Genomic DNA, 60,948 nt, shown 5'->3' with positions numbered 1-60,948 from the left:
ATTCAGATAGCAGCCGATAAGACAGCTAACGATTAGAGGGCTGCAGATGGGCGTTCAGGAACCGTCGCGGTGGAGGGGCCAGTTGGATAACTCCCTCGGGCAGATAACGTCGGTAGTCCAGTCGTGAAGGCTCGGTGGGGCTCCGCATCGGCAGTAAAACAGGTCCGGATAGGTTATTGTAGCCCAAGGGTGGCTGATGGAACTCTTCAGCTGGCTAGCTCCGGAATAATTGATGTTTGCTCCGGAATCGACGTAAGCCAATAGTCACACGGATAGCAGCTAGCTAGCTGCAAGATCCAGGTGTAAATGTCCAGAGTTTTCGGTTGAAATCCGGGGATATGGAGAGAAAAATAGGTCCGGTATGATCTGGTCTGAGTCGCGTTGTACAAAACTGGCGATAGCTTTTCAAGCTAAAGGATAGCTTCTGGTTAGCTTCTGGTTAGCTTCTGGCTAGCTTCTGGTTAGCTTCTGGTTAGCTTCTGGCTAGCTTCTGGTTAGCTTGTGGCTAGCTTCTGGTTAGCTTCTGGCTATCTTCTGGCCAGTTTCTGGTTAGCTTCTGGCTAGATTCTATTGTGAATTTCAGATTTGAGGTAAATACATGTTTATTTTTTTTAATTGGTGAGGCGGGTTGCAGGAGAATGTTTTGAAGTTGATTTTTTGGAAAAGAAAATATATAAAAGATATGCGAAGAAACATGAATATATGTATATACAGTTGAGTAGTAATCCATCTTAACTAATCTTAACTAACTGTATGATTACCTTTCTAACTGTCTCCTAATGGTAATATCTACTGTATGTTTTCTTTTTGTAATCCGTTATTGACTGTAGACCTCTGCTCTCTGCTCTCTGTCTGTGGTCCTATACAGTTGCTAGAATGTTTTAAGTATCCAATCAAAATCAAACTGGAAGTTATACTTTGCAAGGCCTGTCTGTGTCATTCTTCATAAGGAAGTCATGTTATGGTTTGTGCTCCGTGGCCAGCCACCAATGGCCCTATAGGGGCCTTCTTTTCTTTCTATACTCTCTGTTCTCTATCCATACTGACATCAGTGTGAAGAGTTATTCAGAAGTGTGTGTATGTGTTGTGTGTGTGTGTGGATGCTTGTGTGCTTGTGTACGTGCCTCTTAGATCTAACCTCTGTTGTGTTCAGATCACACTATTTTATTGATCCAATCACATCCAATCAGGAAGCTAGTTCTCCTGCTGGGACATTGTTTCCTTGTTAGTTGACTTTCAGAGCCTTGAAAATAATCACAGTGTTAGAACATGGCAAATCACATGACATGTTCCTAATGAAAACTATTAATACAAGCATTTTACAGAGTAAAGTCCCACTGGGCAGAGACGTCAATACAATGTCAATTGCACATTGGTTCAGCGTAATTTTATTGAAATGAAATGGATACAATGTTGATTCAACCAATGTGTACCCAGTAAGGTATGTCTACACACTCCTTTTATTAAATCTTAACATAACTATTCTTATTTTCTTTCTGCCATTCTCTTAATTTTCTTCTTCATCTCAGTTTGTGTTTCTTCAATTCCTCACCTCCTATCAACCCTATTGGGAGAGAAGGTCCAAGGTCCCTCCCCTAGGATTGTATTCTCCAGTGTGTTTTGAGACAGTCTATAATACCATTATTTCACCTCCTTGGTGAGTTCATCTCTCATTTAAACCACTAGGTGGAATCATCACTTAACCATTCAGGACTTTATCCAACTGAAGGGTTACATTTGATTTTGTGGGTCTTCTAAAGACCCCCACCATTGATTATGTTGTTACTAATTTGCTTTCGTGCCATTGTACTTTTGCTCACTCTATAGCTGAATATTGAGGCCTCTGTCTGTGTCTAGCTTTCTGCCAAAACCCACCGCCCAGCGTCTGTGAGGAAAGGTGAGAAAAGGGACTGAGGGTGATAGCGAGACAGAGAGAGACAGTGTCTGTTTTTCTCTAAAACAAGGGCAGATTTGCATACTGCTGAGACAGTGTCTGTTTTTCTCTAAAACAAGGGCAGCTTTGCATACTGCTGAGACAGTGTCTGTTTTTCTCTAAAACAAGGGCAGATTTGCATACTGCTGAGACAGCGTCTGTTTTTCTCTAAAACAAGGGCAGATTTGCATACTGCTGAGACAGGTTCTGTTTTTCTCTAAAACAAGGGCAGATTTGCATACTGCTGAGACAGGTTCTGTTTTTCTCTAAAACAAGGGCAGATTTGCATACTGCTGAGACAGTGCCTGTTTTTCTCTAAAACAAGGGCAGATTTGCAAACTGCTGAGACAGGTTCTGTTTTTCTCTAAAACAAGGGCAGATTTGCATACTGCTGAGACAGGTTCTGTTTTTCTCTAAAACAAGGGCAGATTTGCATACTGCTGAGACAGTGCCTGTTTTTCTCTAAAACAAGGGCAGATTTGCATACTGCTGAGACAGTGCCTGTTTTTCTCTAAAACAAGGGCAGATTTGCATACTGCTGAGACAGTGCCTGTTTTTCTCTAAAACAAGGGCAGATTTGCATACTGCTGAGACAGTGCCTGTTTTTCTCTGAAACAAGGGCAGATTTGCATACTGCTGAGACAGGTTCTCAGAAACCTTGTGTTAAGAATAACTTTAGCTGCACATGCAGGTTTTGACATAGGAGATCACAACATAAGGTCTGACCTCTGGTATATAAGATGGCGTCTTTCTTTTGTTCGGGGCAGAACTCAGGAGAGACATCAGTTGTATGTCTGATGTTTGATCTTTGACTTCTGTCTACGGCTGTATTCTAATTATATATGCACATTTTAACTATTCCTTATCCGTTAAGTAAATAATGGAGCCCAGAAAAGTGGAACCAACACAACCATTAACATAATAACTATGGGAAAGAAGAGAAAAAGGGGAGAGAGACAGACAGACAGACAGACAGACAGACAGACAGACAGACAGACAGACAGACAGACAGACAGACAGACAGACAGACAGACAGACAGACAGAAGGTTATTGTACCACCGCTTTCTCATAGATCCAGTTATGATATTTGGTACAATTGTCATCATTCCATGTCTGTACAGGGTCAGCTTGTCCATAGTAAATCTCAACACAGTCCTCCTGCACTCTATCATCAGGCTGTCCTTTCCCCCTGTACCTAAACAACACAGAGAACCAGAGAGTCAGACACTGTGGTACAAACATCCTCCTCAATAATGTACACAGTCCTATGTGTTCTCAGTTTTAAAGACACACTCTGTAAGATGATCAGACCATTATCAAGAATGGACCATCAATACATTTTTTATTTTACTCTTTCAATTACATTTTCATTTATAAATATTACCTGCTATCTATAATACATCTCTAGTTCTCATTGAATTACATCCATGTTTTAAACATACATTTTGATGAATATGACTGGAAGAAATACATCATTGTTGTTTTGTATCTCCATATCACAAGGTAAAATGGTCAAATCTCTCACCCTGCGGTCAGTGATGTGCCATCCACCCACTTCCAGGTCTCCTCAGTAACAGTCAGTCAGACCATCCCAGGCTCTCAGGTGGAGGTTGAAGACAAATGGTCAATTGTTGAGAAAGATAAAAAACTGTCCCTTTTAATATATTTTAAAATACTGCCCACATATTAGTGTACTGATGAAAATACTTGCTCAACCTCTCTCTCTCTCTCTCTCTCTCTCTCTCTCTCTCTCTCTCTCACACCTGTTCCGCTATGCTGTTTATGATCACCAGGTCTGCCCCCCCCTCTCTCTCTCTATCTCTCTCTCTTCTCTCTCACCTCTCCCCTCCCTCTCCACCCCCTCTTTCTCTCACCTCTCTCCCTATCCCTCTCTCTCCTCTCTCTCTCTTCTCTAGCACTTCTCTCCTCCCTCTCCCCTCTCCCCTCCCTTCTTCAGTCCTCTCTCTCTCCTCCCTCTCTCTCTCTCTCTCTCTCTCTCTCTCCTCCCTCTCTCTATCTCTCTCTCTTCTCTCTCACCTCTCACCTCCCTCTCTCCCCTCTGTCTCTCTCTTCTCTCTTAACTCTCACCTCCCTCTCTCCTCTCTCTCTCTATATATATATATATTCTCTCTCACCTCTCTCTCTTCTCTCTCTTCTCTCACCTCCCTCGCTCGCTCGCTCGCTCGCTCCCTCCCTCCCTCCCTCCCTCCCTCCCTCCCTCCCTCCCTCCCTCCCTCCCTCCCTCCCTCCCTCCCTCCCTCCCTCCCTCCCTCCCTCCCTGACTCCCTCCCTACCTCCCTCCCTCCCTCCCTTCCTCCCTCCCTCCCTCCCTCTCTCTCCTCTCTCTCCTCTCTCTCTTCTCCTCTACTCTCTCACCTCTCTCTCTCTTCTCTCTCACCTCCATCTCCCTCCCTCCCTCTCTATCTCTTTCTCGCCTGTTCCTTTCTGCTGTTTATGATCACCAGGACTGCTTCTCTCTCCTCCCAGATTGTCTTCTTAGTAGAGAGGAAGTACAAAATGTAGTCAAAGTTTCTCCATCCCTTTTGAAAATGCTGCTCTGTTGTAGAGCAAAGGTGAACACATTGAGAAACAAAGCAAGTATCTTCATATTCATAAACCCACTGATATATAATTACTGTTGATTTTACTTCTAATTTATCACAGTTTATGTCTCACCTATCACAAAAAGCTTTGCCTGAATATGGCCTTTCTCTTTAGTCAGGTTGTTGTATCTGGTCTGTAGCTGGTCTCTCTCTCTAGTCATGTTGTTGTATCTGGTCTGTAACTGGTCTCTCTCTTTAGTCAGGTTGTTGTATCTGGTCTGTAACTGGTCTCTCTCTTTAGTCAGGTTGTTGTATCTGGTCTGTAACTGGTCTCTCTCTTCAGTCAGGTTGTTGTAACTGGTCTGTAACTGGTCTCTCTCGAGTCATGTTGTCGTATCTGGTCTGTAACTTGTCTCTCTCTTTAGTCAGGTTGTTGTATCTGGTCTGTAACTGGTCTCTCTTTCTAGTCATGTTGTTGTATCTGGTCTGTAACTGGTCTCTGTCTTTAGTCAGGTTGTTGTATCTGGTCTGTAGCTGGTCTCTCTATTCAGTTGTGTTGATTTTATAAAGGGAAAAACTCTGGAACAAGTTGTTCCTTTTAGTGATTTCTCTGTTATCTACACAGTATAAACACATAGTTACTAGGTAAAACAGCAGGTAAATAGGCTTAGTAACCAGCACTTCTGACAACTTGGTGATAAGCAATGAACTTGGACACAAACTCACAGTAGACAGACAGGCCTATGATCCCAGCCAGTAGAACACACAGCAGGCCCAGACACACTGCAGCAACTAGGAAGGGTCTCTTCCCTGATCAACCAGGCTCTGTGGAAAAAACAAGAGACTTTTAAGTTGTTATTTTGTGTGTGTGTGTGTGTGTGTGTGTGTGTGTGTGTGTGTGTGTGTGTGTGTGTGTGTGTGTGTGTGTGTGTGTGTGTGTGTGTGTGTGTGTGTGTGTGTGTGTGTGTGTGCGCGCGTGCGTGCGTGTTATCTGAGTGCTGGTCTCCTGGGCCATTATTAGGAGCAGTGTCTGCTGTCTCTTCTCTCTTGGTGCTGGTCTCACTGTCTCTCAGGGTGTCTATGTAGGTCTACTATACATTAAGTCTCTGCTTCTAGAATTAATGTGGTGGTCCTCCAACATGGCCACCAGGAGGTGTCGTACGTCAACTGCAAGGCCTCTGTACATGAAGTCTCTGCTTCTAGTTATATATCTGTCTCTGAATCATCTGTTTGTCTGTCTGTGTGACTACTGTAGGTGTTAACTCTAGGGAAGTATCAACAAAATGACACGGGTAGTTGTGGCTATGCTAATACAAAAATATAACAAGTTGGCATGCTGTGTCTGTGAGTGTGAGAGATTGTTCCAGTGGTTATTGTTAAACCATTTTCTGCAGAACAATATAAATCATTCCATGTCTCTACATGGTCATCTTGTCCAGAGTATATGTCAACACAGTCCTCCTGCCCAGGGAATGGGACTTGCTATTTGTGATGATGGACAGGACACTATCATACCAGGAGGATATAGATCATAGAGTGGAAGTGGAGAACAAAGACTAGTTGTTAACATATATTAAATATCATATGTAACAGCCCCAAGATAATTCAGGGAGTTTCCAGAACTCCTCCTTCCTTTCACCTTTCTGCTGATTTGGACCCTCTGTTTACTCCCAAATATACATCAACATGTTCAGTAGGTCCAGGACTACAAACATGGGTCATTATAATGTCCAGACAATAGATGTGACACTACAAACTGCTCCAAGTGGATATTGAGGGTGGGTATGCTTAACCAGTGAGGATCAACCTGATTGGTTGAGTGACAGCTGGTTGAACCACTGAAAATATCCACTTCACTTCCCTTCCCTCTTTTGGGACCCATATGGGGGAACAACAGTCAAATATGAGCATTTGATATTGTGCTTATATGTAACTTCACAACAAAGACTGACTGTTAAATATTATTAAGTAACATTGTTTGATATCTCTACTACACGCATTGATTGGTGATACAGTCACCTCCTTCCTATACAGTGTATGTAATGGTGGTTTGGTACTGTTGAGAATGTCATCACCAGGACTCAATTGGAGCATGTAAATATCTGTAGAATATATTTGAATTGGAAGTTATGTAAATGCACAAAGTCAAATGTACTGAATTCATGTTGAACCTGATGATGTGTGAAACATAACTACTGGTACACAGGAAGTTACAAACAGGAAATAAGTAGGACTTTTATTAATATGATACTTCAAACAAATACAACAATAGGTGTGTGTGTTTGTGTACGTGCATGCATGCAAGTGTTTGTGCGTGTGTGTGAATTAGGGTGTGTGCGTGAGAGAGAGAGAGCGAGAGAATGAAGGAGGAAGTTGTGTGCACTGTAGGCTACTGTATGTGTTACAGAATGTTGTCATGGTGATGTTAAAGCACTTTCTCACAAACCCAGTTGAGTTTGCTGTCACATGACAAGTCATTCCATGACGTTCGAGGACTCTGTTCTTCACGTATGTGAACACAGTCCTCCTCACCATATTCTGGTTTGCCATCACCATTATCAGGCTGATGTGGAGGCCAGTACCTACAGGGTTAAAAACAGTGGTTAATGGTTAATACCAGTACCTACAGGGTTAAAAACAGTGGTTAATGGTTAATACCAGTACCTACAGGGTTAAAAACAGTGGTTAATGGTCAATACCAGTACCTACAGGGTTAACAACAGTCAGATATCATGGTTAATACCATTACCTACAGGGTTAAAAACAGTCAGATATCATGGTTAATGCCAGTACCTACAGGGTTAACAACAGTGGTTAATGGTTAATACCAGTACCTACAGGGTTAACAACAGTCAGATATCATGGTTAAGACCAGTACCTACAGGGTTAAAAACAGTGGTTAATGGTTAATACCAGTACCTACAGGGTTAACAACAGTCAGATATCATGGTTAATACCAGTACCTACAGGGTTAAAAACAGTGGTTAATGGTTAATACCAGTACCTACAGGGTTAAAAACAGTGGTTAATGGTTAATACCAGTACCTACAGGGTTAAAAACAGTGGTTAATGGTTAATACCAGTACCTACAGGGTTAAAAACAGTCAGATATCATGGTTAATACCAGTACCTACAGGGTTAAAAACAGTCAGATATCATGGTTAATACCAGTACCTACAGGGTGAACAACAGTCAGATATCACTGTGGTCAGTGTTATTATAGCAGTAGTATATTACCTTGGGGTGGTCAGTGTTATTATAACAGTAGTATATTACCTTGGGGTGGTCAGTGTTATTATAGCAGTAGTATATTACCTTGGGGTGGTCAGTGTTATTATAACAGTAGTATATTACCTTGGGGTGGTCAGTGTTATTATAACAGTAATATATTACCTTGGGTTGGTCAGTGTTATTATAACAGTAATATATTACCTTGGGGTGGTCAGTGTTATTATAACAGTAGTATATTACCTTGGGGTGGTCAGTGTTATTATAACAGTAATATATTACCTTGGGGTGGTCAGTGTTATTATAACAGTAATATATTACCTTGGGGTGGTCAGTGTTATTACAGCAGTAGTATATTACCTTGGGGTGGTCAGTGTTATTAGAGCAGTAGTATATTACCTTGGGGTGGTCAGTGTTATTACAGCAGTAGTATATTACCTTGGGGTGGTCAGTGTTATTAGAGCAGTAGTATATTACCTTGGGGTGGTCAGTGTTATTTGAGCAGTAGTATATTACCTTGGGTTGGTCAGTGTTATTATAACAGTAATATATTACCTTGGGGTGGTCAGTGTTATTATAACAGTAGTATATTACCTTGGGGTGGTCAGTGTTATTATAACAGTAATATATTACCTTGGGTTGGTCAGTGTTATTAGAGCAGTAGTATATTACCTTGGGGTGGTCAGTGTTATTATAACAGTAGTGTATTACCTTGGGTTGGTCAGTGTTATTATAACAGTAGTATACTACCTTGGGTTGGTCAGTGTTATTATAACAGTAGTATATTACCTTGGGGTGGTCAGTGTTATTATAACAGTAATATATTACCTTGGGTTGGTCAGTGTTATTATAACAGTAGTATATTACCTTGGGTTGGTCAGTGTTATTAGAGCAGTAGTATATTACCTTGGGTTGGTCAGTGTTATTATAACAGTAGTATATTACCTTGGGTTGGTCAGTGTTATTAGAGCAGTAGTATATTACCTTGGGTTGGTCAGTGTTATTATAACAGTAGTCTCTTACCTTGGGTTGGTCAGTGTTATTATAACAGTAATATATTACCTTGGAGGGGTCAGTGTTATTATAACAGTAGTATATTACCTTGGGTTGGTCAGTGTTATTATAACAGTAGTATATTACCTTGGGTTGGTCAGTGTTATTATAACAGTAGTCTCTTACCTTGGGTTGGTCAGTGTTATTATAACAGTAATATATTACCTTGGAGGGGTCAGTGTTATTATAACAGTAGTATATTACCTTGGGTTGGTCAGTGTTATTATAACAGTAATATATTACCTTGGGGTGGTCAGTGTTATTATAACAGTAGTATATTACCTTGGGTTGGTCAGTGTTATTAGAGCAGTAGTATATTACCTTGGGTTGGTCAGTGTTATTATAACAGTAGTCTCTTACCTTGGGTTGGTCAGTGTTATTATAACAGTAGTATATTACCTTGGGGTGGTCAGTGTTATTATAACAGTAGTATATTACCTTGGGGTGGTCAGTGTTATTATAACAGTAGTATATTACCTTGGGTTGGTCAGTGTTATTATAACAGTAGTGTATTACCTTGGGGTGGTCAGTGTTATTATAACAGTAATATATTACCTTGGGTTGGTCAGTGTTATTATAACAGTAGTATATTACCTTGGGGTGGTCAGTGTTATTATAACAGTAGTATATTACCTTGGGGTGGTCAGTGTTATTATAACAGTAATATATTACCTTGGGTTGGTCAGTGTTATTATAACAGTAGTATATTACCTTGGGGTGGTCAGTGTTATTATAACAGTAGTATATTACCTTGGGGTGGTCAGTGTTATTATAACAGTAATATATTACCTTGGGGTGGTCAGTGTTATTATAACAGTAGTATATTACATTGGGGTGGTCAGTGTTATTAGAGCAGTAGTATATTACCTTGGGGTGGTCAGTGTTATTATAACAGTAGTATATTACCTTGGGGTGGTCAGTGTTATTATAACAGTAGTATATTACCTTGGGGTGGTCAGTGTTATTATAACAGTAGTATATTACCTTGGGTTGGTCAGTGTTATTATAACAGTAGTATATTACCTTGGGTTGGTCAGTGTTATTATAACAGTAATATATTACCTTGGGGTGGTCAGTGTTATTAGAGCAGTAGTATATTACCTTGGGGTGGTCAGTGTTATTATAACAGTAGTATATTACCTTGGGTTGGTCAGTGTTATTATAACAGTAATATATTACCTTGGGGTGGTCAGTGTTATTAGAGCAGTAGTATATTACCTTGGGGTCGTCAGTGGGGTGCCGTCCACCCATATCAAGTTCCCCTCAGTAACAGAGTCAGTCAGACCAATCCAGACTCCCTTGTTGAGGTTGAAGAGAAACTCCTGTTGTTGAGAAAGATAAATATATTTGATCATATCTACCCACTGTACACCCATATCCTCTCTCTCTCTCTCTCTCTCTCTCGCTCTCTCTCTCTCTCTCTCTCTCTCTCTCTCTCACCTGTTCCTTATCACTGTTTATGATCACCAGGTCTGCTCCTCTCTCCAGACAGTCCTTTCTGCTCTCATTCCAGGTTTTAGTCTCAGTAGACAGGAAGTACCAACTGGATTCAAACTTCTGCCAGCCTTCAGGACAGGTTTGTTCTTCAAGATGAAAACATGAATTTCCTTCAACTTATCACGATGTACACTTAATGAAAAAATACAGACACACGATAATAATAATAATTTATTACTGTAGGTTTACTCACTGAGATTGGTAAGCCTCCCGCTAAGAAAAAGTCTGTCAGAATGTAGCTGGTCTCTCTCTTTAGTCAGGGTGTTGTAACTGGTCTGTAGCTGTTCTCTCTCTTTAGTCAGGGTGTTGTAACTGGTCTGTAGCTGGTCTCTCTCTTTAGTCAGGGTGTTGTAACTGGTCTGTAGCTGGTCTCTCTGTGTTGAGTTGTGATTATCAATGACTCCATCTGTAAAAGGGAAAGGTTTATCAAACATGTAACTAAAACACCATTGATGATTAAGTATAATTAAGTAGGCTCCTTAATTCTCAGTGACAACATACTAAACTTACAGTAGACAGACAGGCCTATGATCCCAGCCAGTAGGAGAACACACAGCAGCCCCAGACACACTGCAGCAACTCCAGAGGGTCTCTTCCACCACTGAACATGTACTGAATTACAAATGATTAAAGTAAGTGTGTGCGTGTGCGTGTGCGTGTGCGTGTGCGTGTGCGTGTGCGTATGGAATCTTACCTGAAGCAACAACTCCATGTCTTGGACTGGGCTTGAAGGCTCTTACGTTGGCATATAATTTTCCATCAATGTCTGTGTTCTTCATTGTATCAGGCTCGTCTTCTTCAAATCCATCTGGGATTTCATAGACTCCCTCTGACATAATTAAACAGTTGGTGTGAAATGCAGTAACTTCTACTTCTAACCTCAACTCTGTGTCTTGTCCCTGCACTGTCCTGCGTCTGTGTAACTAATGGTAATGTCACTATTTTTTAAACTGTCAACCACAGTGAAGGGGAAACTGTCAAATCCACACAACATTGGCCACCATGTGACTTGTTCCAGCTTTAGTTTCTAATCAGTGAAAAAAAAACATTATGTATGTGTGAATTGACAGGGACCCAACATTGGATCTGCTAAAATAAATTGGGATCCTGTTAATTGACATATACACTACATATATCCTGACTGAGTTTACAGCACCCCCAGCCTTCAAATGGAGAACACATTATGAATCTCACTCTGTGACTGGTGGTGTAGGGGGAAGTTGTCCCTAGACACTGATCTTAGGTCAGTTTTGCATTTCCACAACAAATGGTTAAGGTTAGGTTTGGGGGAAGGAAAGCTGATCCTAGATCTGTGTGATCCTGATCCTAGATCTGCCAAGGAGTGTGAATGGCAACAATGATCATATCAGGGTCTTTGTCCTATCTATGCTGACTGTGAAGATTTCATCAGAATGAAAAATAGAAGTTCTGACAATATCTCCATAGATTCAGTTTGAGATTTAATAGAATAGTAAATATAATGAAAACACTTCACATGTTTTATGACAAGAAGTTCATATCTCCACCCTGTCTTTCAGTACAACATAACAAATACATACTAGTTACATCTAATGACACAACTCTCTCTGCACAGATTCCATTGTTCCACATGACATCTACCTACATGAACTATTATACAGCTCTACTCTATTCCACAGGAGGAGAGAAAGCATCACACAGATCCTTAGATACAGGGACAGAGTGAAATGTGGCCCTCTGGTGGACGTAGTACTAACTACAGGTACAGCTGTAGTGTTGGTGACAGAGACCTGGGAGGATGTAGTACTAACTACAGGTACAGCTGTAGTGTTGGTGACAGAGACCTGGGTGGATGTAGTACTAACTACAGGTACAGCTGTAGTGTTGGTGACAGAGACCTGGGTGGATGTAGCACGAAATACAGGTACAGCTGTAGTGTTGGTGACAGAGACCTGGTTGGATGTAGTACTAACTACAGGTACAGCTGTAGTGTTGGTGACAGAGACCTGGGTGGATGTAGTACTAGCTACAGCTACAGCTGTAGTGTTGGTGACAGAGACCTGGGTGGATGTAGTACTAACTACAGGTACAGCTGTAGTGTTGGTGACAGAGACCTGGGTGGATGTAGTACTAACTACAGGTACAGCTGTAGTGTTGGTGACAGAGACCTGGGTGGATGTAGTACTAACTACAGGTACAGCTGTAGTGTTGGTGACAGAGACTTGGGTGGATGTAGTACTAACTACAGGTACAGCTGTAGTGTTGGTGACAGAGACCTGGGTGGATGTAGTACTAACTACAGGTACAGCTGTAGTGTTGGTGACAGAGACCTGGGTGGATGTAGTACTAACTACAGGTACAGCTGTAGTGTTGGTGACAGAGGCCTGGGTGGATGTAGTACTAACTACAGGTACAGCTGTAGTGTTGGTGACAGAGACCTGGGTTGATGTAGTACTAACTACAGGTACAGCTGTAGTGTTGGTGACAGAGACTTGGGTGGATGTAGTACTAACTACAGGTACAGCTGTAGTGTTGGTGACAGAGACCTGGGTGGATGTAGTACTAACTACAGGTACAGCTGTAGTGTTGGTGACAGAGACCTGGGTGGATGTAGTACTAACTACAGGTACAGCTGTAGTGTTGGTGACAGAGGCCTGGGTGGATGTAGTACTAACTACAGGTACAGCTGTAGTGTTGGTGACAGAGACCTGGGTGGATGTAGTACTAACTACAGGTACAGCTGTAGTGTTGGTGACAGAGACCTGGGTGGATGTAGTACTAACTACAGGTACAGCTGTAGTGTTGGTGACAGAGACCTGGGTGGATGTAGTACTAACTACAGGTACAGCTGTAGTGTTGGTGACAGAGCCCTGGGTTGATGTAGTACTAACTACAGGTACAGCTGTAGTGTTGGTGACTGAGACCTGGGTGGATGTAGTACTAACTACAGGTACAGCTGTAGTGTTGGTGACAGATACTGGGTGGATGTAGTACTAACTACAGGTACAGCTGTAGTGTTGGTGACAGAGACCTGGGTGGATGTAGTACTAACTACAGGTACAGCTGTAGTGTTGGTGACAGAGACCTGGGTGGATGTAGTACTAACTACAGGTACAGCTGTAGTGTTGGTGACAGAGACCTGGGTGGATGTAGTACTAACTACAGGTACAGCTGTAGTGTTTTTGACAGAGACCTGGTTGGATGTAGTACTAACTACAGATACAGCTGTAGTGTTGGTGACAGAGACCTGGGTGGATGTAGTACTAACTACAGGTACAGCCGCAATGCGGAACATATCCCAATCCACTTGATTGAAGCAGTCTTGAAGCGTGTCATAATTAACTAGGAAATAGGGGCACCAAGGAAAGTATTCAGATTACAAAGTTATAATTTCCCAATATAACCTTTCAGATATTTTCATATCTGATCAATAGCCTTCTGATTAATTAATTATTTGTTTTACCTCACGTTAGTCTCATTCCAAACGTAGTAAATTGATGGTTATCTGCACGAATCCAGTCTTCACTATGAGTTATCCATACATCAATTGTCTTAAATCATTTATTTATTACTAACTAAGTAATTCACTGAAATGCATAAACAAACAGTAAATATGGTTACATGAAATGATAGAATGTGCCCTAGTGGGCTGAACTGGCATGGCAGCTTGTTAGACAAGGGAGCAGAGTTAATTATAACAATTAAAATGCTAATCCCTTACACATGAACGCTCACTCATTTGGGAACAATTGCAATCAATATATATATTTACGCTTAATGTGTCATCTTGATCGCTGGTGAAAAGTCTTTCTTTTGTAGAATTCTCCGTCTCTCCCTCTCTCACTCTGTCTTGGTTAGAGGGGATAGTTCAAAGTGACATTCGTTATAGAATGGATGTTTCGGCGGTTGTCGTTCTTCGCGTTCACTGATGCCGAATTCCTAGCTGCAGACTAGTAATTAGTATCAAAGACTTGTTCTCATTCTGTCTGCATCGATATTCTAAGAGTTTAACCACGTGGTATGGTTAAAAGATTCAGCAATGGTCTACACCTTTAGCCCTCTCGTAATTGAGGTAAGCTTGGTCTACAACCTTAGTCCTCCCCTAATGGAGAAAAACATGGTCTGGTGATAATTTCTCAAAGTGGGGTTTTATCCAGAATGGCAGAAAAGGCTGTCCCAGGATGTCTGACCCTAACTGGCCTAGGGGGAGTCCTCTGATTTAGTTCAAATCAAAAGGGAATTGTATTTTTCTTCATTAAACAGTCCACAATCATATTACACCATTATTCAAACAGTATCATCCTCACTCATTCATCTTATACAACAATTAGATGTAAACCTCTTATCTGAGGCTATTATATAAACAGCATTATGGTAATGTGGCCACACCGTTTCTCATGAGCTTCCCAAAATGTGACAAACGCACCAGTTCGTAGCTGGATTCTTCTCCGATCTTTTACACTTTCTCTGGAACATGAAATGTGTTCTTACCTCAAGTTCTGTGAGGTGGAAGGATTTCCTTTGTCCTCTGTGAAAGTTTACCCTCTCTCTAATACTGTGTGTCCAGGAGGCAGGGTCTTCCTTCTGGTTGTAGAAGCAGAGAGCGGGGGATGGTGCTCGCTGTACTCAAAGAGGGCAACGTCATGACAACACTTTGAGAAACTTAGTAACAAAGCTTTGCCTGAAGATGGCCTCTCCTCAGTCGGTCAGGTTGTTGTAACTGGTCTATAACAGAGGAGGAACTTCGCTGCTGTACACAGATAACATCTGAATTTGGACCTTGTTGTGAAAGTCTGATATTGTCACGCCCTGATCTGTTTCACCTGTCCTTGTGATTGTCTCCACCCCCTCAAAGTGTCACTTATTTTCCCCAGTGTATTTATCCCCGTGTTTCCTGTCTCTCTGTGCCAGTTGGTCTTGTCTGTTTCAAGTCAACCAGCATGTTTTCCCGTGCTCCTGTTTTTGATATTCACTCTTTTGCTAGTCCTCCTGTTAGTTTTGACCCTTGCCTGTTTTCTGGACTCTGTACCCGCCTGCCTGACCAGCCTGCCTGCCCTGAGCTCGAGCCTGCCTGCCACTCTGTACCTCTTGAACTCTGATCTGGTTTTGATATTTTGACTGTCCATGAATATTCTCTTGCCTACCCCTTTTGGAACTAATAAATATCAAACACTCAAACCATCTGCCTCCCGTGTCTGCATGTGGGTCTGGCCCTGAGCCCTTATAGATATAGTGTAATTAGATAGCAATACACTCACAGACTAGTGGCTTTCATGGCTTTCATTAGCATTTGTTTGTTTTGTGTGTGTGTGTGTGTGTGTGTGTGTGTGTGTGTGTGTGTGTGTGTGTGTGTGTGTGTCCTCTCAGTACTGTTCTGCCCTCTGTGTGTCCAGTTCATACTGTTTAAAGTATCCAATCCCATTCAATCAGGAAGCTGGTAAACCTTGTTAAAGAACATTGTTCCTTTATTTATTAATTTGTAACTTTGTTATTCTTATTATTAAAGTCATAAACACAGGTTAATAATTTGTCCCACCTTTTTTTTACTAAGCATAAGCCTACTGCAAATCACATGACATGTTTCTAACAAAAGGAATGAAGAAGCATTTTACAGAGTACAGTATGTCTACATACACTCAGCCAAACAGATTCATCTCCTCATTTCAACCCTAATACAGGAGAAGGTCCAAGGTCACTCCCCTAGGATTGTATTCTCCAACAGTAGGTTATTGTTTCACCACTTTCTCACAGATCCAGTTTAATGTCTTTACTTGGTCATCTTGTCCATAGTAAATCTCAACACAGTCCTCCTGCACTCTATCATCAGGCTGTCCTTTCCCCCAGTACCTAAACAACACAGAGAACCAGACAGTCAGACACTGTGGTACAAACATCCTCCTCAATAATGTACACAGTCCTATGTGTTCTCAGTTTTACAGACACACTCTGTAAGATGATCAGACCATTATCAAGAATGGACCATCAATACATTTTTTATTTTACTCTTTCAATTACATTTTCATTTATAAATATTACCTGCTATCTATAATACATCTATAGATCTCATTAAATTACATTCATTATTTTTAAACACACATTTTGATGAATATGATTGGAAGCAATACATCATTGTTGTTTTGTATCTCCATATCACAAGGTAAAATGGTAAAATCTGTCACCCTGTGGTCAGTGATGTGCCATCCACCCACTTCCAGACCTCCTCAGTAACAGAGTCAGTCAGACCAATCCAGGCTCTCATGTGGAGGTTGAAGACAAATGTATGTTTTTGAGAAAGATAAAAACTTTTAACATATTTCAACCCACATATTAGTGTACTGATGAAAATATTTGCTCAACCTCTCTCTCTGTCACCACTTCCACCGAAGTCTGTCCCTCTCCTTGTTCGGGTGGCGTTCAGCAGTCGACGTCATCAGTCTTCTAGTCATCGCATCTCCACCTTTCATTTTCCATTTGTTTTGTCTTGTTTTCCCGCACACCTGGTTCACATTCCCTCATCAGACTTAATGTATATTACCCTCTGTTTCCCCCATGTCTGTGTGTGGAATTGTTCTTTGTCTAGGGTGTTACGCTACAGGCTGACTTGCGCTAGATTTGTTTCAAACCTTGGTTTGTTTGTTTTGTTTATCCGGTTCATGTTACCGTGGTTGTGCTTTGTGCTGCCTCCACTGTGCCTTTGGGCCAGGGTGTATATTAAAGTTCTCCTGTTATCACCCATCTCTGCTCTTCTGCACCTGACTTCCTGGCAATCAGTCACTCACCCCTTCTCTCTCTCTCTCTGTGTCTCTGACTCTCTCTCTGTCTCTGTCTCTCTCTCTGTCTCTGTCTCTCTCTCTCTCGCCTGTTCCTCTCTCCAGGCAGTCCTGTCTGCTCTCCTCCCAGTTTTTCTTCTCAGAAGACAGGAAGTACAAACTGGAGTCAAAGTATCTCCATCCTTTCTGACATTGCTGCTCTGTTGAAGAGCAAAGTTGAACACATTGAGAAACTTAGCCAGTATCTTTATACTCATAAACCCATTGATATATAACTACTGTTGATTTGACTTCTATTTTATCACAGTTTATATCTCACCTGTCACAAAAACCTTAGCTTGTATTTGTCCTTTCTCATCAGTATTGTATCTGGTCTTTAGCCGGTATCTGTCTTTAGTCAAATTGTTGTATTTGGTCTGTAGCTGGTCTCTCTCTGCAGTTGCGTTTGTCTTATAAAGGGAAAATCTCTGGAACAAGTTGATCCTTTTATCATCAGAATCTTTGATGGCTCTGTTATCTACAAAGTATAAACACACAGTTACTAGGTAAGGTGGTAGGTAGACTGGCAGGTAGGAGAGTTAGGCTGACAAGGTAAAGATCTGCCATTCTGCCCCGTAACAAGGCAGTTAACCCTCTGTTCCCTGGGTGCCAATGATGTTGATTACGGCAGCTCCCTTCACCTCTGATTCAGAGAGGTTGGGTTAAATGCAGAAGAGAACAACTGACTCTAGGTATCCCACTTCCTTTTTTATTTGTTTTAACACCAGGTAAATAGGCCTAGTAACCAGCACTTCTTACAACTAGGTGATAAGCAATTCACTTGGATACCTGAGCGCTGGTCTCCTGATCCATTATCAGGGGCAGTGTCTGCTGTCTCTTCTCTCTTGGTGCTGGTCTCACCGTCTCTCAGGGTGTCTGCACTGACATAGACATCCACAATCCTCTCCTCCATCTCACCTCTGTCAAACTTGACCTTCTTGTTCATATCTGGTTTCGATTAGAAGAGCTTTGACATCTTTAACAATGCCTGGTCTTTCTTTCTATGTAGGTCTACTATACGTTAAGTCTCTGCTTCTAGAATTAATGTGGTGGTCTTCCAACATGGTCACCAGGAGGTGTCGTACATCAACTGTAAGACCTCTCTATACGTTAAGTCTCTGATTCTAGTGACATCTCTGTCTCTGTTAACTCTAGGGAAGTATCAACAAAATGACACGGGTAGTTGTGGCTATGCTAATGCAAAAAAATATAACAAGTTTGTATACTTGTGTGCATGTGTGCGTGTGAGAGATTGTTACAGTGGTTATTGTTAAACCATTTTCTGCAGAACATTATAAGTCATTCCATGTCTCTACATGTTCATCTTGTCCAGAGTTTAACTCAACACAGTCCTCCTGCCCAGGGAATGGGACTTTCTATTTGTGATGATGGACAGGACACTGTCATACCAGGAAGATATAGATCATAGAGGAGATGTGGAGAACAAAGGCTAGCTGTTAATGTCAGAGTCGTGTGTATAGGTGGCAGGGAAGTCAGGCGCTGGAGAATCAAACTGAGTGTAATGGAGTTATTTAATAACAATGAACGAAACATACTCCAAACACTAAATCTAACAAATAACAACAATGGGTACGAGGACCCGTCGCACACCAATACAAATAATATATACAACACTGACATACAAACAATCTCTGACAAAGACATGAGGGGAAACAGAGGGTTAAATACACAACAGGTGATGAATGGGAATGAAACCAGGTGTGTAGGAAGACAAATACAAAACCAATGGAAAATGAAAAATGGATCAATGATGGCTAGAAGACCGGAAACGTCGACCGCCGAACACCGCCCGAACAAGGAGAGGCTTCGACTTCGGCAGAAGTCGTGACAGTTAACACAAACTCAGCAAAAAAAGAAACGTCTTCTCACTGTCAACTGTGTTTATGGCCCTCACCCTCCGATCCAACAGGTCCCAGACAGGCTCAATAGGATTGAGATACGGGCTCTTCGCTGGCCATGGCAGAACACTGGCATTGCTGCAGGAAGTCACGCACAGAAAGAGCAGTATGGCTGGTGGCATTGTCATGTTGGAGGGTCATGACAGGATGAGCCTGCAGGAAGGGTACCACATGAGGGAGAAGGATGTCTTCCCTGTAACGCACAGCGTTGAGATTGCCTGCAATGACAACAAGCTCAGTCCAATGATGCTGTGACACACCGCCCCAGACCATGATGGACCCTTCACCTCCAAATCGATCCCGCTCCAGAGTACAGGCCTCGGTGTAACGCTCATTCCTTCGACTATAACCGCAAATCCGACCATCACCCCTGGTGAGACAAAACTGTGACTCGTCAATGAAGAGCACTTTTTGACAGTCATGTCTGGTCCAGCGACGGTGGGTTTGTGCCCATAGGCGATGTTGTTGCCGGTGATGTCTGGTGAGGACCTGCCTTTACAACAGGCCTACAAGCCCTCAGTCCAGCCTCTCTCAGCCTATTGCGGACAGTCTGAGCACTGATGGAGGGATTGTGCATTCCTGGTGTAACTCGGGCAGTTGTTGTTGCCATCCTGTACCTGTCACGCAGGTGTGATTTTCGGATGTACCGATCCTGTGCAGGTGTTGTTACACGTGGCCTGCCGCTGCGAGGACGATCAGCTGTCTGTCCTGTCTCCCTGTAGCGCTGTTTTAGGCGTCTCACAGTACGGACATTGCAATTTACTGACCTGGCCACATCTGCAGACCTCATGCCTCCTTACAGCATGCCTGAGGCACGTTCACACAGATGAGCAGGGACCCTGGGCATCTTTGTTTACCCCCAAATATACATCAACATGTTCAGTAGGTCCAGGACTATAATAATGGGTCATTAGAATGTCCAGACAATAGATGTGACACTACAAACTGCTCCAAGTGGATATTGAGGGTGGGTAGTCTTAACCAGTGAAGATGAGGTGACAACATAAACCACCAGGGCTCTCCTCTCTCGTTATGAACCTAATTGGTTGAGGCGTTTTGAGTGACAGCTGGTTAAACCACTGAAAATATCAACTTCACTTCCCTCTTTTAGGACCCATATAGGGGAACAGCAGTCAAATATGAGCACTAGATATGTAACTTGACAACAAAAACTGATTGTCAAAGATGATTCATTTACATCCTTTGATACCCTTTGATATCTCTACTACACTCATTGATTGGTGATACAGTCACCTCCTATACACTGTATGTAAAGGTGGTTTGGTACTGTTCAGAATGTCATCACCAGGCCTAAATTGTAGATTGTAAATATCTGTAGCAAGTAAGAAGAATGTATTTAATTGGAAATGACCAAATGCACCGCATACAGTGTGAACAAAGTCAAGTGTACTAACTTCATGTTGACTCTGGTAAACAGGAAGCTATAATGTCAGGAAATAAGCAGGACATTTATTAATATACTAATACAAACAAATACAACATTTGTGTGCATGGGTTTGAGAGAGAGAGAGAGAGAGAGAGAGAGAGAGAGAGAGAGAGAGAGACACAGAGAGAGACACAGAGAGAGAGAGAGAGAGAGAGAGAGAAAGAGAGAGAGAGAGAGAGAGAGAGAGAGAGAGACACAGAGAGAGACACAGAGAGAGAGAGAGAGAGAGAGAGAGAGAGAGACAGAGAGAGAGAGAGAGAGAGAGAGAGAGAGAGAGAGAGAGAGAGAGATGCACTGGAGTCTACTGTATGTGTTACAGCATGTTGTTATGGTTAAAACTCTTTCTCACAAACCCAGTTGATTATGCTGTCACATGACAAGTCATTCCATGCCTTCAGAGGACTCTGATCTTTGTGTATCTCAGCACAGTCCTCGTCTCCATTAGGACCTGTATTATCAGGCTGTTTGGCATACCAGTACCTTCAGGGTTAAAACAGTCAGATATCATGGTTAATACCTGTACCTACAGGGTTAAAAACAGTCAGATATCATGGTTAATACCAGTACCTACAGGGTTAAAAGCAGTCAGATATCATGGTTAATACCAGTTAGATGTCACAGTTGGAACATCACAATCGGAAATGTTATGTATACATTTTTCATAGTTACAGTGCCTTGCGAAAGTATTCGGCCCCCTTGAACTTTGCGACCTTTTGCCACATTTCAGGCTTCAAACATAAAGATATAAAACTGTATTTTTTTGTGAAGAATCAACAACAAGTGGGACACAATCATGAAGTGGAACGACATTTATTGGATATTTAAAACTTTTTTAACAAATCAAAAACTGAAAAATTGGGCGTGCAAAATTATTCAGCCCCCTTAAGTTAATACTTTGTAGCGCCACCTTTTGCTGCGATTACAGCTGTAAGTCGCTTGGGGTATGTCTCTATCAGTTTTGCACATCGAGAGACTGAATTTTTTTCCCATTCCTCCTTGCAAAACAGCTCGAGCTCAGTGAGGTTGGATGGAGAGCATTTGTGAACAGCAGTTTTCAGTTCTTTCCACAGATTCTCGATTGGATTCAGGTCTGGACTTTGACTTGGCCATTCTAACACCTGGATATGTTTATTTTTGAACCATTCCATTGTAGATTTTGCTTTATGTTTTGGATCATTGTCTTGTTGGAAGACAAATCTCCGTCCCAGTCTCAGGTCTTTTGCAGACTCCATCAGGTTTTCTTCCAGAATGGTCCTGTATTTGGCTCCATCCATCTTCCCATCAATTTTAACCATCTTCCCTGTCCCTGCTGAAGAAAAGCAGGCCCAAACAATGATGCTGCCACCACCATGTTTGACAGTGGGGATGGTGTGTTCAGCTGTGTTGCTTTTACGCCAAACATAACGTTTTGCATTGTTGCCAAAAAGTTCAATTTTGGTTTCATCTGACCAGAGCATCTTCTTCCACATGTTTGGTGTGTCTCCCAGGTGGCTTGTGGCAAACTTTAAACGACACTTTTTATGGATATCTTTAAGAAATGGCTTTCTTCTTGCCACTCTTCCATAAAGGCCATAAAGCAATATACGACTGATTGTTGTCCTATGGACAGAGTCTCCCACCTCAGCTGTAGATCTCTGCAGTTCATCCAGAGTGATCATGGGCCTCTTGGCTGCATCTCTGATCAGTCTTCTCCTTGTATGAGCTGAAAGTTTAGAGGGACGGCCAGGTCTTGGTAGATTTGCAGTGGTCTGATACTCCTTCCATTTTAATATTATCTCTTGCACAGTGCTCCTTGGAATGTTTAAAGCTTGGGAAATCTTTTTGTATCCAAATCCGGCTTTAAACTTCTTCACAACAGTATCTCGGACCTGCCTGGTGTGTTCCTTGTTCTTCATGATGCTCTCTGCGCTTTTAATGGACCTCTGAGACTATCACAGTGCAAGTGCATTTATACGGAGACTTGATTACACACAGGTGGATTGTATTTATCATCATTAGTCATTTAGGTCAACATTGGATCATTCAGAGATACTCACTGAACTTCTGGAGAGAGTTTGCTGCACTGAAAGTAAAGGGGCTGAATAATTTTGCACGCCCAATTTTTCAGTTTTTGATTTGTTAAAAAAGTCTGAAATATCCAATAAATGTCGTTCCACTTCATGATTGTGTCCCACTTGTTGTTGATTCTTCACAAAAAAATACAGTTTTATATCTTTATGTTTGAAGCCTGAAATGTGGCAAAAGGTCGCAAAGTTCAAGGGGGCCGAATACTTTCGCAAGGCACTGTAATTGTATTGACTGGTATCATCAATGACCTCTATTGAAAAAAAATTTATGGAGCCTTATTGACAGATTAGTTATCATCTCTCACCCTGTGGTCAGTGGGGTGCCGTCCACCCATTTCCAGGTCCCCTCATTAACAGAATCGGTCAGACCAATCCAGACTCTCCTCTTGAGGTCAAAGAGAAATTTCTGTTGTTGAAAAATATATATAATATATATATAATATAATATATATATATATATATATAATATATATAATTATATTATATTATCTTTTACACAACATTGTATTTTCGCTCTCGCTCTCGCTCTCTCTCTCTCTCTCTCTCTCTCTCTCTCTCTCTCTCTCTCTCTGTCTCTCTCTCTCTCTCTCTCTCTCTCTCTCTGTCTCTCTCACCTGTTCCTTATCACTGTTTATGATCACCAGGTCTGCTCCTCTCTCCAGACAATCCTCTCTGCTCTCCTTCCAGGTTTTAGTCTCAGTAGACAGGAAGTACCAGCTGGATTCAAACTTCTGCCAGCCAGCAGGACAGGTTTGTTCTACAAGATGATTGACATGAATTTCCTTCAACTCACAAACTAAACTTAATATAAGAATACAGACTCATGATCATGTTTGTGGGATTAATTATAATTTATTACTGTAGGTTTACTCACTGCAATTGGTAAGCCACCCCCTAAGAAAATCTCTCTCAGTCTGTAGCTGTTCTATCTGTTTAGCCAGGTTGTTGTAACTGGTCTGTAGCTGGTCTCTCTCAGTAGTCAGGTTGTTGTAGCTGGTCTGTAGCTGGCCTCTCTCAGTAGTCAGGTTGTTGTAGCTGGTCTGTAGCTGGTCTCTCTCTGCAGATGAGTTGGTTTTATAGGCTAAGAAACTCTTATAAACCCCATAATCTGTTACAACAACAACAAAGTTTATAATTAAAAGAGATAGTCACAGAACTGAATTGTAGGAACTATAACTTCAGACTTACAGTAGACAGACAGGCCTATGATCCCAGCAAGTAGAACACACAGCAGCCCCAGACACACTGCAGCAACTCTGGAGGATCTCTTCCCTGAGTTATCAGGTTCTGTGGACACAGGTACTGTACATATCATCATCAATGAGACACAATCGAACATGAACCATCTGGTGCAGGGATCATCTGGTAGATTCCAAGGTTTTGTCTTGAGCGAATGATCAGGGGCAGGAACATAATTTGCAAATTGACTACAAAAGCCCAAATAAATATCAAATGTGACTAAAACGTAATAATTTCAAACCTTTCTTACGTTAGTGTGTCTCTCTATTATACTTGGGAACAGATTTCCAAAATTAAAATCAATAGGAGCTGATTTCCTCGGTATCTGCTAGCATGCCATTCACCTCCAGTCATTGCAAAACTACCGCTAACTTCCTTCATACGGGATACAGTCATAAAAATGTCCTCTACAAGCTTGTCTGTCTCTGGGGAAGTAGATAAAGGGCCAAAATCCTGAAGTATCACTTCAGTTTTATTTTGTCTCCAAATTGACATCATTGAAGGACAATGTCTACATTTGACTTAAGTGGAAGATAGGATTCGCCTCATATGATCCCAAAGTATGAAGCATCTCTATTGTCATCTGTAAATGGAGGAAGAATAGCTGTATTAAAAGTGGTGGGATCTCACCCCATCTCTCTTACTGTTGAGGGGGACTTGTTGTTAAAGATACAGCTTCTCACAGCAACAGGAAATATAGTGGCCAGTTACAGTTTACCCCTCACCTTGCTAATGTTAGCCAGCTAGCTAGGTGCACGGTGTTTCCTCCGACATATTGGTGCGGCTGGCTTCCGGGTTGGATGCGCGCTGTGTTAAGAAGCAGTGCGGCTAGGTTGGGTTGTGTTTCGGAGGACGCATGACTTTCAACCTTCTTCTATACCGAAGCCCGTACGGGAGTTGTAGCGATGAGACAAGATAGTAGGTACTACAACAATTGGACACCATGAAATTGGGGATAATTTTTTTTTTTTTTTAAATATATATAAAAAATATATATATATATATCCGACATTCTGAATATCCCACGGAGCACCATTAAATTCATTATTAAAAAAATGAAAGAATATGGCACCACAACAAATCTACCAAGAGAGGGCCACCCACCAAAACTCATGGACCAGGCAAGTACGGAATTAATCAAAGAGGCAACAAAGAGACCAAAGATAACCCTGAAGGAGCGGCAAAGCTCCACAGTGGAGAATTTTGTATCCATCCATAGGACCACTAGAAGCCGTACACTCCACAGAGCTGGGCTTTATGGAAGAGTGGCCAGAAAAAATTGCTTAAAGAAAAAAATAAGCAAACACGTTTGGTGTTCGCCAAAGGCATGTGGGAGACTCCCCAAACATATGGAGAAGATACTCTGGTCAGACGAGACAAAAATGTTTTTCTTTGGCAGGGACTGGGAAACTTGTCAGAATTGAAGGAATGATGGATGGCGCTAAATACAGGGAAATTCATGAGGGAAACCTGTTTCAGTCTTCCAGAGATTTGAGACTGGGACAGAGGTTCACCTTCCAGCAGGACATTGACCCTAGACATACTGCTAAAGCAACACTCGAGTGGTTTAAGTGGAAACGTTTAACTGTCTTGGAATGGCCTAGTCAAAGCCCAGACCTCATTCCATTTGAGAATCTGTGGTATGACTTAAAGATTGCTGTACACCAGGGGAATCCATCCAACTTGAAGGAGCTGGAGCAGTTTTGCCTTGAAGAATGGGCCAAAATCCCAGTGGCTAGATATGCCAAGCTTATAGAGACATACCGCAAGACACTTGCAGCTGTAATTGCTGCAAAAGGTGGCTCTACAAAGTATTGACTTTTGGGGCTGAATAGTTATGCATGCTCAAGTTTTCAGTTTTTTTGTCTTATTTCTTGTTTGTTATACAATAAAATAAAAAATCTAAATGGTAGGCATGTTGTGTAAATAAAATGATACAACCCCCAAAAAAATCTATTTTAATTTCAGGTTGTAAGGCAATAAAAATAGCTAAAATACCAAGGGGGGTGAAAACTTTTGCAAGCCACTGTACATGCAGGTAGGACATATAGCCAAACCTATTGTTGACTTTCAAATGAATCATTAGACATAATTTTACAGAGAAGTAACACTTACTCATGGCTTTGAGCATAAAGAGCCTAAAGAGTTTCAAGTAGGCTGGCTAACCAGAGAGAGAAGAGGAAACTGTGGCTGTCAGAGTGAGATCGGAGGGAGGGAGGGAGAGCAGTAGCAGTGTTAGTAGCTTCCTGTATCTGTGAGGTCAGAACTCAATCTATCAACCACAATGAGGAATGAGCTGTCTTGTTCCAGGCCAACTATATTGCAGTTGAGTTGCACGCGTCAACAAATAAGGTTACTGTACAACATGATGTGATCATCTGATGTGTTAAACACCAATCCAGGCATTGTGAGATCTGGCAGGCGACTTCAATGTAATCAAACTGGAACGTGGCCAATGTCATGAGTGGGGTTGAAGGAGAGAGAGGGCGGGACTTGGTAATGAAGGAAGCTTTCAGCAGCCATCATGTCAACTAGCAGAGACAACAGAGGTCATAGGGTGGCAATGAACTGTCAAAAAACCTACTGTCTATCCACAGGTTAACTGTCATAACATCTACTGTCTATCCACAGGTTAACTGTCATAACATCTACTGTCTATCCACAGGTTAACTGTCATAACATCTACTGTCCATCCACAGGTTAACTGTCATAACATCTACTGTCTATCCACAGGTTAACTGTCATAACATCTACTGTCCACCCACAGGTTAACTGTCATAACATCTACTGTCCATCCACAGGTTAACTGTCATAACATCTACTGTCCATCCACAGGTTAACTGTCATATCATCTACTGTCTATCCACAGGCTTACTCTTATAGTATCTACTGTCTATACCCTAGGTTGCTTTGACACTACTATAAAACACAATATATTTAATAGATGCAAATTATAATTAATATCTTATACAGTAATGATGACACCTGCATAGTTACATCTGGGAAACTGAATTACATTTATCTTTGTCAGGTTGTTTGTGTTGGTTGTGGTTTACGCTAAACTCAGCCTGATGATGACTGTGTCACACCTTCAAATCAAAATCCAATCAAATGTATTTGTCACATACACATGGTTAGCAGATGTTAATGCGAGTGTAGCGAAATGCTTGTGCTTCTATTTCCGACCACGCAATAATATCTAACAAGTAATATAACCTAACAATTTCACAACAACTACCATATAAACACAAGTGTAAAGGAATGAATATGAATATGTACATAAAAATATATAAAAACATACATTACATCAAGTTGGCAAGATGCAGTAGATGGTATAGAGTACAGTATATACATATGAGATGAGTAATGTAGGGTATGAAAACATATAAAGTGGCATTGTTTAAAGTGGCTAGTGATACATTCAAGAGGGACTCAAACATTAGTGTGGGGAAAATACCAGAAAATTATTAAGATTTTATAGTTCATTCTTGATGCATGAATCTGCCACAACCTTTTTTATAAAACCCGTTACTGAGAAATGTCTGGAACTCATCTAGTGACATCATTACCAGTCACACAACCTGAGAGACTGTGACCATGACAACTGACCACCAAGGTCCTGAATTTGAGAGAGGACCACTCCCACTGCTGTGAGTGATGCGTCACAGGTGGGCTGGTGAGGTTAAAGTGGGTGTCCAGGACAAGTACACCTCCTTCTTCAACAGCTGATGCAGAGGGGAAGTGATGGCTGAATACTGGGGCAGAAAGAGCATGTTGTAACCCACCATTCCCAGAAATGAGGCAAGATGCGAAGCAGATGTCGGTTCTGGGACACGATGGACGACTTCCATGACTGAAATGACATCATAGGGTCGAGGAGGGGCTTATGTGTGAACGCTGTCATGGCAAATACGCCGTTGAAGAGGGTGGGCCTTTGCTCTTGCAACGTGGAGGTGACGTGCAGGATTGTTGAGCCAATGTTGTCCAACAGAGAGAACCCCAGGCTGGTGAACATGTATAGACCTAAGATATTAGTGCCCTGCCGTGTGATGTGGAAAGGGATCTGAGTGAGGAGGTTCTTTCAATTAACTGGTCCCTGATAATTTAATCTCTAAGATAACCACACTGACATGACTGCTAGTCCTTTATGATCACTGACATACTGTGTCACTGACTCACCCACTCTCTGTGACGTACTGTTTCACTGACTCACCCACTCGCTGTGACGTATTGTGTCACTGACTCACCCACTCTCTGTGACGTACTGTTTCACTGACTCACCCACTCGCTGTGCACGCTGCCAAAACTATAGTCTCTTCGGAAACCCACTCTGTTTCTTTGCGAAATGTCCATGCAAAAGTTTAAAAGGTGTATCATAAACTCAGCAAAAAAACATATGTCCTCTCACTGTCAACTGCGTTTATTTTCAGCAAACTTAACATCTGTAAATATTTGTATGAACATAACAAGATTCAACAACTGAGACATAAACTGAACAAGATCCACAGACATGTGACTAACAGAAATTGAATGTGTCCCTGAAAAAAAGGAGGGGTGGGGGTCACAATCAAAATCAAAACAGTACGTATCTGGTGTGGCCACCAGCTGCACTAACTACTGCAGTGCATCTCGTCCTCGTGATCTGCACCAGATTTGCCAGTACTTGCTGTGAGATGTTACCACACTCTTCCACCAAGGCACCTGCAAGTTCCCAGACATTTCTGGATCCAACAGGTCCCAGACGTGTTCAATGCGATTGAGATACGGGCTCTTCGCTGGAAATGGCAGAACACTGACATTCCTGTCTTGCAGGAAATCATGCACAGAACGAGCCGTGTGGCTGGTGGCATTGTTATGCTGGAGGGTCATGACAGGATGAGCCTGCAGGAAGGGTACCACATGAGGGAGGAGGATGTCTTCCCTGTGAAGCACAGCGTTGAGATATCCTGCAATGACGACAAGCTAAGTCCAATGATGCTGTGACACACCACCCCAGACCATGACGGACTCTCCAACTCCAAATCGATCCCGCTCCAGAGTACAGGCCTCGGTGTAACACTCATTCCTTCGTCAATAAATGCGAATCTGGCCATCACACCTGGTGAGACAAAACCGCGACTCGTCAGTAAAGAGCACTTTTTGCTAGTCATGTCTGGTCCCACAACGGTGGGGTTGTGCCCATAGGCGATGTTGTTGCCACTAATGTCTGGTGAGAACCTGCCTTACAACAGGCCTACAAGCCCTCAGTCCAGCCTCTCTCAGCCTATTGCGGACAGTCTGAGCCCTGATGGAGGAATTGTGCGTTCCTGGTGTAACTCGGGCAGTTGTTGTTGCCATCCGGTACTTGTCCCACAGGTGTGATGTTCAGATGTATCGATCCTGTGCAGGTGTTGTTAAACATGGTCTGCCACTGCGAGGATGATCAGCTATCCGTGCTGTCTCCCTGTAGCTCTGTCTTAGGCGTCTTACAGTACGGACATAGCAATTTATTGCCCTGGCCACATCTGCAGTCATCATGCCTCCTTGCAGCATGCCTAAGGCACATTCACGCAGATGAGCAGGGACCCTGGGCATCTTTCTTTTGGTGTTTTTCAGAGTCAGTAGAAAGGCCTCTTAAGTGTCCTAAGTTTTCATAACTAGTTGCCTACCGTCTGTAAGCTGTTAGTGTCTTAACGACCATTCCACAAGGTGCATGTTCATTAATTGTTTATGGTTCTTTGAATAAGCATGGGAAGCAGTATTTAAACCCTTTACAATGAAGATCTGTGAAGTTATTTGGATTTTTACTAATTATCTTTGAAAGACAGGGTCCTGAAAAAGAGATGTTTCTTTTTTTGCTGAGTTTATGTGTTTGCTTCCCCGAGCATTTGGAAATTGCGAAGGCCCTCGGCGCCGAGAGAGTGGAAAAGAATGGCCCTTTTCCTCTCAGGGCTAACCACATCAAGTCCGGTAGCTAGCATGTACACTACCATTCAAAAGTTTGGGGTCACATAGAAATGTCCTTGTTTTTTACAATGCCAGCATCCCGGAGTCGCCTCTTCACTGTGGTGTTTTGCAGGTACTGTTTAATGAAGCTGCCAGTTGAGGACTTGTGATGCGTCTGTTTCTCAAACTAGACACTCTAATGTACTTGTCCTCTTGCTCAGTTGTGCACCGGGGCCTCCCACTCCTCTTTCTATTCTGGTTAGTGCCAGTTTGCGCTGTTCTGTGAAGGGAGTAGTACACAGCATTGTACGAGATCTTCAGTTTTTTGGCAATTTCTCGCATGGAATAGCCTTCATTTCTCAGCACAAGAATAGACTGACTCGTTTCAGAAGAAAGTCTTTGTTTCTGGACATTTTGAGCCTGTAAGCAAACCCACAACTGCTGATGCTCCAGATACTCAACTAATCTAAAGAAGGCATGTTTTATTGCTTCTTTAATCAGGACAACAGTTTTCAGCTGTGCTAACATAATTGCAAAAGGGTTTTCTAATGATCAATTAGCCTTTTAAAATGATAAACTTGTATTAGCTAACACAACGTGCCATTGGAACACAGGAGTGATGGTTGCTGATAATGGGCCTCTGTATGCCTATATACTGTAGATATTCCATTACAAATCAGTAGTTTCCAGCTACAATGGTAATTTACAACATTAACAATATCTAGACGGCATTTCTGATCAATTTGATGTTATTTTAATGGACAAAAAAGGTGCTTTTCTTTTAAAAACAGGGACATTTCTAAGTGACCCCAAACTTTTGAACAGTAGTATACGTCTCAAACTACAACTTCCATGTGTCCCATGGGATTGTTGGTTTAAACACATGAGGCAAGAGCTGCTCTGGTGGAGGTAGGGATATTGTAGAAAGACTTTCAGCCATCCTCGTTCGACAAATGTTCTGTGAAAAAAAGATAATTGAAGCTTATGCTTGTCTCAATGAATAGCATAACCGAAATACAACAGATATAGAACTACCATATCAGCTCAGCATAAACCAATTAGACTGTCCAATCAATGATACCAATCATGAATGCTATACTAGACAATCAGTGATGAACATCTCTCTCTCTCTCTCTCTCTCTCTCTCACCTGTTCCTTATCACTGTTTATGATCACCAGGTCTGCTCCTCTCTCTTGTACTGGGCTCTCTGCTCTCCATGAAGGTTTTAGTCCCAGTAGACAGGAAGTACAAATTGGACTCAAACTTCTGCTAGCCTTTAGGACTAGTTTGTTCTACAATATGATTAACATACATTTCCGTCAACTTATCATGATGAACATTTAACGAAAGAATAAAGACACACTATAGAGTGTATGAGATACATTTATTACTGTAGGTTTACTTAGTGAGATTGCTAAGCTGCTAATAAAGTCTCTCTCAGTCTGTAACTGGTCTCTCTCTTTAGTCAGGCTGTTGTATCTGGTCTGTAGCTGGTCACTCTTTAGTCAGGTTGTTGTATCTGATCTGTAACTGGTCTCTCTCTTTAGTCAGGTTGTTGTATCTGATCTCTAGCTGGTCTCTCTCTTTAGTCAGGTTGTTGTATCTGGTCTGTAACTGGTCTCTCTCTTTAGTCAGGTTGTTGTATCTGATCTCTAGCTGGTCTCTCTCTTTAGTCAGGTTGTTGTATCTGGTCTGTAACTGGTCTCTCTCTTTAGTCAGGTTGTTGTATCTGATCTCTAGCTGGTCTCTCTCTTTAGTCAGGTTGTTGTATCTGGTCTGTAGCTGGTGTCTCTCTGCAGAGTTTTTTAAGACAACAAATAAGAACTACTGAAGCTGAATTATAAGAACTATATCTACACTGAACATAAATATAAATGTAAATGTAAAACATGTAAAGTGTTGGTCCCATGTTTCATGAGGTTAAATAAAAATCCCATAAATAAGCTTATTTCTGTCAAATTTTGTTTACATCCCTGTTAGTCAGCATTGCCAAGATAATCCATCCACCTTTCAGGTGTGGCATATCAAGAAGTTGATTAAATAGCCTGATCATTACACAGGTGCACCTCGTGCTGGGGGCGGTAAAAGTTAGTTTTGAGAGAGCATTCAATTGGCATGCTAAATTCAGGAATGTCCACCAGAGCTGTTGCCAGAGAATTTAATGTTAATTTCTCTACCATAAGTTTGTGTGTGTGCAATCTTACCTGAAGCAACAACTCCATCTCTTGGACTGGACTTGAAGGCTCTTACGTTGGCATATACTTGGCCATCAATGTCTGTGTTCTTCATTGCATCAGGCTCATCGTTTTCATAGACTCCCTCTGACATCTTAACACACTTGTGGTCAAATACAATAACTTCTATTTCTAACCTCAACTCTATTGTACGTCTGTAGCTGTGTCTTCTCCCTGCACTGTCATGCATCTGTGTGACTCACTGTAGTGACACTATGTTTTTAATAGTCAACCACAGTAGAGGGGAAACTGTCAAATCAACACCACGCTTCCACCAGCCTTAGTTTGTAATCTAAACATGTTTCCCATAGTGCTCATCATGTGATATTATGATTAAACTTGTTAGGTTCTAAATATCAGAGTAAGAACTCAACGGACACTATGAAAGCTTCTACCAACTTTATTCACCCCAAAGGATGGAAAAGCTGAACAGACAAAGACATATTTCCACCAGTGGTAATATACATACCCCAATTTGGTTGGAGTCTCGTCCTTCTCTCTAACTTCACATCTTTATTGCTAGGCAGGAAGTGAAGTGATACGGGCAATAAACTGTTCCTTCTGCCTTAAGGTGATCTGACCTGACCTCAACCCCCTTCCTCACAAATCCACAGCTCTCCACCCTTATCAGTGCCTGCCAACATGTGATTGTTTTCCCTGCACTCAGTACATTCCAAGCTTAATTGCATCCTCCATATACATTCCACCCACAGATATGGCTCCCCTCATGTCTCTAGAATAACTAATGATTAATCATATTTAAAGTTCAGAAATCCAAACCCATCAAACTGAAGTGATAATATACTCCATGATATTACTCTATATGGGATGTATGTGTGACTCATATATGATGTACGTGTGAATTTACAGGGTCACAATTTGGGATGTGATAAAAATAAATTGGGATCCTGTTAATTGACATATACACTACATATATCCTGACTGAGTTTACAGCACCCCCAGCCTTAAAATGGAGAGCACATTATGGATCTCACTCTGTGACTGGTGGTGTAGGGGGAAGTTGTCCCTAAACTCTGATCTTGGGGTCAGTTTTGCATTTCCACCACAAATGGTTAAGGTTAGGATCAAGTGGGGGATGGGTGGGGTTTCTGATCCCAGATCTGTACCACCGATGACAATATAGGTTTTTTTTCTATCTATGCTTTCTGTGAGATTTAGGATAAATGATATTCAGAATGAAACTCTGGCGGTCAACTTGGTTTAGGGGTGAATTTCACCAAAAGCAGTAATTCTGACAAAATCTTCATAGTTTCAGTTTGACAGATTTAATATAATAGAAAAAGAAAAAGCCTCCACACGTTTTATGACAAAACATACATATTTTCACCCTGTCTTTCAGTACAACACAACATATCAGTTACCAGTTACATCTGATGACACAACTCTCTCTGCACTGATTCTACAGCTCTACTCTATTCCACAGGAGGAGAGAAAACATCACACAGACCATTAGATACAGGCACAGAGTCAAAGGTGGCCCTCTGGTGGTCATAGTACTAACTACAGGTACAGCTGTAGTGTTGGTGGTGTTGGTAGTGTTGGTGACAGAGACCTGGGTGGATGTAGTACTAACTACAGGTACAGCTGTAGTGTTGGTGACAGAGACCTGGGTGGATGTAGTACTAACTACAGGTACAGCTGTAGTGTTGGTGACAGAGACCTGGGTGGATGTAGTACTAACTACAGGTACAGCTGTAGTGTTGGTGACAGAGACCTGGGTGGACGTAGTACTAACTACAGGTACAGCTGTAGTGTTGGTGACAGAGACCTGGGTGGATGTAGTACTAACTACAGGTACAGCTGTAGTGTTGGTGACAGAGACTTGGGTGGATGTAGTACTAACTACAGGTACAGCTGTAGTGTTGGTGACAGAGACTTGGGTGGATGTAGTACTAACTACAGGTACAGCTGTAGTGTTGGTGACAGAGACCTGGGTGGATGTAGTACTAACTACAGGTACAGCTGTAGTGTTGGTGACAGAGACCTGGGTGGATGTAGTACTAACTACAGGTACAGCTGTAGTGTTGGTGATAGAGACCTGGGTGGATGTAGTACTAACTACAGGTACAGCTGTAGTGTTGGTGACAGAGACCTGGGTGGATGTAGTACTAACTACAGGTACAGCTGTAGTGTTGGTGACAGAGACTTGGGTGGATGTAGTACTAACTACAGGTACAGCTGTAGTGTTGGTGACAGAGACCTGGGTGGATGTAGTACTAACTACAGTTACAGCTGTAGTGTTGGTGACAGAGACCTGGGTGGATGTAGCACGAAATACAGGTACAGCTGTAGTGTTGGTGACAGAGACCTAGGTGGATGTAGTACTAACTACAGGTACAGCTGTAGTGTTGGTGACAGAGACCTGGGTGGATGTAGTACTAACTACAGGTACAGCTGTAGTGTTGGTGACAGAGACTTGGGTGGATGTAGTACTAACTACAGGTACAGCTGTAGTGTTGGTGACAGAGACCTGGGTGGATGTAGTACTAACAGGGAATAGTGTTAGCAGCAACATTGTCATTAAGTCATCCAAAAACATGCCGGACATTGGATGAATATAAAATGTTGTTAAAAAATCAGCCTCAACAACACATATTTCAATAATTCAATGGATGTTTTGTGCACAAATGTGAGGACTTAAGTGTCTTATTTGGAATTTTCTAATTTCGATTCTCAATGTGGCCGTGTTTGGAAAATTGTCTTTCTGGGCCGAGCCTCCGTTAAACTGCAGTAAGAAAACTTTTAAAACCATCTCTCTTCCTCTGTAGCTGGCCTCTCTTTAGTCAACTTGTTGTAGCTTGTCTGTAGGTGGTCTCTCTCATTAGTCATGGTGTTATAACTTATCTGTAGCTTGTATCTCTCTTCAGTTAAGTTGTTGTAACTGATCTGTAGCTGGTCTCTCTCCTCAGGCAGGTTGTTGTAGCTGGTCTGTGGTTGGTCTCTTTCCTCTGTAAAGGTGTTTTTAACTGGCTTGTCTTGTAGCTGGCCTTTCTGCAGATGTGTCATGGTGCTGATCTCACTGTCCCCCCCAGTGTGTCTGCACTGTTGTAGATATCCACAATACTCTCCTCCATCTCACTTCTGTCAAACCTTATTGGTCATATCTGGATTGGTATAGATGGACTCACACATTTTTTTTTTAAATCAATTTTGCCCTAGAACTACACGTTCACCCAGAGGAGGCCCTCAGTACAGAGTGTCTGAGTCCAAAGCTGGTTATACAGTAACATGTCCTGGCTGGTTATACAGTAACATGTCCTGGCTGGTTATACAGTAACATGTCCTGGCTGGTTATATAGTACCATGTCCTGTCTGGTTGTACAGTAACATGTCCTGGCTGGTTATACAGTAACACGATCACCGGAAGTGAATGCACATTTCACATCACATCAGAACAGAGTGCAGAGTTGCTCGTGTGCACATTTCTTGATATTCTTTGATAGTTGATGAGTTATTAGCCCAGTTATTGTAAGGTCTGCTTCCAACTCACACCTTCAAACACATAGATCCCCTGAGTGCAGCTCACTTTCCAGCCCCCTTTCCAGCCCACACTGTCAAACACTTAGATCCCCTGAATGCAGCTCACTCTCCAGATCCCAATCACCTGAATTGTGATCACACACCTACCTGTATGTCATTTTCACACACTATTTAGTTCAGTTCTTTGTTCCCCATCACTGTGAGGTGTTGTTTATTTTGTGACACTTCTTTCGGTGTGCTGGTTTTCCCATGAGTTGCTCCTCCCGTGTATGATCGTTTTTGCCTATTCCCTGCCTGTACTTTAGCCTATCAGATTTCCTGTTATCTACCTATTGCCTGATCTCCCGGACTACGTTACTAGCCTTTTCCCTGACTGTACTGTTGCTGTTTTGAACCCCCTGTGTATGACCTTCTGCCTGCCCCTGGACCCTGCTACCTGCCTCCTCCTGTGGTCCTTTGCAATAAACACCTGCTGCGCCCTGCGCTTGAAACCAGCTCTCTGTCTCCCCTCGTGTCCATTACAGTTATACAGTGCCTTGCGAAAGTATTCGGCCCCCTTGAACTTTGCGACCTTTTGCCACATTTCAGGCTTCAAACATAGAGATATAAAACTGTATTTTTTTGTGAAGAATCAACAACAAGTGGGACACAATCATGAAGTGGAACGACATTTATTGGATATTTCAAACTTTTTTAACAAATCAAAAACTGAAGAATTGGGCGTGCAAAATGATTCAGCCCCCTTAAGTTAATACTTTGTAGCGCCACCTTTTGCTGCGATTACAGCTGTAAGTCGCTTGGGGTATGGCTCTATCAGTTTTGCACATCGAGAGACTGACATTTTTTCCCATTCCTCCTTGCAAAACAGCTCGAGCTCAGTGAGGTTGGATGGAGAGCATTTGTGAACAGCAGTTTTCAGTTCTTTCCACAGATTCTCGATTGGATTCAGGTCTGGACTTTGACTTGGCCATTCTAACACCTGGATATGTTTATTTTTGAACCATTCCATTGTAGATTTTGCTTTATGTTTTGGATCATTGTCTTGTTGGAAGACAAATCTCCGTCCCAGTCTCAGGTCTTTTGCAGACTCCATCAGGTTTTCTTCCAGAATGGTCCTGTATTTGGCTCCATCCATCTTCCCATCAATTTTAACCATCTTCCCTGTCCCTGCTGAAGAAAAGCAGGCCCAAACCATGATGCTGCCACCACCATGTTTGACATTGGGGATGGTGTGTTCAGGGTGATGAGCTGTGTTGCTTTTACGCCAAACATAACGTTTTGCATTGTTGCCAAAAAGTTCAATTTTGGTTTCATCTGACCAGAGCACCTTCTTCCACATGTTTGGTGTGTCTCCCAGGTGGCTTGTGGCAAACTTTAAACAACACTTTTTATGGATATCTTTAAGAAATGGCTTTCTTCTTGCCACTCTTCCATAAAGGGCAGATTTGTGCAATATATGACTGATTGTTGTCCTATGGACAGAGTCTCCCACCTCAGCTGTAGATCTCTGCAGTTCATCCAGAGTGATCATGGGCCTCTTGGCTGCATCTCTGATCAGTCTTCTCCTTGTATGAGCTGAAAGTTTAGAGGGACGGCCAGGTCTTGGTAGATTTGCAGTGGTCTGATACTCCTTCCATTTCAATATTATCGCTTGCACAGTGCTCCTTGGGATGTTTAAAGCTTGGGAAATCTTTTTGTATCCAAAACCGGCTTTAAACTTCTTCACAACAGTATCTCGGACCTGCCTGGTGTGTTCCTTGTTCTTCATGATGCTCTCTGTGCTTTTAACGGACCTCAGAGACTATCACAGTGCAGGTGCATTTATACGGAGACTTGATTACACACAGGTGGATTGTATTTATCATCATTAGTCATTTAGGTCAACATTGGATCATTTAGAGATCCTCACTGAACTTCTGGAGAGAGTTTGCTGCACTGAAAGTAAAGGGGCTGAATAATTTTGCACGCCCAATTTTTTCAGTTTTTGATTTGTTAAAAAAGTTTGAAATATCCAATAAATGTCGTTCCACTTCATGATTGTGTCCCACTTGTTGTTGATTCTTCACAAAAAAATACAGTTTTATATCTTTATGTTTGAAGCCTGAAATGTGGCAAAAGGTCGCAAAGTTCAAGGGGGCCGAATACTTTCGCAAGGCACTGTACATTAGTGTATGTCAGTAATGGGAGTTACTGCTTCCTACAAGAGCACACAACGTGTAAGCTACATTTCAAACTGTCTTTGAAAAACCAGTCAGGTAAAAAAGCTTATGTCTTAATGAAAGGGATGATGGTGAATTTTAAGACAGGTTTGAATATGTAAATAAGTCAATAGGCAGAGGGGTAGCCTACATTGTCTGATTCGCTGTAAGGTTAAAATAATTAATTTTGTTTTGTGGAGTGGAGTGGTGTCTTGCATAATACAACAATGCCATTTACAGTCACCTATTAATAAAACATTAGTAAGTAGTATGATCAGAACACAGTAGTTTTAGTAAGTAGTAGCAAGACAAATGTCAGACACGGCCTATGTGGTTTGTCTTCGAGGCAGGTTGACAAACATAAAATAGTGCAATCATTTTAGGATATATTTTTGCCATTGAACTTGTCTAAATTGAACTGATCAAGGGACAAAGTGGAAGAAAACTATACTTACATAAAAACAATTGCAGATTGTTCACTGTCCTCAAACAATAGCATGATATTATTTCACTGTAATAGCTACGGTATTGGTATCAAACACAAACATTTGGAAACCACATGTTTGACTCCGTTCCATGAATTCCATTCCAACCATTACAATGAGCCCATCCTCCTTTTTCTCCTCCCACCAGCCACCACTGATGTTCAGACATGAAGGTCTGAATGACTTTGTGCACATACAGTGGGGAGAACAAGTATTTGATACACATGTAGAGATCTGTAATTTATATCATAGGTACACTTCAACTGTGAGAGACGGAATCTAAAACAAAAATTCAGAAAATCACATTGTATGATTTTTAAGTAATTAATTTGCATTTTATTGCATGACATAAGTATTTGATCACCTACCAACCAGAAAGAATTCCGGCTCTCACAGACCTGTTAGTTTTTCTTTAAAAAGCCCCCCTGTTCTCCAATCATTACCTTTATTAACTGCACCTGTTTGAACTCATTACCTGTATAAAAGACACCTGTCCACACACTCAATCAAACAGACGCCGACCTCTCCACAATGGCCAAGACCAGAGAGCTGTGTAAGGACCTCAGGGATAAAATTGTAGACCTGCACAAGGCTGGGATGGGCTACAGGACAATAGGCAAGCAGCTTGGTGAGAAGGCAACAACTGTTGGCACAATTATTAGAAAATGGAAGAAGTTCAAGATGACGGGCAATCACCCTCGGTCTGGGGCTCCATGCAAGCTCTCACCTCGTGAGGCATCAATGATCATGAGGAAAGTGAGGATCAGCCCAGAACTACACGGCAGGACCTGGTCAATGACCTGAAGAGAGCTGGGACCACAGTCTCAAAGAAAACCATTAGTAACACGCTACGCCGTCATGGATTAAAATCCTGCAGCGCACGCAAGGTCCCTCTGCTCAAGCCAGTGCATGTCCAGGCCCATCTGAAGTTTGCCAATGACCATCTGGATGATTCAGTGGAGGAATGGGACAAGGTCATGTGGTCTGATGAGACAAAAATATTGCTTTTTGGTCTAAACTTCACTCGCCATGTTTGGAGGAAGAAGAAGGATGAGTACAACCCCAAGAACACCATCCCAACCGTGAAGCATGGAGGTCGAAACATCATTCTTTGGGGATGCTTTTCTGCAAAGGAGACAGGACGACTGCACCGTATTGAGGGGAGGATGGATGGGGCCATGTATCGCAAGAGCTTGGCCAACAACCTCCTTCCCTCAGTAAGAGCATTGAAGATGGGTCAAGGCTGGGTCTTCCAGCATGACAACGACCCGAAACACACAGCCAGGACAGCTAAGGAGTGGCTCCGTAAGATGCATCTCAAGGTCCTGGAGTGGCCTAGCCAGTCTCCAGACCTGAACCCAATAGAAAATCTTCGGAGGGAGCTGAAAGTCCGTATTGCCCTGCGACAGCCCCGAAACGTGAAGGATCTGGAGAAGGTCTGTATGGAGTGGGCCAAAATCCCTGCTGCAGTGTGTGCAAACCTGGTCAAGAACTACAGGAAACGGATGATCTCTGTAATTGCAAACAAAGGTTTCTGTACCAAATATTAAGTTCTACTTTTCTGATGTATCAAATACTTATGTCATGCAATAAAATGCTAATTAATTAAAATCATACAATGTGATTTTCTGGATTTTTGTTTTAGATTCCGTCTCTCACAGTTGAAGTGTACCGATGATAAAAATTAAAGACCTCTACATGCTTTGTAAGTAGGGAAAACCTGCAAAATTGGCAGTGTATCAAATACTTGTTCTCCCCACTGTATGTGGTGCTTCAGTGTGGGAACATGGTTTGTAGTCATTTCTCCTTGTAAAGTCAGATCTCTGATCAGGTTTAAGTAGATTTTATCAGACAGTCTGCAAACACAAGTCCTGAAACTGAACAATACAAAACTACCTTTGCTGCAGTGGTGACCCATCATTCATAGTTGACCTATTTTTTGCATGTTATTTTGGCTTTCATTCATGTTGCATATCAGTTTGCAAACAATGTGAAAAAGAAATCAATGAGTTAATAAAGCTGCAAACAAACATGGTTGTTGAGTAAGGCAGCTCCAAACTGCAGGTGTTTCAGTCTAGCTCAGAGTTTAATGTGGTGGTCGGGCAGCCAGCGAAATTAACTGTTTCGCTACCAGACAAGGCTCTGCTGATAGCCAGGTGTAGTAGTGGAAAGGTGTTGGGACTGCTGTTGGGACTCTGCTGTTGGGACAGCTTTATGTAGGCCCTAACAATTTGTATGCACCGTTTGTCACAGTTATAGTCCAACTAATGTATTGTTTAGTGTTGTGTTTTGTAGTGGTTTCGCTGGAGTTTGAATTAGATTTTTCCCCACCAAGATTTACATTGCAAAATCACCACTGATGTTGACTATGACGTTACTTTAGCTAATATGGTGACAACGATGTAGGCTGTGTGTACCGGTTATGATATGGTTTGCTTGGAAAGTTTTTTTTGGCTGGTCACACACAGCTGATGTGATTTGCATTGAAGTCCACACGCGAAGGGAAATGGTGAGAGGAGGAGAGCGCATAGTTGTGAGAAGGAATACAAAGTGGCTGCTATGAAAGTGAACTGTGTTAACACGTGATCAGGGGTGTATTCCTTTCATTCTGAAAAATGTTTCTTAAACGGAAGCAAATACAGTGGGGCAAAAAAGTATTTAGTCAGCCACCAATTGTGTAAGTTCCCCCAACTTAAAAAGATGAGAGAGGCCTGTAATTTTCATCATAGGAACACTTCAACTCTGACAGACAAAACGAGAAAAAAAATCCAGAAAATCACATTGTAGGATTTTTTATTTATTTATTTGCAAATTATGGTGGAAAATAAGTATTTGGTCACCTACAAACAAGCAAGATTTCTGGCTCTCACAGACCTGTAACTTCTTCTTTAAGAGGCTCCTCTGTCCTCCACTCGTTACCTGTATTAATGGCACCTGTTTGAACTTGTTATCAGTATAAAATACACCTGTCCACAACCTCAAACAGTCACACTCCAAACTCCACTATGGCCAAGACCAAAGAGCTGTCAAAGGACTCCAGAAACAAAATTGTAGACCTGCACCAGGCTGGGAAGACTGAATCTGCAATAGGTAAGCAGCTTGGTTTGAAGAAATCAACTGTGGGAGCAATTATTAGGAAATTGAAGACATACAAGACCACTGATAATCTCCCTCGATCTGGGGCTCCACGCAAGATCTCACCCCGTGGGGTCAAAATGATCACAAGAACGGTGAGCAAAAATCATAGAACCACACGGGGGGACCTAGTGAATGACCTGCAGAGAGCTGGAACCAAAGTAACAAAGCCTACCATCAGTAACACACTACGCCGCCAGGGACTCAAATCCTGCAGTGCCAGACGTGTCCCCCTGCTTAAGCCAGTACATGTCCAGGCCCGTCTGAAGTTTGCTAGAGAGCATTTTGATGATCCAGAAGAAGATTGGGAGAATGTCATATGGTCAGATGAAACCAAAATATAACTTTTTGGTAAAAACTCAACTCGTCGTGTTTGGAGGACAAAGAATGCTGAGTTGCATCCAAAGAACACCATACCTACCGTGAAGCATGGGGGTGGAAACATCATGCTTTGGGGCTGTTTTTCTGCAAAGGGACCAGGACGACTGATCCTTGTAAAGGAAAGAATGAATGGGGCCATGTATCGTGAGATTTTGAGTGAAAACCTTCCATCAGCAAGGGCATTGAAGATGAAACGTGACTGGGTCTTTCAGCATGACAATGATCCCAAACACACTGCCTGGGTAACGAAGGAGTGGCTTCGTAAGAAGCATTTCAAGGTCCTGGAGAGGCCTAGCCAGTCTCCAGATCTCAACCCCATAGAAAATCTTTGGAGGGAGTATAAAGTCCATGGTGCCTAGCAACAGCCCCAAAACATCACTGCTCAAGAGGAGATCTGCATGGAGGAATGGGCCAAAATACCAGCAACAGTGTGTGAAAACCTTGTGAAGACTTACAGAAAACGTTTGACCTCTGTCATTGCCAACAAAGGGTATATAACAAAGTATTGAGATAAACTTTTGTTATTGACCAAATACTTATTTTCCACCATAATTTGCAAATAAATTCATAAAAAATCCTACAATGTGATTTTCTTGATTTTTCTCATTTTGTCTGTCATAGTTGAAGTGTACCTATGATGAAAATTACAGGCCTCATCTTTTTAAGTGGGAGAACTTGCACAATTGGTGGCTGACTAAATACTTTTTTGCCCCACTGTATAAGAAATGGGGATAAACATACCTGAATTTGTCCAATAGAAACTCTTGTTTGCAACTGTTGGACTAATAATGACACCCTAGAGAAGCTAGATGCAGGCAAGAGTGTGCAAGGCGGTATTGAATGTGTCTGTCACTTCAAAATGTTCTCTCGACCTGCGTGTACCTACGTTGTACATTTTTATTCATAGGCTAGGTCGTAGCAACATCATGATGGGTAAAGGGACATTTTGAGTATCATGTAGTAGCCTAAACCTATCGCTGTTGCATTGAACTGGCTGAATGGAATATGAATGACAGTCATCCAATATGCTGTAATAGAAAAAGGCTCATGAAAAATGAAATTGTCCTCCATCATCTTAAACGGCACCAACCGTCACTGGTGGAGATGAATAATAACCAAACAAAACATCCCTAAACAATAACATACAACTGCTCCACATAAATCACATATACTGAAATGACACAGTCTATGTGAGATTTAGTGTAACATACAGTTGAGTTGCTCACAGTAGACAGACAGGCCTATGATCCCAGCCAGTAGAACACACAGCAGCCCCAGACACACTGCAGCAACTAGGAAGGGTCTCTTCCCTGAGCTATCAGACAGGTACAGTACATAGCATCATCAATGAGACACAATCAAACATGGACTATAGTGAGTGATGTAGGGTGAACCCTAACTTCAGCTTTAGTCAAATGTCACTTGTCTCAGTCTCCCAGTATCACTAAGTTAAAATATGACTTAAGTGTAGATAGAATTCACCCCATATTGAGTTATCCCAAGTATAACGATTCTCTTCTGTATCATCTGTTTATGAAAAAATATGAATAGCTGCACTTTAAAGTGCTGGTTTCTCACCAACATCTCTCTTCCTGTTGAGGGGGTTGTGCATGTGGTTGTTAACCATACAAGTTGTCACAGCAACAGGAAGTAGACAGTGGCCAGTTACAGTACACAGGACTATATGAACATTAAAATAACTTTCAGCAGTTAGTATACATCCTAAAATACACCCCAGGAGCCTCCAACATTTCAGAACATTTAACCTGGAACACACAGCATGTTGCATTTCATGTATCAGTTTCCACACATAAATCATTTTAATGACTGTTTCAAAACCTTTCCCTTGTGGTGTAAGACACCATCGTTTGGAAGACAAGTTGTGTTCTGTTTTTAAAATCTTAATAATCTGTTTGTCAAGGTTCATTTTACTCAGTTGAGTTTGGGCATTGGACATCGACCAACCTCATTTTCTTAAGGTTAACAGTTTGTGTGGCAAGTGGAAGGAGAATAACCATTGGTTTAAACTTCCACGTGTGTCTCTATGACTGTGGTGTATTTACCAGTGTTCTGAGATTCAGGTTGTTTATCTGTGCTCCTGTTCACAGTATCCTGTCCACAGTTCTTCCTGGCCACATTAACATAACTCTCCTCAGACTGCTCCATACACATATGAAGGCTCATTCTAATTGCTCCCTTAACATATACGTGGGTTTATTATGGAGCTGCACACGCTACAACAGACAGTATATTATGTTGTATATCCTGTTAAACAGCTGCTTTAGTTTATCAGTCTGTTGTGTCTGAGAACATACAGTGTTACATGTGTAGGGAGAACTTCACACCTTAACCAGTGGTTTGAGCAGACATCAACCTGCAGGAAGAGACACAACAGCAGATTGACACCATGATGAGTGTGTGGGTATGTAGCAGGCAGGTCCACTGGTGCATTGTGCTTGATTTTGCTTTTGGTCACCTACACGCTGTCCCTTGTACAGTGAAGGTTGTGAGTCATTATCATCTTTCATTAGCAAAGTTTATTTTTTGTGTATGTGTGTTTCCTCTTAGAACTGTTCTGCCCTCTGTGTGTCCAGGTCACACTGTTTTAAGTATCCAATCAAATTCAATCAGGAAACTGGTAAACCTTGTTAAACAACATTGTTCTTTATTTATTAATCTGTGACTTTGTTATTCTTATTATTAAAGTGATAAACAGGTTAATAATTTGTCCCTCCATTTTTTTACTAAGCCTAAGCCTAATGCAAATCACATGACGTTTCTAATATAAAGAGTACAAAAAGAGTACAGTATGACTACATACTCTCCTCTAAATCTAAACACAACAATTATTTGTCTTGTTTTTTATCTCTTGATAATTCTCTTAATTTTCTTCTTCCTCCTCTGTCTCTCTCTGACACTAAAGCTCAATCTCAATTAGTCTTTCATAGATTCCTCTCCTCCTGAGAGAGCGAGAAAGAGATAGGGAGAGAGAAAGAGAAAGAGAGAGAGAGAGGTTAATGTTACACCACTTTCTCACAGATCCAGTTATGATTTGTGCCACAATTGTCATCATTCCATGTCTGTACAGGATCAGCTTGTCTATAGTATATCTCAACACAGTCCTCCTGCCCAGGGAACAGACCACCATTATTAGGCTGTCCTTTCCCCCAGTACCTAAACAACACAGAACACAGAAAACCAGACAGTCAGACACTGGTGAAAACATCCTCCTCAATTATAGACACAGTCCTATGTTTTTACAGTTTTAAAGAAACACTCTGTAAGATGTAATCAAGAATGGACCATTAACAATGACATGTATGTTTTATATAATGACATTTTAATCTAAAAATATGACTTGATTTCTAAGATACATCTCTAGTTAGCATAGAATGACATTCATAAGTAGAAACATACATTTTGATGAATATGACTGGAAGCAAAATATAATTGTTGTTTTGTATCTCCATATCACAGGGTAAAATTGTAAAATCTCTCACCCTGTGGTCAGTGGGGTGCCATCCACCCACTTCCAGGTCCCCTCAGTAACAGAGTCAGTCAGGCCAATCCAGACTCTCAGGTGGAGGTTGAAGACAAATGTCTATGGTTGAAAAAGATTATGTCACCCTTAATATATTTATAAAATACTGCAAACATATAGAGTGCCGATGAAAAGAGAGAGAATCTCTCTCTCGCTCTCTCTCTCTCTCTCTCTCTCTCTCTCTCTCTCTCTCTCTCTCTCTCTCTCTCACCTGTTCCTCTCTGCTGTTTATGATCACCAGATCTGCTCCTCTCTCCAGACAGTCCTGTCTGCTCTCCTCCCAGGTTTTCTTCTCAGTAGAGAGGAAGTAGAACTTGGAGTCAAAGTATCTCCATCCCTCCTGACATTGCTGCTCTGTTGAAGAGCAAAGTTGAACACATTGAGAAACTTAGTCAGTCTCTCTATACTCAAATACCCATTGATATATAATTATTATAATTTATCACAGTTTATATCTCACCTATCACAAAAAGCTTTGCCTGAATATGGCCTTTCTCTTTAGTCAGGATGTTGTATCTGGTCTGTAACTGGTCTCTCTCTTTATTCAGGTTGTTGTATCTGGTCTGTAGCTGGTCTCTCTCTTTAGTCAGGTTGTTGTATCTGGTCTGTAGCTGGTCTCTCTCTGCAGTTGTGTTGATTTTATAAAGGGAGAAACTCTGGAACAAGTTGTTCCTTTTATCCTCAAAATCTTTGATGACTCTGTTATCTATAAAGTATAAACACACAGTTACTAGGTAAAACACCAGGTAAATAGGCCTAATAACCAGCACTTCTAACAACTAGGTGATAATCAATGAACTTGGAGACAGACTCACAGTAGACAGACAGGCCTATGATCCCAGCCAGTAGAACACACAGCAGCCCCAGACACACTGCAGCAACTAGGAAGGGTCTCTTCACTGAGCTATCAGGCTCTGTGGAAACAAACAAGAGACTTGTATGTTTTTTGTGTGTGTGTGTGTGTGTTATCTGAGTGCTGGTCTCCTGGTCCATTATCAGGGGCAGTGTCTGCTGTCTCTTCTCTCTTGGTGCTGGTCTCACCGTCTCTCAGGGTGTCTGCACTGACGTAGATATCCACAATCCTCTCCTCCATCTCAACTCTGTCAAACTTGACCTTCTTGTTCATATCTGGTTCAGCATAGATGACCTTTGACATCTTTAACAATGCCTGGGTGTTTCTTTCTATGTAGGTCTACTATACATGAAGTCTCTGCTTCTAGAATTAATGTGGTGGTCTTCCAACATGGCCACCAGGAGGCGTCGTACGTCAACTCTAAGACCTCTATACGTTAAGTCTCTGCTTCTAGTGGCATCTCTGTCTCTGAGTCATCTGTGTGTCTCTGTCTGTGTGACTACTGTAGGTGTTAACTCTAGGGAAGTATCATATATATGACACGGGTAGTTGTGGCTATGCTAATGCAAAAAATAGAACAAGTTGGCATACTTGTGTGCATACTGTGTGTATGCTTATGTGCATGTGCGTGTGTGTGTGTGTGTGAGTGTGAGAGATTGTTACAGTGGTTATTGTTAAACCATTTTCTGCAGAACAATATAAATCATTCCATGTCTCTACATGTTATCTTTCCAGAGTATATCTCAACATGGGACTTGCTATTTGTGATGATGGACAGGACACTATCATACCAGGAACATATAGATCATAGAGGGGAAGTGGAGAACAAAGACTAGTTGTTAAGATATATTAAATATCATATGTAACAGCCCCAAGATAATTCAGGGAGTTTCCAGAACTCCTCCTTCCTTTCACCTTTCTGCTGATTTGGACCCTCTGTTTACTCCCAAATATACATCAACATGTTCAGGAGGTCCAGGACAACGAACATGGGTCATTATAATGTCCAGACGATAGATTTGACACGACAAACTGCTCCAAGTGGATATTGAAGGTGGGTAGTTTTAACCAGAGGATGAGATGGCGACATAACTGGCCGCAGCGCTCTTCTCTCTAAATGAATCTGATTGGTTGAGTTTGAGTGACAGCTGGTTGAACCACTGAAAAGATCCACTTCACTTCCCTCTTTTGGGACCCATATGGGGGAACAACAATCAAATATGAGCATTTGATATTGTGCTTATATGTAACTTCACAACAAAGACCGACTGTCTAAGGTTATTAGGACACACACTGCAGCCCCAGACACACTGCAGCAACTCCAGAGGGTCTATTCCACCAATGAAAAAAATGATTTAAAAAAACTACATCACAAATGATTAATATCTTTGGTAATGTGTTTTACTGTATCATCCACACCACACAAATGAAGGTTTAGTAATACAGGGTAATCTCACCCGTTTAATATATTGTGTGTGTGTGTGTGTGTGTGTGTGCGTGTGCGTGTGCGTGTGCGTGTGCGTGTGTGTGTGTGTGTTCATGCAATCTTACCTGAAGCAACACCTCCATCTCTTGGACTGGGTTTGAAGGCTCCTACGTTGCCATATAATTGGTCATCAATGTCTGTGTTCTTTATTGCATCAGGGTTGTTGTCTTCAAATCCATCTGAGTTTTCATAGACTCCCTCTGACATCTTAACACACTTGTGCACAAATACAGCAACTTCTACTCCTTACTTCAACTCTAATATACATGAGTAGCTGTGTCTCGTCCCTGCACTGTCCTGCGTCTGTGTGACTTTGGGTAGTGAAACTCTTTATCAGTCAAACACAGTGTGAAATCAACACTGGCCACCACGTGACTTGCACCCGCCTTAGTGTGATTACATAATACACTATACGACGCTCTATCATGCTATATGATATACAGTACACTACATATATCCTGACTGAGTTTACAGCACCCCCAGCTGTCAATGGAGAGTACATTATGGCTCTCACTCTGTGACTGGTGGTGTAGGGGGAGTTGCCCCTAGACTCTGATCTTAGGTTGGTTTTGAATTTCCACAACAAATGGTTAAGGTTGGGATCAGGGGAGGGATTGCTGATCATAGATATATACCTAGAGGAAACTTCCCCCCAGAGTTTGACTGGCCACCAAATACCATTTACTGTACAGTGCATTTGGAAAGTATTCAGATCCCTTCACTTTTTTCACACTTAGTTACATTACAGCATTATTCAAAAAATGTAGTACATAGTTTTTTTCCCTCATCAATCTACACACAATACCCCATAATGACATCACAAAACCCCATAATGACATCACAATACCCCATAATGACATCACATTACCCCATAATGACAAAGCAAAAACAGGTTAACTTCTTATGGCTGCAATCCCGGTAACGGGAGCGATATGACAACAGCCAGTGAACGTGCAGGGCACCATTTTCAAAACATCAAAAATCTCATAATTACGTGTGTCTCATACCATTTTAAATCTATTCTTGTTGTTAGTCCCACCACAGTGTCCGATTTCAAATATGCTTTACAGTAAAAGTACTACAAACGATTATGTTAGGTCACCACATATAGCCACAGAAAAACACAGCAATTTTTTTCCAGCCAAAGAGAGGAGTTTCAAAAAGCAGAAATAGAGATAAAATGAATCACTAACCTTTGATGATCTTCATCAGATGACACTAATAGGACTTCATGTTACACAATACATGTATGTTTTGTTTGATAAAGTTCATATTTATCAAAATATGAGTTTACATTGGCGCGTTACATTCACTAGTTCCAAAAACATCCAGTGATCTTGCATAGCCACATCATTCAACAGAAATACTCATCATAAATGTAGATGACAATACAAGTTATAGACATGGACTTATAGATATACCTCTCCTTAATGCAACCGCTGTGTTTGATTTCAAAAAAACTTTACGGAATAAGCCAGCCATGCAATAATCTGAGACGGCGCTCAGATAAATTTGTCACAATTAGCCGCCATGTTGACGTCAACATAAACAAGAAATTACATGATAAATATTCCTTACCTTTGATGATCTACAGTGCCTTGCGAAAGTATTCGCCCCCCTTGAACTTTGCGACCTTTTGCCACATTTCAGGCTTCAAACATAAAGATATAAAACTGTATTTTTTTGTGAAGAATCAACAACAAGTGGGACACAATCATGAAGTGGAACGACATTTATTGGATATTTCAAACTTTTTTAACAAATCAAAAACTGAAAAATTGGGCGTGCAAAATTATTCAGCCCCCTTAAGTTAATACTTTGTAGCGCCACCTTTTGCTGTGATTACAGCTGTAAGTCGCTTGGGGTATGTCTCTATCAGTTTTGCACATCGAGAGACTGACATTTTTTCCCATTCCTCCTTGCAAAACAGCTCGAGCTCAGTGAGGTTGGATGGAGAGCATTTGTGAACAGCAGTTTTCAGTTCTTTCCACAGATTCTCGATTGGATTCAGGTCTGGACTTTGACTTGGCCATTCTAACACCTGCATATGTTTATTTTTGAACCATTCCATTGTAGATTTTGCTTTATGTTTTGGATCATTGTCTTGTTGGAAGACAAATCTCCGTCCCAGTCTCAGATCTTTTGCAGACTCCATCAGGTTTTCTTCCAGAATGGTCCTGTATTTGGCTCCATCCATCTTCCCATAAATTTTAACCATCTTCCCTGTCCCTGCTGAAGAAAAGCAGGCCCAAACCATGATGCTGCCACCACCATGTTTGACAGTGGGGATGGTGTGTTCAGCTGTGTTGCTTTTACGCCAATCATAACGTTTTGCATTGTTGCCAAAAAGTTCAATTTTGGTTTCATCTGACCAGAGCACCTTCATCCACATGTTTAGTGTGTCTCCCAGGTGGCTTGTGGCAAACTTTAAACAACACTTTTTATGGATATCTTTAAGAAATGGCTTTCTTCTTGCCACTCTTCCATAAAGGCCAGATTTGTGCTATATACGACTGATTGTTGTCCTATGGACAGAGTCTCCCACCTCAGCTGTAGATCTCTGCAGTTCATCCAGAGTGATCATGGGCCTCTTGGCTGCATCTTTGATCAGTCTTCTCCTTGTATGAGCTGAAAGTTTAGAGGGACGGCCAGGTCTTGGTAGATTTGCAGTGGTCTGATACTCCTTCCATTTCAATATTATCGCTTGCACAGTGCTCCTTGGGATGTTTAAAGCTTGGGAAATCTTTTTGTATCCAAATCCGGCTTTAAACTTCTTCACAACAGTATCTCGGACCTGCCTGGTGTGTTCCTTGTTCTTCATGATGCTCTCTGTGCTTTTAACGGACCTCTGAGACTATCACAGTGCAGGTGCATTTATACGGAGACTTGATTACACACAGGTGGATTGTATTTATCATCATTAGTCATTTAGGTCAACATTGGATCATTCAGAGATCCTCACTGAACTTCTGGAGAGAGTTTGCTGCACTTAAAGTAAAGGGGCTGAATAATTTTGCACGCCCAATTTTTCAGTTTTTGATTTGTTAAAAAAGTTTGAAATATCCAATAAATGTCGTTCCACTTCATGATTGTGTCCCACTTGTTGTTGATTCTTCACAAAAAAATACAGTTTTATATCTTTATGTTTGAAGCCTGAAATGTGGCAAAAGGTCGCAAAGTTCAAGGGGGCCGAATACTTTCGCAAGGCACTGTAGACCCTTGCTGAATATTTCTAACCATACCACGTGGTTAAACTCTTAGACTATCGATACCGACAGAATAAGAAGAAGTCGTTGATATTAATTACTAGTCTGCAGCTAGGAATTCGGTATCATTGAATGCAAAGAACGACAACCGCCGAAACAGCCATTCTATAACGAAACGAATGAATGTCACTCTGAACTATCAACTCTAACCCCAACTGAGAGAGAGAGAGGGAGAGAGACAGACAATTCTACAAAAGTAACAAACTTTTCACCAGCGATCAAGACGACACACTGAGCGTAAATATATACAGTATATTGATTGCAATTGTTCCCGAATGAGTGAGCGTTCATATGCAAAGGATTAGCATTTCAATTGTTATAATTATCACTCTGCAGTGACTTCTTAGTCGACCCCCACTTCCCCTTTTGTCTAACAAGCCGCCATGCCGGTTTAGCCCACTAGGGCACATTCTCCTGTCATTTCTTGTAACCACATTTACCTTGTTTGTTTGTTTATGCATTTCTGTGAATTACTTAGTAAGTAATAAATAAATTATTTAAGACAATTGATGTATGGATGACTCATATTGAAGACTGGGTTCGTGCAGATAACCAACAATTTACGACATTTGGAATGAGACTAACGTGAGGTAAAGTAAATAATTGATTAATTTAAAGACTAATTGATCAGATAAAATATCTGAAAAGTTTGAAATATATCTGAAAACTTTGTAATCTGAATATTTTTCCTTGGTGCCCTGACTTCCTAGTAATTACGGTTACATGATTAATCAGTCTAATCGCGTAATAACTAATTACAGAGAATCTTTGATAAAAACTATAAGTCTTCAGTTAAAACTGGGGGCAGTATTGAGTAGCTTGGATGAATAAGTTGCCCAAAGTAAACGGCCTGCTCCTCAGTCTAAGTTTCTAATATATGCATATTATTGCATATTATTAGTATTAGTATTGGATAGAAAACACTCTACAGTTTCTAAAACTGTTTGAATGATGTCTGTGAGTATAACTTAACTCATATGGCAGGCAAAATCCTGAGGAGAAATCAAAACAGGAAGTCAGAAATCTGAGCTTGGTATGTATCTACCACAGTTCCCATTGAAATCCCCTTGAGATATTAATGATGTTGCACTGCCTAGGGGTTCTACTAGGTGTCAACCATCTATCAAAATTTGAATTAGACCATTGCTGTGTAGTGGGAGTGATCGAGAGCAGAATCTATCAGGGGACTGGCAGTCAGCCATTTTCTGATCATGCGCATTTTTCATGGTATCCACTTGCGTTCCATTGCTCATGAAGACACAAAAGAATACTCCGGTTGGAACTTTATTGAAGCTACATGTTAAAAACATCCTAATGATTGATTCTGTACTTAGTTTGAAATGTTTCTTCGACCTACAATATAACTTTTTGAAGTTTGTCCGACGTAACGCTGACCAGAATGAGCGTTTGGATATGTATACCAAACGGGCTAGCAAAAGAAGGTATTTGGACATAAATAACAGACATTATCGAACAAAACAAACATTTATTGTGGACCTGGGATTCCTGGAGTGCTTCTGATGTAGATCATCAAATATTTATCATGCAATTTCTTGTTTATGTTGACGTCAACATGGCAGCTATTGTGACAAAATTTTTTGAGCGCCGTCTCAGATTATTGCATGGCTGGCTTATTCCGTAATTTTTTTTTGAAATTAGACACAGCAGTTGCATTAACTTGTTATGGCTGCAATCCCGATATCGGGATAAGTGTCATCAACAACCGCTGAATAGCATAGCGCTACATTCAATAAATATTACTACAAATATTTATATTCATGAAATCACAAGTGCAATATAGGAAAATACAGTTTAGCCTTTTGTTAATCCACCTGTGGTGTCAGATTTTGAAATTATGCTTTTCAGTGAAAGCAATCCAAGCGTTTGTGTAAATTTATCGATCACACGACAAAACATTAAGTACACTTAGTGTCAGGAAGCTTGGACACGAAAATCAGAAAAGCAATCAAATTAATCGTTTACCTTTGATGATCTTCGGATGTTTTCACTCACGAGACGCGCAGTTCCACAACAAATGTTCCGTTTGTTCCATAAAGATTATTTTTATATGCAAAATACCTCCGTTTGTTTGTCGCGTTATGTTCAGAAATCCACAGGAAAGAGCAGTCACGACAACGCAGACGAAAATTCCAAATAGTTTCCATAATGTCCACAGAAACATGTCAAACGTTTTTATAGTCAATCCTCAGGTTGTTTTTAAAATATATAATCGATAATATATCAACCGCAAATGTATTTCACAGTAGGAGAGGGAAAAGCAATACCTATCCAAATTCTGTTGCGCGAGCAAAACTCATGTGACCACTTGACGCGATGTTATCGTTCTGGCTCATTTTTCAAAATAAAAGCCTGAAACTATGTCTGAAGACTGTTGAGACCTTGAGGAAGCGATAGGAAAAGGAATCTGGTTCATATCCCTTTAAATCCAGCAAAGGGACGCTATGATGGAACACAGAGTTTTCAAAATAGAAGCCACTTCCTGTTTTGATTTTCCTCAGCGTTTCGCCTGCAATATCAGTTCTGTTATACTCACAGACAATATTTTGACAGTTTTGGAAACTTTAGAGTGTTTTCTATCCAATACTAACAATAATATGCATATGTTAGCAACTGAGACTGAGGAGCTGGCCGTTTACCATGGGCACCTTTTCATCCAAGCGGCTCAATACTGCCCCTGCAGCCATAAAAAGTTAAGGAGAGGTATATCTATAATTCCATGTGTATAACTTGTATTATTATCTACATTTATGATGACTATTTCTGTTGAATGATGTGGCTATGCAAAATCACTGGATGTTTTTGGAACTAGTGAATGTAATGCGCCAATGTAAACTCATATTTTGGTAAATATGAAATGTATCAAACAAAACATACATGTATTGTGTAACATGAAGTCTTATTAGTGTCATCTGATTAAGATCATCAAAGGTCAGTGATTAATTTTATCTCTATTTGCTTTTTGAAACTCCTCTCTTTGGCTGGAAAAAAAATGGCTGTGTATTTCTGTGGCTATGTGGTGACCTAACATAATCGTTTGTGGTACTTTTGCTGTAAAGCATATTTGAAATCGGACACTGTGGTGCGATTAACAACAAGATTAGCTTTAAAAGGATATGTGATTCATGTTTGTTTGAGGAATTTTAATTATGAGATTTTTGATGTTTTGAAATTGGCGCTATGCACGTTCACTGGCTGTTATATTGCTCCCGTTACTGGGATTAAAGCCATAAGAAGTTTTTAATGATAGTAAAGACACGACACTGTCATATCATCTACTGTCTACCCACAGGTTAACTGTCATAGCATCTGCCGTCTTTCCACAGGCTAATTGTCATAACATCTGCTCTCTATCCACAGGTTAACTGTCATAACATCTACTGTATATCCACAGATTAACTGTCATATCATCTACTGTCTATCCACAGGTTAACTGTCATAACATCTACTGTCTATCCAGAGATTAACTGTCATAACATCTACTGTCTATCCACAGGTTAACTGTCATAACATCTACTGTCTATCCACAGATTAACTGTCATATCATCTACTGTCTATCCACAGGTTAACCATCATAACATCTACTGTCTATCCACAGGTTAACTGTCACAACATCTACTGTCTATCCACAGGTTAACTGTCATAACATCTACTATCTATCCACAGGTTAACTGTTATAACATCTACTGTCAATCCACAGGTTAACTGTCATCACATCTACTGTCTATCCACAGGTTAACTGTCATATCATATGCTGTCTATCCACAGGTTTACTGTCATAACATCTACATTCTATCCACAGTTTAACTGTCATAAGATCTACTGTCTATCCACAGGTTAACTGTCATAACATATACTGTCTATCCACAGGTTAACTGTCATAACATCTACTGTCTATCCACAGGTTAACTGTCATATAATTTACTGTCTATCCACATGTTACTTTGACACTAACTGTTGCTTTGACACCACTATAAAACACATTATCTCTAAGAGATTATCATTAATATCTTATACAGTAATGACAACACCTGCATAGTTACATCTGGGAAACTGAGTTACATTTATCTTTGTCAGGTTGTTTGTGTTATGGTTGCGGTTTCAAATTCATCCTGATGATTACTCTGTCACACCTTCAAGAGGGCCTCAAACTTTAGTCTGGGTTCTGAGGGGGAAGATATCAGAAAAATATACTTTGTTAGTGGGAAACAGCTAGCATGAGTCCCAGATATGTTTGTGCTGTCATTGTTTGACGTGACAACAATATAGCAGTTATCAAGGCAGTAAAAACAGATCTGGGACTCTAGCTAAACAGCAGTCAGAGGTTATGAGTGAAGACACCCTGATGACTGGTAATCATTCCATATTTACCTAATGTGATGTATTTTATGAAATATTTTTATGGACAATGAAGATTTTGTATTTCATTCTATTGAAATGTTGATACCTGGTTCGGCCACAAAATGCTAAATAAAACCTGTTACTGAGAAATGTCTGGAACTCATCCAGTGACATCATTACCTGAGAGACTGTGACCATGACAACTGACCACCAAGGTCCTGAATTTGAGAGAGGACCACTCCCACATCTGTGAGTGATGCGTCACAGGTGTCCAGAGTTGGGCTGGTGAGGTTAAAGTGGGTGTCCAGGACAAGTACACCTCCTTCTTCAACAGCTGATGCAGAGGGGAAGTGATGGCTGAATACTGGAGCAGGAAGAGCATGTTGTAACCTACCATTCCCAGAAATGAGGCAAGATGCGAAGCAGATGTCGGTTCTGGGACACGATGGACGACTTCCATGACTGAAATGACATCATAGGGTCGAGGAGGGGCTTATGTGTGAACGCTGTCATGGCAAATACGCCGTTGAAGAGGGTGGGCCATTGCTCTTGCAACGTGGAGGCGGCATGCAGGATTGTTGAGCCAATGTTGTCCAACAGAGAGAACCCCAGGCTGGTGAACATGTATAGACTTTACATGTTATATTAGTGCCCTGCCGTGTGATGTGGAAAGGGAACTGAGTGAGGGCCTTGTTGTCATACTGCACAGGAGAGTGTATAAAGCTGACTACATCAATCACTGAGCGCCCATATCCGTACAGGCTAAGGCTGGGAGGCTGGAGGGGCAGGTGGGACAAGGACTGCTTGTAGGTAGTCATGTTGAGGAGCAACACCTTTGCTCCTGTGTCTAGCATGAGAAGAATGCAGGAGTCACCCAGGTAAGTGGAAAACCCAGCCGGGTTCGAGCCAACAGTATGAATGACAGCAGGGGGTGTTTCCATGAGCGGTGGTGCACATGGGGATGGGCTGGAGCTGACCTACACCACTTTGCAAAATGGTTTGGTTTCTGATATCGTCTACATGTCTGTCCATGAGCTGGGCAGTCAGGGGCAAGTGAACTGTCTATTGGAACGACAGTTGGCACACCGTTGACATGCATGGGTTGTCATCAACTGCAATGAGGCACTCATGTCACTGTCTGAGTGACGTGTCTGTCCCTCAGAGATCTTAGTTGCACAGTGAGCTGCTGATTCCACTTGGGAAGCTTTTTTGAAACTCTGTTTCTTTGCCCAAATGTCCATCCACAAGTTAAACAGGTGCATCATATGTGTTTGCTTCCCCAAGCATTTGGAAAATGCGCAGGCCCTCGGCGCCAAGACAGTGGAAAAGAATGGCCCTTTTCCTCTCAGGGCTAACCACATCAAGTCCGGTAGCTAGCATGTACGTCTCAAACAACAACTTCCATGTGTCCCAGGGGATTGTTGGTTCATAAGCATGAGGCAAGAACTGCTCTGGTGGAGGTAGGGATGATGCAGAAATACTTTCAGACAAACTCGTTCGCCAAATGTTATGTTTAATTATTTTTATAAAAACACTTGTTCTCAGTTGAAGCTGACATTTATCTCAAGGAGTAGCATCTCTAAATACAACAGAAATAGAACCACCATATCACCTGATCATAAACTAAATAGACTGTCCAATCAATGATACAAATCACGGATGCTATACCAGACAATCAGTGATGAACACAAAACAACACCCTTTCAACACCCTCTCTCTCTCTCTCTCTATCTGTCTCTCTGTCTCTCTCTCTCTACCTCTCTCTCTCTCCCTCTCTCTCTCTCTCTCTCTCTCTCTCTCTCTCTCTCTCTCTGTCTCTCTCTCTCTCTCTCTCTCTCTCTCTGTCTCTGTCACTCTCTCTCTCTCTGTCTGTCTCTCTCTCTCTCTCTCTCTCTCTCTCTCTCTCTCGTCGGAGTGCATGCTGGGAGTGAGTCGTCAAGCAGAGTGTTTGTGAGCGCGAATGAAATTTCTTTTCACTCTATTGGGTTTTGGTATGTACATATATATATATTGATTAGTTTAGTTGTTTTAAGGGTATATTGTTTAACTATCACTAAGCACGTATAGGGGTGGTGGGATCTTTGAGGTTGGTTTTTCGCGAGGGCACAACCAGCGGGTGGGGCTGGTTGCAATGGCCACTCGCTGAAATGTAGAGTTTGAAAAACTTAGTCGGAGGCATGGAGTAAAAATTCCTGCTGCGGCTGGGTGTTCAGTGGAAGAATGTAGCTTGGCTGTGGGTGCTATCATTGGGTATGATAGCATCAAATCAGCCTCAAGGATGAATAGCGCTGTAGTGATATTCTTAGATTCAATTGAAAAGGTGAATAAGATAGTTGAGAGGGGTGTTGTGTTGCGGGAGACACAGACGCCGGTATTTCCGCTTATGAATCCGGCGAAGAAAGTTATGCTTTCTAACGTGCCACCATTTGTTAGAGATGAAGTGTTAGAGCGAGAGTTATCTCGTCATGGTCAAATCGTATCTACAATAAAGAAGGTTCTTTTTGGATGCAAATCTCCGTTGTTGAAACATGTCGTGTCTCATAGGAGACAAGTGCATATGATTTTAAAAAAGGAAGGAGATGAACTGAATTTAGCGTTTAGTTTTAAGATTGATGGATTTGATTATGTCTTCTATGCATCTACTGAATCAATGAAATGTTTTGGATGTGGAAGAGAGGGGCATTTGGTGCGTAATTGTCCCGAGAATGAACGCGCTGAGCCTGGTAGTAGCTTTAGTGCGGGTGCAACTAACGTACCACAGCGAAGGGATGAAAATACTACAGGTGTAGGGGAAGAGAGAAGGTGGGCAGATGTGGTTGGAAAAGTAGGAGAGGAAGGCATTGTGGATACGGGGGCAATTGTGGTAGATCAGAACAAAGAGGGAGGGGAAACACTAGGTGAGATTGCGACTGCTGTCGCTGAGGTGGTGCTGTTAAATGAAATTGGAGGTCAAGAGGAGATTGAAATAACGGAAAAGGAAGCGGATGTTTTCAAAATACCGAGGAGTAAAAGGAAGAATTTAAGGGGTGGTGAAGGGTCTAATTCTAAGAGAAAGGTAGAGATGGATAAATCAGGTGAAGATGAACAGGTTGTAGAGATGGGGTTTTCTTCTGGGGAGGATAGCGAGAGTGAGTCATCTGACGCGTCACAACAATATAGTGAGATAGATGGGGTGGAAGGGAGGTATGGGATTGAGAAGATACGTCAATTTCTGAAGTTGACAAAAGGGAAGAAATATATGCAGGATTACAATGTAACTGATTTTTTCCCTGAACGTGAATTGTTTATTGAATCAGCAAAGTTTCTGATGTCAAAAATTACAGGGGGAGGTTTGAAAAGCCCTGAAATTGCTAGACTCAAGAAAGTGGTCACGAGAGTAATAAGTGATGCAAATTCTAAAGAAAATGAAAGAGTTCAGTTGCAGTTTTAACTCTGTAAAGAGATGTGGTGGCTGTATCTTCCTCTGTATTTTTTTCTTATCCATGAGCAGTTTTAAGATCTCTTCTTTAAACGTAAATGGGGCAAGAGATGTTAAAAAAAGAGCCATGGTGTACGAGTTAATGAGGGGAAAGGGAAGTGACATAATTTTTCTACAAGAAACGCATAGTAATTTGGAAAATGAAGTTATGTGGCAACAGGAGTGGGGGGGACAGTGGTGTGTAGTCATAAAAACTCAAAAAGTGGGGTTGTGGTTATCTTGTTCTCAAAAGGGTTTTTGCCTTTGTCATATGAGGTTGAAGAGGTAGTTGAGGGGAGGTTATTAAAAGTTAGAGCAAGGTATGAAAACATCAATATGTGTCTGATAAATGTATATGCCCCAGTGGTGACAGTTGAGAGGGTATGTTTTTTAGAGACATTATCAAATACCATTGAGAAATGTAACAAAGAAGATTATTTGTTTATTGCTGGGGATTTTAACTGCACAGTTAGTGATTTAGATAGAAATCACCAAGAACCTCATATAGCCTCAAGGACGTTTTTAAAACGCCTTATTGTAACAAATGAACTGTGTGATATTTGGAGGAGTCAACATGGAGGAACAAGGCAGTACACCTGGGCGCATGTGAGAGAGAACATCATCTCTATGGCCAGGTTAGATAGGTTTTATGTTTTTGAGCATCAATCTCAGGTCTGTAAATCAAGTGTGATAACTCCAGTGGGATTTTCTGATCATTGTTTAATAACAGAGGTGGTGTTCATTAACGATGTAAAACCTAAAAGCGCATACTGGCATTTTAATATAACTTTATTGAGTGATGCTCACTTCAGGAATTGTTTCAGTTTTTTTTGGGAGAGGTGGAGGTCTCAAAAGGCCAGTTTTGTATCCCTTCAACAATGGTGGGATATAGGGAAAATCCAGATTCAACAATTTTGTAATCAATACACGAGGAATGTCACCAAGGATATCACCAGATCAATGAAAGCCCTAGAGATTGAAATAGTGGAACTCATGACGTTGGTTGAGACCACAGGAGATCGAGGCCATACTCAGGCCCTCAAGAGGAGAAAAGCTGCATTGGCAGATCTGCTGGGTATCAGAGCACAGGGGGCATTGGTGAGAAGTACATTTCAGGGCATATCTGAAATGGATGCCTCATCCAAATTTTTCTTTGGTTTAGAGAAAAAGAATGGACAAAGAAAAATTATTCATTGTCTCAAATCAGCTGTTGGACAAGAGCTCACTAGCCCTAGTGAAATTAGAAAGAGGGCAGTAGAGTTCTATGCTGAGCTCTACAAGTGTGAGTACAAAGAGGACAAAACAGTGACACAGCAGTTCTTTGATGGGCTCCCAAAGGTGCCTGCAGAAGCTCAGGTTGAGCTTGAGCAACCATTGTCTTTGCAGGATTTATACACTGCATTAAAAGGAATGGAAAATGGAAGGGCACCAGGCATTGATGGGCTTCCCGTTGACTTTTTTAAGTATTTTTGGGCTATGTTGGGAGAGGATTGGTTAGAAGTAGCTAATGATAGTTTAACCGGAGGGTTACTACCAATAAGCTGCAGAAGGGCTGTCCTCACCCTACTGCCTAAAAAGGGTGACCCGAGGGAGGTGAAGAACTGGAGGCCGGTGGCTTTATTGTGTACTGATTATAAAATATTGTCAAAGGCTTTGTCCAACAGGCTGAGGGAGGTGATGGGGCAAATCATACATACGGATCAGTCCTACTGTGTTCCTGGCAGGCAGATAGGGGATAACATTTCTCTGATTCGTGATTTTTTGGACGTCTCTAGGGCTATTGGGTTGGATGCTGGTCTAATTTCAATTGATCAGGAAAAGGCATTTGACCGAGTTGAACATCAATATTTATGGCACACGTTTGAAGCGTTTGGGTTCAGCTCTGGTTTTATTGCCATGATAAAGGTGATATATGGTGACATTGAAAGTGTATTGAAAGTTAACGGTGGTTTGAGTGCTCCTTTTAAAGTGTGTAGAGGTATTAGGCAGGGATGTTCTATGTCAGGGATGTTATATGCTATTGCTATAGAGCCACTACTAAATAGCATTAGAAGTCGTATTGCAGGGGTGTGCCTTTCAGAGGATATTCCTCCTATTCGTCTTTCAGCCTATGCTGATGATGTAGTTGTGCTAGTGAAAAATCAAGCGGAGGTGGATAGTTTGAGTCTAATGGTTGATCGTTTTAGGGGAATATCCTCTGCAAAGGTAAATTGGGAAAAGAGTTGTGCTTTACAGATTGGAGAATGGTCTGGGGGGATCATGGCTTTGCCAGGGGGGCTAGAATGGTGTAAGGGAGGTTTTAAGTATCTTGGAGTGTACCTAGGAGATGAGGGGACTATGGAAAAAAATTGGAGTGGGGTGGTTGAAATGGTGGAAGGGAGGATGAGGAGATGGCGTTGGTTACTATCTCGT

The 60,948-nt window shown here is 41.5% G+C and overlaps 3 protein-coding genes across 7 annotated transcripts; all 3 read right to left on the bottom strand.

Moving 5' to 3' along the window:
• Positions 1-4,299: 4,299 nt before the first annotated feature.
• On the bottom strand, positions 4,300-15,394 carry LOC110533211 (C-type lectin domain family 4 member E). 5 transcript variants are annotated; one of them, XM_090187844.1, is made up of 8 exons: positions 14,726-15,394; positions 10,950-11,084; positions 10,766-10,867; positions 10,449-10,661; positions 10,199-10,341; positions 9,977-10,080; positions 6,924-7,059; positions 4,300-5,302 (listed from the first exon to the last, which is right to left on the bottom strand). In XM_090187844.1, exons 2-8 carry the CDS (start codon positions 11,032-11,034, stop codon positions 5,270-5,272), a joined length of 816 nt encoding a protein of 271 aa, XP_090043970.1. In that variant the 5' UTR covers positions 11,035-11,084; positions 14,726-15,394; the 3' UTR covers positions 4,300-5,269. The 5 variants fall into 5 exon arrangements, with proteins under 5 accessions (XP_090043970.1, XP_090043971.1, XP_090043972.1 ...); XM_090187845.1 differs by lacking the exon at positions 14,726-15,394 and adding an exon at positions 14,007-14,718; XM_090187846.1 differs by lacking the exon at positions 10,766-10,867.
• A 5,347-nt stretch (positions 15,395-20,741) lies between these two features.
• On the bottom strand, positions 20,742-31,968 carry LOC149980192 (uncharacterized). The gene is made up of 6 exons (XM_090188560.1): positions 31,845-31,968; positions 23,664-23,777; positions 23,350-23,583; positions 23,090-23,232; positions 22,781-22,860; positions 20,742-20,889 (listed from the first exon to the last, which is right to left on the bottom strand). Exons 1-6 carry the CDS (start codon positions 31,966-31,968, stop codon positions 20,742-20,744), a joined length of 843 nt encoding a protein of 280 aa, XP_090044686.1.
• A 12,548-nt stretch (positions 31,969-44,516) lies between these two features.
• LOC149980191 (uncharacterized) lies at positions 44,517-46,271 on the bottom strand. Its single transcript, XM_090188559.1, has 7 exons — positions 46,090-46,271; positions 45,931-46,034; positions 45,576-45,731; positions 45,327-45,469; positions 45,075-45,175; positions 44,661-44,748; positions 44,517-44,534 (listed from the first exon to the last, which is right to left on the bottom strand). The coding sequence occupies exons 1-7, from the start codon at positions 46,269-46,271 to the stop codon at positions 44,517-44,519; spliced, it is 792 nt and encodes a 263-aa protein (XP_090044685.1).
• Between the last annotated feature and the right edge of the window lie 14,677 nt (positions 46,272-60,948).

The sequence above is a fragment of the Oncorhynchus mykiss genome, chromosome 10 (genome assembly GCF_057628025.1).
Source record: "Oncorhynchus mykiss isolate SJ-2025 chromosome 10, ASM5762802v1, whole genome shotgun sequence".
Taxonomy (NCBI): domain Eukaryota; kingdom Metazoa; phylum Chordata; class Actinopteri; order Salmoniformes; family Salmonidae; genus Oncorhynchus; species Oncorhynchus mykiss.
This window is presented reverse-complemented; position numbering and strand designations above follow the sequence as displayed.

Excerpts from the sequence above, each read along its gene's own strand:
- LOC149980191 (XM_090188559.1), bottom strand. The coding sequence starts at position 46,271 with ATGTCAAAGGTCATCTATGCTGAACCAGATATGAACAAGAAGGTCAAG. Across the intron at positions 45,732-45,930 it reads CATAGGCCTGTCTGTCTACT|ACCAGCTACAGACCAGATAC; the intron begins GTGAGTCTGTCT and ends CTGCAGAGAGAG. Across the intron at positions 44,749-45,074 it reads GGCACCCCACTGACCACAGG|GTACTGGGGGAAAGGACAGC; the intron begins GTGAGAGATTTT and ends TGTGTTGTTTAG.
- LOC149980192 (XM_090188560.1), bottom strand. The coding sequence starts at position 31,968 with ATGTCAGAGGGAGTCTATGAAAACGATGAGCCTGATGCAATGAAGAAC. Across the intron at positions 23,584-23,663 it reads CATAGGCCTGTCTGTCTACT|ATTATGGGGTTTATAAGAGT; the intron begins GTAAGTCTGAAG and ends TTGTTGTAACAG. Across the intron at positions 20,890-22,780 it reads GGCACCCCACTGACCACAGG|GTACTGGTATGCCAAACAGC; the intron begins GTGAGAGATGAT and ends TTAACCCTGAAG.
- LOC110533211 (XM_090187841.1), bottom strand. The coding sequence starts at position 11,091 with ATGTCAGAGGGAGTCTATGAAATCCCAGATGGATTTGAAGAAGACGAG. Across the intron at positions 10,662-10,765 it reads CATAGGCCTGTCTGTCTACT|ATGGAGTCATTGATAATCAC; the intron begins GTAAGTTTAGTA and ends TCCCTTTTACAG. Across the intron at positions 10,081-10,198 it reads TAAACAGTGATAAGGAACAG|GAGTTTCTCTTCAACCTCAA; the intron begins GTGAGAGAGAGA and ends TCTCAACAACAG.